The 72,089-nt window shown below is 38.5% G+C and overlaps 4 protein-coding genes across 5 annotated transcripts; 1 reads left to right on the forward strand and 3 right to left on the reverse strand.

Annotated features, from left to right (window-relative positions):
• Positions 1-4,699: 4,699 nt before the first annotated feature.
• Positions 4,700-20,813, reverse strand: gtpbp1l (GTP binding protein 1, like). 2 transcript variants are annotated; one of them, XM_020643472.3, is made up of 15 exons: positions 20,659-20,813; positions 20,191-20,369; positions 19,626-19,737; positions 16,837-17,017; positions 14,346-14,529; positions 13,743-13,907; positions 13,490-13,613; positions 12,773-12,887; positions 11,775-11,919; positions 10,347-10,529; positions 9,914-10,049; positions 9,460-9,638; positions 9,186-9,332; positions 8,237-8,287; positions 4,700-6,579 (listed from the first exon to the last, which is right to left on the reverse strand). In XM_020643472.3, the coding sequence occupies exons 2-15, from the start codon at positions 20,365-20,367 to the stop codon at positions 6,466-6,468; spliced, it is 2,013 nt and encodes a 670-aa protein (XP_020499128.1). In that variant the 5' UTR covers positions 20,368-20,369; positions 20,659-20,813; the 3' UTR covers positions 4,700-6,465. The 2 variants fall into 2 exon arrangements, with proteins under 2 accessions (XP_020499128.1, XP_020499135.1); XM_020643479.3 differs by lacking the exon at positions 8,237-8,287.
• Positions 20,814-23,487: 2,674 nt separating this feature from the next.
• Positions 23,488-28,133, forward strand: lgals2b (lectin, galactoside-binding, soluble, 2b). The gene is made up of 4 exons (XM_020626295.2): positions 23,488-23,569; positions 25,187-25,260; positions 25,455-25,626; positions 27,753-28,133. The coding sequence occupies exons 1-4, from the start codon at positions 23,567-23,569 to the stop codon at positions 27,897-27,899; spliced, it is 396 nt and encodes a 131-aa protein (XP_020481951.1). The 5' UTR covers positions 23,488-23,566; the 3' UTR covers positions 27,900-28,133.
• A 1,520-nt stretch (positions 28,134-29,653) lies between these two features.
• uts2r4 (urotensin-2 receptor 4) lies at positions 29,654-33,140 on the reverse strand. Its single transcript, XM_020644061.3, has one exon. The coding sequence runs from the start codon at positions 31,868-31,870 to the stop codon at positions 30,797-30,799; it is 1,074 nt and encodes a 357-aa protein (XP_020499717.2). The 5' UTR covers positions 31,871-33,140; the 3' UTR covers positions 29,654-30,796.
• Positions 33,141-34,582: 1,442 nt separating this feature from the next.
• zgc:92360 (uncharacterized protein LOC436988 homolog) lies at positions 34,583-50,878 on the reverse strand. The gene is made up of 11 exons (XM_020643857.3): positions 50,387-50,878; positions 48,328-48,458; positions 46,780-46,871; positions 44,054-44,136; positions 43,859-43,971; positions 42,492-42,638; positions 41,257-41,340; positions 41,091-41,153; positions 37,703-37,774; positions 36,265-36,496; positions 34,583-35,633 (listed from the first exon to the last, which is right to left on the reverse strand). The coding sequence occupies exons 1-11, from the start codon at positions 50,472-50,474 to the stop codon at positions 35,605-35,607; spliced, it is 1,134 nt and encodes a 377-aa protein (XP_020499513.2). The 5' UTR covers positions 50,475-50,878; the 3' UTR covers positions 34,583-35,604.
• Between the last annotated feature and the right edge of the window lie 21,211 nt (positions 50,879-72,089).

The following is a 72,089-nucleotide window of genomic DNA, read 5'->3' on the forward strand; positions in this document are numbered from 1 at the left end:
ATGTTAACTGTCTCTGTACATTCCAAGAATTACAGCAACAGTATAATTTACCTGCTTTCTCCTTTTTATACTTGCAGCTCCGTTCTGCCTTAAAGGAGTAAGGAGTTCCATGGAATTCTGAACTACCTAAACATGAACTTGCAAACCAACTATACAATACAAACATGACCAAAGGAACTGTATCAATGATATACTGCTGGATAAAGAAAAGTCTGGATAGACCCCCTTCCAATTCAAAAAAGCTGGAAAAAAACAATATAGTTCCATCCCTCCTGAGATAGCTTGGAGGAATATTAAACAAGCCTCAAAAAATCAGAATCACCAATCCATTCATTTAAGATTTGAAGGGTCTGATATTGACAGGTTATGATATATTTCATATCAAGGTATGGTTTTGGTATGAGCCAGGGCAAAAGTAGAAAAATGCACAATGTCATCTGTGTGTTTTTGAGTCATCTGTGTGTTTGACAGCCTGAAAAGGACCCACACCTTGGTAACATGATAGAGCTTTAAAAGGTACTATGAGCAACAAAGACAGCTGCTACTTTAATATGTTAGGAAGAGACACCACTTATTCTGTCAATTAATTTTTGTATGTCTTAATATTCACATCACAACAGATCATTTGCATTTAGGCACGATTTGGAGAGGTATCTAATTGATAAGAAACTATCTTTTTTTTAGATCCAGGCTCTCAAATTTGCTTCAATTTGGACCAAACTTGGAACCCACTTTCGGGAAGTGAAACCTAGGAGACAAATGACAGGAAACCAGCAGCACATGGAGACTAGATTTGTTTCAAATAGAATATACAGTAAATTTGCACCTTTCAATCATAATATCCTACATTATGGACATAAATCTTATATACAAAACATATTTTTCAAAGGAACAAACTAAAAATGAAAGCACAATCTCGTGAAATGTGAAGGCTGTATTTTTGTACTCTTGTTATCAAATACAAAACATCGACCACTGAGGCTTGAACTGAACAGTACCCGATGGTTTAGAACTGATTGGATTCATTCTTGTACAAAAAGACTTCAGTTGATCAGACACACTGTCTAACTAAGAGTTTGCCCCTCTTTTCTAGATCATGCCTCTGTCAAAATAAGAAAAAAGTATCTTTTAGTCATGCGCTAGGAGCAATTTAATGGTCTTTATTTCCCATTAACTTATCACAAATACTGACATTAAACAGTGACTAAATCAGACGCTGAATGTCTCACCTACTTCTTACATTCCTTAGATTTTCTATAATCTCAATCTTCTATTTGTTTAAATCTTTTTTATTATTTTTTTTACTTTGGAAAGGTTCTGGACATTTACTAGAGCACATGCAGAGCCCAACATAGTTAAAAGTGTGCATTAGATAAAAATTGCTGAGACAAATGAAACACCAGATTCCAGTAGCCTGAACCTGCAGGCTTAACCTTCATTTAGTTGAGCTCTCAATTTGAAAGTAGTTAACCAGCCTGATTATGTTCAATGAGGGCCTTTACAAAATGCTTTGAAGGGGTGAGTAACTTTTTTGTCAGTAAGATCAGCTATAGGATGCAAATATTTGATGGTTTGGTGATATACACAACGTCTTTAAGACATCGACTCAATTTGTATCTTCTAAGTGGGCAATCTTGTCCCAGTGCCAGATCTTAGAAAAACAAAACAACGTTGCCCAGACATTTCAGTCACCACAAAGTGTTCTCTACTCTAATGTCAAGTGCCTGCAGCTAAAACATGAAATAACTTTTAATTAAAAAAAACGGATGGTGAAACTGATCCTCCATCAAATAAGTGATATTTATCCACACACAGAGACGGTTTTTCTTTGATGGATCGCCTCACAGTGATGGAATCAGCCGTTTGTATAGTAAATCTCATTCATGTTGCCAACTGCTGTTTCATGATATGATGATGATTTTATATAGTTTCTAATACTTTGACCACAGGGACTCGGGACACACAGGGATTGTAGCCAGCCGATGAGACTCACATGTGTTCTTGGTATTACAGTAATGGAAAAATGCACAAATCCAATGTGTAATTCAGACATTAAGATAGAGGAAAAAATAGAGAAGAGAAAGAAGAGACTCCCCAGGGGAAATTAAAACTTCTACTCCATCCTTCTTGGAAAACTTTCCCCTGCCTTATCCTCTTTAGATGAAGCTGCTGCTTAGTCATACTTGGTTTTCAGACTGAGCTGGATTACTCTTAAGTCTCATTGAAGATTTTCTTTAAATAACACCAACACCCCTACAATTATTTTAACTGGTGGTTGAACGGCTTAAGATTTCTTGGATTTTGTGCTTGGAAAAATGTAGTTTTCTTGCTGCAAATGGTGAAAACAGTTAAAACTATACCTATAAACAGAAACTCAACTTTGACAAGCTACTATGTATATTATATGTGGCAATAAATATGAGAATGGTTTTGCAAAGTTATATCAAAAACATAAATCCCAATCATTAAAAGTGTTTTGATGAATGTCTCCAGAGTTCATATTGTTCACATTGGAGCAAATCCTCCACTATCGTCCCTCTGCAGGCTGTGGTGTCCACCCACTAATATTGGCTTTTTCATGAATAATGGTGTGAACTTATTGACTGAGTTGTCACTCAGCCAGAAGCCTTCAGAGGCGGTCATGTTTAGGTCAGAGATAAACAAACAAAAACGTTGCCACAAAGATTAAGCACAAATTCATCCTATTGATCTAAAATATGGAGTCGGAGGGAGAGTGGACATGTTCATCTCTATACTGCTGCAGCTGACCGTCCACACACACACACACACACACAGACTCTGTGTGCATTTAGGCCTTAGGCAAAATACTTCCTTCGCCTGCTTGCTCTGTATTTGTTGCCAGAATGCTTAACAGATTCAATAGAGCTTGACAACAGACCATCATAAGGCTTTACTACAAAGCAAGTTAAACACGCCGAGGCTTTCTTTGCTGCTGCTGCTGCTGGTAGTCGGCTCCACAAAATCTAAAACCCAAGTCAGAGATAAGAGGTGTCATGAGGCTGCTGATCGACTCACAACTTTCTGCTTGAGGCTTGGTTTGGTTACCGTGACTTCGCTCAGGTTGTTACAATGACCTGCGATTCAGAGAAACAACAACAACGAAAAGTGGCAAGACTATTGCAGAACATATTAGGAAATATAAAGCAAAAAAGAAAGAAAGAAAGCACAAAAAAAAGAATGTTGCAGAAAATAACTATATTAACTCCTTGGTTGATATATTTATTTTACTATTGTGTTGATCTCAGAACCTCCTTTTTGTCCCTTCAGAATCACCAGAAAATAAATAATGAAGTCTCTCCATATCATGCTTGTGATGATACAATGAGTCTGCATATTGTGACATTCAGTCCTGCAGACTTGGTGATGATGCATGCTGTGTTAGTCAATACAATCAGAGAGAGAGAGAGATGGTGGAGCTGTTGTTGGGCACTGACTGAATCACCTTTGGTGAGTTTTAATAGCAGTCAGGATAAATACACGAGAGGGAATAGAGGAGTAAACGGAGAGACACGATGCAAGAGGTTGTTTTTAATATGCCTATAAACTGTTAAAGACCCCCCCATCTTAACTCATCACACCTTTCATTGATCCCAGGCTCTGCACCAACGACTATTCCTATTTTCATTTAAATACCATGTGGGCAGACACCACCTGTGAAAATGAGCCGACAGGTTCAGGGGGCAGACTCTGATTGAAATTCTACCAAAGCCATCAGCTGTTACACTCCATATTAATGCCCAGGGTGTTTGAAGACTATTATATCTGGAGGATGACTCTTTCTGAACTACTGAACACATTTTGATTGTAAGCCCTTTGCATCGATTGTGGGCTGCCATGCCAAGTGTTTCAAAACCACAAAAAGGGTTATTTGGAGAAAAACTACAAAGTGAGTTGTGAAGTCAGATTTAGAACTGCCTTTACAGTATTGCTCACACGCTCACCTTTTAACCTATGAGAATACAGTTTATGCTATGTATTCTTTAGCACTACAATTAAGAAGGTAAAATGATCTCTTTAGAATGGCAGAGCTTCTTTTTGAATAGGCCTATATTTGTATTTTTCTTTGAACGATATGTAACCCTCTAAGATAACCTATATTTGCTTCAGGGCACAAAATGGACCGAAATGGACTGTGATGGATAGCCAGGGCCGCAGAAAGAATCTTCCCTGACTCAGGACTAAGACATATCCAGAATATGATCAGGGAACAACCTGCACCGTGATAATCAGATATCACCAGCTGCACCAGTTGCATAGATCAGGAACAATACCTGAACCATGACTCTTTCACAAAGAAGTTCTTTTTAAAGTAGTGTTTTAGGCGGCCGGCATGGTATGAGAAATATATGGGATCATTATGTCCATTTTTTTTTTTTAACAATATCTTTATTTAAAAGGATTTACAACACAAAGTGGCATCACTTAATTTAACTGGCATCTTTTTTTTTTATCCTCAGTTCGTATGCAAAACTGTTCAAACAAACATTCATACAAATATGTCCCTTCGAAACAAAAACTGTGGAGATCTTTATAAAGAGACAGAAATAGGAAAGGGAAGCTGTTCAGTACATCTGTTATATTCTCACAATTTGTAATTCTGCATCCCAAACTAGTAAGAAAGTACTGATCAGAAACAAATGGTAATACTGTATATGAAGGGAAGATAAGGACATCAAAGTGAAAAAGCAATGACATTGTTTTATTCGCTTTATAATATGAACAACTTTATAACACCAGTTGAAAAAGTGTAGAAAACAGGTCGTTGTTGTCTCTTATGGCGACTTGATCAAGTGTTTAGTTCAATGAGTTCAAAGCTTCAGCTTGAAAGAGTCAATCTGAGAAAAATTACATTCTTATCTTGTTTGCTGCATTTTTTTTTTTTTTTTGAGGAGCATTTTTTTAAGCATGCCAGCATGTTTCTCATTATATTTCCGGCTGATTGACCACTGGTGTATCCAAACTGAATCATGTACAGTTAGCTGAAAACGGCTGACACTGCTTAAACGTGCCTCAGGTGATGTGAATATAAACGACGACTTGTGTCGCCCCTGTTTATACAATATGTTTTGATGTCAATCAAATATGTTCTTCTTGGCTTTAGACACAACTTGAGTTTGCATAAAAGTAGAACACAAGTCTGGAAAAACATTTCAATCAGCTTTTGGACTTTTTGGTGTTTACAAAAAATGGCAGTATTCTGTGCTTATACCTGCAGCAAACTATGAGGTGACCTTATATGGTCTTGTGACTGGTGACACAACCACTTTGACACAAAACAAAAGGAATCTTGGATCCTTTGTTGTGTGGCTGCATGTGTGTATGAACTTTTATTATTAGTAGTATTACAAAATGTTTCTCAAACAGAGAACACAATGTTGATAATCATTCAGAACAGATTTAACTTTCCCATTCAGTGAACTCTGTTTTGCACTAAATTGCTGTTAAAGAGGGCATTGGAGTGACCATAGGTCCATGAGACAAAAATGATGTTTCTGTTTTCAAAGTTCACCAAACCTTGGCACTGTTACAAAGGGTTGTCAAGATACCCGTATTTTGGACATCAAGTTAATGCTAGTTTATAAAAAGACTGATATCAGAACTGCTAATAAATCCTGTCGATACCATGGTGTTGATGAATTGTCAGTTTTTGCCAACCTGGATAAGAAATCAGTTTGATGATGTCTGATGTCAGAGCAAAGAGGACACACAGGATGAAGCTCGGCTTCAAATGCTTGATTTGTGATTCAGAACATGAGAAAAGTTGTTTAGTCAGAGGACAACTTAACCGACAACCAAACAGAATGGTAAGCTGAACCAACAAAACGTCTTATTTCTGCCTTTAACAGAAACAACAGATGATCGGCATCAATTCCCTTTCAGTTCAACGAATTCCCAAATAAATGTGGAGTAGCTTTTTTTTTTTTTTAAAGAAATTACTGTTCAACTTTCAACTGCTGAACACAGTCTACTTCCTGAAATGACTAATGTAACAGTGAGCTAGTGGACATTGAGGGGGATGAGAAAGTGAGAGGATGTAGAATGACAAAGAACAGGAGTAACAGAAAATAAATCAGTTTGTGGAGGGAGGGAAAGTGACTTCTGCCTCTACTCGTTAAAACAGGTCATGCAGTCAAATAAGTTCGGATGAACTACAAACAGGATGGACACCCAAAATGTTTGTTTAAAATAAAAAAACCATGGTGTCTACAAATTCAGAAAACTCTAATAAAACTCAAACCCAAAGTTATCATATTCAGAAGACCACAAGTTGGAACACCAATGAACCTTTCAATTGAGAAAAAGGGGAAAAGATTTCGCAATAGTTGAGGAATCCTTTATGTTAAAGAAATGAGCATCAGTCTTTGTGTACAACCACCAGATGGCTGTCACTTTCCCTCCCTGTAAGACGAGGAGAGCTGAGGAGAAATAAAAGGCTTGTGTTTTTCAGGCTGTGCCTGCTGTTCCTGCAGGAACCGCCGTTGAGATTGTCGCAGCATTCAGGCCTTTCCCTCGATGTCTCTGACCGCCTCTCCTGCGGCCACCGCCTCCAGATTTGAGCTGTGGAGAGGAAATCAACAGTGAGGCCTCTTGTACATTAAAATAGGCTTAAACCTAAAGAATGGTTGAGAAAGGTAATAATGGTTCAGGTTTAAGGATTAAGCATTTCTCTGAAACAAAGACGTTCCTCACTTTAAAGGGTTAAGAGGGTAAACACTTAGTTATGGATAGTCCTTAAAGGCAGAAAATGCGATTTTTCACACTTATATGTAGCAGAAATCAAATATATCCTCTGAAAATAACTCTGAGTCATGACTGTCTACAATGAGTGTGACACCCGAGTCCCACTGTCTGTGATGTTTTCAGAGTCCTATCTTCAGTTTGTTGCCATTTCATCCCCCGGCGTATAAAAGTTGTTTAATTGAGGGACTAGAGAAAAGAAGAATACAATACTGTACTCACTGCTTAACTGAATGTCATGTAAGCTTTTCTAGATCACGGTCATTTCAGGTAAATTTACATGCAGTGTGAAGATACGACCATAATAAAGATCGCTAGCATTAGCATGCTAACACAACAATGCAGAGCTTTTCTGTTTCATGAGGCACTTTGATTTTGCGTGCAGAGGTTCGGGGGGTTGTTATGTATAATTTAAGTGGAGTCATTTCTCACGCTGTCTCTTTAAATACACCAATTCAAATCATGAATCCAGAGTAGCCCAAGTTGACCAGTCGAACGTCTGCATACTTGAGCCGGGTCACTGCACACAGAGCGATGCAGGACCGGCCAAGAACTACATACCGAGTGTCTAAATGTTCCTTCTGTGCTCATCCTTGTCGAGGTGTTTACTTAAAGCAGAAGTCTTTCCACAGGTCTGTTTCACTCAGACAAATGGAACATGTAAATAAAAAGCTTTAAAGACTGTATAAACTGAAGAAATCTGTGAATCTTGTTTTTAGGAATTGAACTGTCATAAAATGTGGTTCACTAACCTACTAAAATCACTCATTAAAGATTGATTGATTTATTCAAAATATATTGAGACATGACTTCAAACAATAAAAAACACAGTCAACAGTGAACGTTTTTATGTCTTGCAAAGGTAAAACATCAGAGAGAGAGAGAGTAGTGAAAGCTGATATAAGTCTGATGTTTGGGTATAAAAACAGCCAGGGGAGGGAGGGGGCACCTCTATTACACTTCAGAAAACTCTTCAGACGCACAAGTTCTTCTCTTATGAAACACTCAGTGTCCTTTTTTATCATTAATTGCAGCCTTTTTTAAAGTCATAATACATAAAACATGTTAATTATTCAGTTCAACGACCAGGGTGAACCTTAAATTGAGTACCAATAAACAAGTTTGGGAAAAGAGAGCCCTTCATTTCTCTCTTTTAAGAAAAGTACTTTGACTGTTCCTAATTGAAGATCTACAAGCGTGCAGTAAGTTCAGAATCTTCTTCATTAATTAAACATTTAATATCATACAAGTGAAGCTTCTCAGAGGCCAACAGTAAAACCCTGCAATGTCATTGCAGTGGCTTCCTTGTGTCACTCTGCAGAACTATGAATGCAGGTATAAAGGAGTGTGTGCATTCTCCAGGAAACATTGTTTTTAAAGTTTAGAAAAGGGGAGACATCAACAAAAAAAAAAATCATCCAGCTTAAGAAGACAGGGACCTCATTATGACTCCCGCAGGCTGCACGGACTTCTTTACCTTGTTCTCTTTGTTGCCGTCTTTACACAGAGCCTCCTCCTCTGCCACTGTCTGACGCAGCGTGCCAAGACAGGGAGAGAGGGAGGGGGGGGAAGCAAGAGAGAGGAGAGCAGAACAAGTACAGCGTTAAAGTTGAAGGAAAGAGCATGAAGGGCAGGAGTGAGAGTAGAGAGGAGGAGGGAGGGATGTGAAGTGAGGACGTGAGTAAATGAAAAAGAATGATGCCAGAGGACAGGTGTAACCAGACGTTGGGATGAAAGCAGGATTTCAAGTATAGATAGGAACTTTATTAATCCCTTGGGAAGGTTCCCTCAGGAAATATAAGGCAGGGTAAGAAGGCATATGACGGGAGATTTGTAAGAAGAAAAAAATTATTAATAAGGGAGGAAGAAAAAAAAACATCATTGAGGGATGGAAAAGAGAGGACAGAAAAACAGATGGTTTTCTGGCAAGACACTAAAAAGCAGGAACAAAAGGCAGCCATGACAATGACATACAGTTTACACAAAAAACAAGCAAATTTGAGCAGCATTACAAGTTCCAATATATAACACTGCTTTCATTGTTTAAATTTATATTTATAGTGTTTGTGGAAAGGAAACAAATCAAGCTTTTCCAGTTCATCTTCTTCATGGAAACTCAAACGTTACCTCTTTTAATTTTTTTTCCAGTAATAATCAAGTCGTCAGGAACAGTAACTAACCAGCGTATCATTGAGATAATTAAAAAATGACTGCACTGGTTACAGCTATGCAAAATAATGGAATGAGTGCAAAGTTCTGGATTGAAAATGATCCCTTTAACTGGTTCAATGAAGCTTAAAAAACACAGAAGCACAAGGCAAACCTGTACATTTTACTTTCCTAAACAGTAAATGTCTCAATTGTTCACCTTTGAAAACGTATTGCATGTCACAAACTGAAAGTTCACAGAGCATCGATTTACTCACTGGAAGCTGTGCTGCATTCGGACTGGGCGGCCGTGCTGATGATCCAGCCTCCTCACTGGCTGTTGTGCCGTCTTTAAAAGTCTTCTTGCTGGCCAGCATCTTGGCCTGCTGGGCCTTAGCTGCCTGGGTGTTCACTGATTGGAGGAGCTGAAATCACAAATAAAAAAAAAACAAAAAACAACCAGAATCAGTTAACCTGCATTGTTGTGTTTTGGGTCCTTTACCATGCTGCAATCTGAGCTGAAACATATCCAGTGTCCATAAGTTACATCACCTTGGTGATGGTGCCCACAGCTTTGGTGCGTCCTTCCCTGAACACCAGTTTCTGGTCACAGTGAAGGTACTCGGGGGTCTTGATGAAGCGGAAGTGGACTGAGGCTTTGTCTCCTGTCCGTAAACAGTCTTTGTTCATGGTCAGGATGGTGGCTGTCTGCCTGATGCTGCCACAGTGGACTGGTGTGGAAAAAAAAAAGAGTGACACAGTTACTCTTTGTAAGCAAAGTCCACACCAAAACCTTTACATCCTTAAACACATTTCTGTTCAAAGACACTAAAACACAACCACTATGCTTTAAAACTGAAGAAGGGCCAGCAGTGTTTCCAAAGATCTCCATGTTTGGAAGCTAGGCATGAAGGTGGCAAACACAAAGCATTTACAACATAATGAAATACTAAGTGTTGGTTTAGCATGAGCTACGTAAGCTGGAGTCTCCACTGTCCCCACTTACCCATGGCCTGGTATCTTGGGGATATCGTGGTGGGGTGGTGTAGCACCAAAATCTCTGCCTCAAACTCCCAGGTGGCCTGGGGCATCAACTTCGGAGAAACCATCACCATGCCTTTCCTTATCGATGATCGTTTGATCTGACAAGTGGAGAGAAGAGAAGAAGAAAAACGAGGTGAGGAACAGAAGTGAGGTGTTGAGATTTGGAAGAACAGTGAAGCCAAACCAGAAACAGAGACAGAACTCTACCTGCACCCACACTTTGGGATTTGCATAAATTATGAAACTTATTAAGAGAGTTATAGAAGAAAAATCATATGCACATCACATCCCTGAATAATTAAACTTTTCAGAAGTTTATACAAACTTTGTTAGTAGTCTTGTAACTGTTAAAGTACCTACAATATGAAAACAGTCATTTATTGTGTAGTCCAAACCTTTTTGAGGGCAAAAGATGCCGTCTGTCCACCGCGGACCTCTTTAACAGGCATCCTCTTGCGGTGGATGGATTTGACGGCGATGGGGATGAAGGTGCCCAGCGGGTCGGGGCCTAAGAGCAGCGTGTCGTTGAGTCGTATCATTCCTCGTAACGTAGTTCCTGAAACTACTGTGCCAACGCCCTGCCAAGAGAAGGTTAACAGTTGTAGCCTTATCTGAATCTGTTAGCGTGAATCCTCTGTTTGTGAAGTTTTGTACAAACTATATCAATTTGATAATGTTCTACTGAAGAGTATGAGCAGCTGTAGCTATGAAACCTCAAAACCTGTCAAGACATTTCACACAAATGTCCTTTTATGTTCAGAAACAAATACTTTCTTAAATTGTATTTCTACCACAGTGACTTTCACTCAAGCAGCTTCATCAGCGCCTCCATTGTTACTTCATTTTATTGTGATGTCATTTCTGGACAATCCTTAATAGCTGTCTTAATAATCTGTACAACCTTATCAACGTTATGCTAAGAGAATTAAGGTGATTGAGCCCATAATAAACGACGGGAATACTGAAATTGTGCTATAAAAAACAGATTTAAACACTTGACATGTTATTTTTCAAAATATTCGTATTGATCGAGACATTACTGCATGTAAAAAATATCTATTTATCCATGAGGTGGTTCAATTTGATTAATGAATTCATTTCTCATGCTAATGTTGTAAAAATCAATTAAGAGGTGTTTGATAGTCTCACTGGAATAGAAATACAGTTCTTGTATTTTTTTTACATTAAGTTGAAACGATTTATTTATATCTTCAAATGCTTCATGAACTAAAATCTGGACTACTAAAGGTTATTTAAGTGTTCTAACTTATCGATACCTGCCATTAATGTTGTTGTCACTTTTAATGCAGTGACATCAACAAACCTAAATTGCGAAGACAGACGGCTTGAGCTGAAATGTCCTGTCAATATCATTTTACATTCAAAGTCAAACTCAGCTCTCCAATGAACACTGAATGCATGCTCTAAATAAGAAGCCTTTAATGTGTTTTTGGAAAAGTACAGAAAATGCTTGTTTTTATATTCTGCTCTTTAGTTCAAGAAATGACAGTCTGGCTGTGGACACCAGGGAACTGTCTTTAATGTGGCTTTACATAAAGGCTGTTGACAGAACAGATTCAGTTCAGTGTTTATCTAAAAGACATTTTCACATGCCACAGTGCTCCAAGAGACACGCTGGCATTAGTGTCTGTGTAACCTGCAGCTGCAGAGAGAGACTCTGCTGTCGTCTTCCCTCAGGACCACTGTCAGCCATTCTGTTTGGTGCAAAGGCTCCTGTTGGTAAACACTTATTTGTGTTGAAAAGGAAAAGAGAGGAACCAGAAGAGAGAAGAGTAACTGAGCTGGTGAGTTTTATTTCATACCGGTACTGAGTATGTGTCGTCTATCTGAAACTCAGCAGGCTCGTCGTTGCTGAAGTTTGTCCTCGAGGAGAGGAGGTTGAGGAACATCTTCAGCAGGTCCATGTTCTCCCCCGTCACGTTGGAGATCTGAAAGATTGGACACATCCTGCAGAGCGAGAGGGAGTCAGAGGAGAAGAGGAAAGCAACGCTTTTTAAAATGACCTTGGCAAAGTTTAAAAAAAAAAAAAAATAAATAAATTGTGTGAAATATCAGCTTGGGATCAAAGCATAAATGTCAACAAGCATCTGCTCTGCTTGTTCAAGGACACATGAGAAATGTCTTTAGCTGTTTTAGTTGCAGCAGCACTGAAATCGGACTTCTGGAATCTAATATTTCCTACAAGGAATGGTAAACCAGCACACACTTACACTACAATATTTGAAAATGTTCTTAAAACATTTAGTGCAAATAAAAAAAGGATACGATCCAGCAGTAAACCAAGACACTAAAGGCCATATTTCAACATTTTGCTGTTAAGATTTTTCATTGGAAGAGCTTGTTTCATTTTCCGTTATCATCAGAAACCCTTTGTTGTTCAGCTCATTTAGTGAAAACTGCATTTCTTTAATATTGTTAATGTGAAATCTCCGAATGGATATTTCAACATAAGCTGCACAACATGTTCTGCCTGATCTCAAACAGGGTCAAAAAGTCTGGACGCAGCTAACCTTACATTTACACATCTTTAAAATCATTCCATTTTAATTCAAATGTTTTTGCAACATATTCATGTTTGAGAATCACAGCAGTGGAACAGTAAAGTATAAGCCCCTCGATTTGTATATATTTGTCTTGCTATGAAACTAATGACCCCAACCACAGAACCTGTTTTTATAAAGAAATACTAATTTTCTTTTTCCCCCTCATCTTCCTGCTTTTCTGTTGTTGTTTCTTCTTTGTCATTTTAATTCGTAGTCCTCTCCCTCTTTGCTCAGGTAATTTCAGTCTGTGTGTTTACCTTTCTGAGCTGAAGTTGGAGGCCGTGACGATGACATCATCCTTGTTCTGGACCAACACAGGGATTTTCCTGCAGCCCGGTGACTTCAATAACCTCTGTAACAATTTGAGCGTCTCTGTAGACATAAAACACACACACAAAGTTCAATAACATGACTCTTTCTAAAAAAAAATTGAAAGAACACACAAACTTAGAGCCTGTCACAGAGTCTGGGAAAACATACTGCTGATGAAAAAACTGTAGAAATATTTAACTTTAACTTTCTTCCCAAAGAACACGATGTGAGGAGTATAATATGGAAACTGTAGAAAATACCAGGTCTTTGTTAGAAATGTCTTTTATTTCTTACCTCGCAAATAAGATTTATTAATATTTGAGAAAGAAGATATCTTGTTTTCTAAACTGTTCGCACTTGCTTCGTTATTTTGCTCTCTTAAGTATTTGCTGTTGATGCATTTCAGCACTTCCTTTGTTCCACATTAAATGAAAACGTTCCAGCAGTTTGTGGCTATAAATCTTGACCGACCATTAGGAGAGTTTTGTACTTATTAAAGAACAGAAAAGTACAGCACAACATAATGTCTGAATGAAGGGATTTAAAGAGTAGCTTATCTCACTCTGTCAGATGCAAAAGCAGTAATGCTCATTATGAGATATGCAGCTCTCCTCTAATAGGCCCATGAGCTCTATCAGCACAATAGTAACACATCTGTTTACCTTGTAGGATGTTGGCTGGACACATGTCTATCTTTGTAACCACAACAAACACCGGCACATTGAGAGCCAGTGCCAGACCCAGATGCTCTTTGGTCATGCCAACGATGCCAGCGTTACTGCCAACCTAAGACGGAAAAAGAAGGTTTCATCATTTCTTCTTGCATAACCTGGACTTGAAGAAGGACCAAACAACAAAAGAAAGTGCAACATAACATTTCCAAGCCCCTCCTCTCCCTCTCTCTCTCTCTCTCACCATGAGCATGCAGAAATCCGGCAGGTGTCCCGTCATGCCGAAGACGGTGGTCTTGAGGTACTTCTCGTGGCCAGCCAGGTCAATGAAGGTTATGACTTTAGAGGATTTCTCACAGATCTTCGTCCAGTCTAGACCGCCGCCGTGACTGTCTGGCTTGTTCACAACCTACAGGAACAGAAGTGGAGAGATGGAAAATATCTTACATAGTTTGTGAGATAAATCAAAAATAGAAAAAAATTCTAATACAAAAAAAAACAACAGATTTTCCCAACAATATTTTTAAAGAAAAACCTGACCCCTCTCTCACCTATAACCCACAGAACATGTTCAGACATGTACTAGTCCCACTTACGCGGTGGGTAGAGAGCATTGGTGGATCGTCCGCTAGTTTAATAACCTTTACTGGTGATCCCATAAGCATAGACAATGAATAATTCAAAACGATCAGCAAATATACATGGGTGGCCCGTCTAGGTAAAGTCTATGTGGGAAACAATGTCAATGATCATTTAAGTCTTGTGTGTTAAACTTTCAGGTCAGAAAATCCAGAACTCCGAATAAATCCAGAAGAATCATATCCGTGTTGCTTTTCGTAGAGCTTACCTGTCCCTCCTGGTCAAAACCGAGGATATCATTGCCCACACTGCTGGTCCTGCCGCTCTCCATCTCATGTTTGTGTCTGAAGAGCTTCTGGCGAGCAAAGCCTCTGCCATTGTCAAGCTCTCCATGGGTCAAAACCCCCAGCAGAGTACTCTTGCCTGCGTCCACGTTCCCTACCACCGCCACTCTGGAAAAAAAGATAGATGAGAAAGTACTTAATCTTTTCAGTTAGATCATTTAAAACTCTTTAAAACAAGACAAACGTCCATGAAAGTTTTGGAACTGTCAAAGATTCTAATGTATACTTACTAATAATATTGCATTAGTGGAAATGAACATGTTTACTGACAAAAAATGTATGTGCCTTTTTAAAGAGAGACTTGATGGGTTTTAACACGCTCATGTTGTATGTAGGGTTTCCACCTTCCAAGCAGAAAAATAAAGGACACCCCGCAGCGGGGTGTAACTCAGTCAGGGCCTGAGCACCACTGGCCCAACAGTGGGGTGGGGAACCAGTTGTGGTGAATCATGATTTAAAACATTGTTTTAATGAAGTATTAAGAGTCATACTTAAAGTTTTAAGTGCTTTATTAACACTTTTGTTCCCTAAATAATTTACAAATGCAAAATTTCAGTGTGAAGGCAGATACAGTAATGTATGCACAATGAAATGCAGCTAACAGGACTTCAGCAGATTACTACTTACTGCTTACTACTAGCTAGGCCTATGTAATTTACAACTTTTGACACTGCTGTAACATAGAGGGGAGCAGTAAGATGACAGATTTTTTATTAAACAAACAGTACAAATTGAATAGTATTTTTATTCATTTATTGTCCTTCTGTCTGTTGTTTTTGTTGTTTTCTCATGAAATCATGAATGATACTATTAATACAGTTTTGAACTATTTTCTTATTGTATCAATTAAGTGTCTACTGTCAATATATTGATGTTGTATTGATGATATCTCGCCCAGGCCATACTGTGAATTCAGATTTCGCTCAAATAAATGTCATCTTCTTGTTTTATGTACTGAAAAATATTCACACCATCCAAACTATACTGGAATAACCTATCTATAAACATTGGAGAAAATATATTAAGTAGGCCTACAATAGTTTCCTTTACATTATATTCATTTTCACTGACACTGTCAAGCCAGGCATTACTTTCTACTCACGTCTGTATTTCTGCATCCGTTTACGTTTCAATGGTGCGGGTATCAGAGGCAGCTGCAGACATGTTTCCTTCTGACTCCTATGACTTTCTCTCACCCAATCACTTAAGAGCTTTCATTGCTCATGCCAAAAAAGAACCAAACAAACCAAGAGTTCAAGGCATCTTGGAAATACGGAACTAACGGCGTCCCGTGTTGATTCAAAACGGGACGCAATATCAAAGTGTAAAATACGGGACGATTCCGTATTTTAAGGGACGGGTGGCATATGTGACCAGGCTGTAAAACAACACGTTATGAGAGGAAAAACCAAGTAAGCTTTAGCTGACTGTTACAGCTGCAGCCTCACCCACTCTCCTGTGTCTGTGACTGACCTGTCTTTTGGAGTGTCTGTATGTGTGTGTGTGTGTGTGTGTGTGTGTGTGTGTTGGTTGATAAATACTTATGGACGGCTGATACCATTCACCCGAGCTGCCTGCTGGCGAAGCCAGATTGGTGAGCAGCAACTAACCAGTCAGAGAAGAGCACCTGCCGACACACTCAAAGAAGCTTGGCCAGCTGTACAGTCAGCGCGCAGCTTTATTTGTTTTCAGCACGTCGATGTGGCTCTCGTTGTCCTTTATGACTATTTGTAAATGTTCTTGTACGTGGAGAGCTTTAATTTAATGAACATAGTTTATTGAATTATTATGTTCCACTAAAGATTAATTCATTAAGGATTCTGTTATTTTATTCCAGTAGCATATTATGCCTGCACAACACGTAACATAAAACAATTGCTCTGATATATACACTAGCACTTTGATGCACACAAGAGTCAAACTGTATATTACCATACAAGAAGGTTTTGTTGACAGTGTTGGATAAAATGATACTTATAGAAGAGTAAGACAAAATGTGGATTTGTTTTTTAATTGTGAAAAAACAAAAGGTTTTTAGACTGATGGGGATCAGCCTGTGAAGGCTGTTTCATCATGAGCCGGGGATCCGGCCGAAGATTTCTGCCTTTTAATAAGGCAGTTTTTTCTTACCACTGTAACTTTTGCTGCTTTTCTAAAGTGCTCATGATGGATAGACCGGGTCTTTGTAATATAGCAATAAGTAAGGTCTTTTACCTGCTTTTTGTAAAGTGTCTCGAGATAACACTTGTTATGAGTTGACGCTATTCAAATAAAGATTGATTGATTGATTGATTGATTGATTGATCAGTGGTCCAGTACAACCACAGTCACCACACAGGCCAAGCTCATTGGCACCTTAACGGGAGCTAATTGAGTATTTATTTCCCTTGCCTGAACCTTTTGTATAAACGTTACCTGACTTCCAGGAAATCCTGCTCCCCCACACGCCTGCGGATGAGGTAGTCGCGAAGCTTTCCCCCAGTGTCTGTTCTCTCCCTCAGAAGTATAAGGTCAGCCTCGATTTGTTCACAGAGCGACCTCACTGTGGCGACTGATGCCTCCATGTCCTTTTCATCCAGACCATAGTCACCTCCATCTACAGAGAGAGACAAAAGAGGGGGATAAAGGGGGAGGCAAAACAAGGCCAAGGAAGGAAGGAGTGATTTGTATTTGAATGCTAATTGTGTGTAATTCAGTTTTTCTTGTTTTATTCACTGCAGGCTATGAAGCAAATTATTGCCCCATCGGGGATAATAAAGTTTAAGTTGAAGTAAATATTAACGTACGAAGCCTGAGCTCCGGAGGCTGCCCCGCCATATTGGAAATCCTGTCCCAGCCTAACTTTCAGCCAACCTAATGACAAGCTGAGAGCTGAAGCTGAGGCGGGATTTAAGCCTCTTGACGAACAGTGACATCGCGCCCACCTGTCAATAATGTCAAACATGCGCATAACTATGGATAACACGTATCATTTTCTAAATCAAGACAGAGCCATTAAAAAAGAAAAATCCCCCCCGAACAATTTGTGCCCACAACTAATCAGACCTATTTATTTTTGTACCAGGCTGTAAACAGGGTTATTTATGCTTTAAAAAAGGCTTTTTGCCAGCCATGTGTATGTGACTTTCGGTGTTCCTGGAGCCAGCCTCAAGCGGACACTCGAGGAACTGCAAGATTTTTCACTTCCCTGTAGCTTCATTTTTCTAAGACCGGAGGTTGGCGGGAAGGAGCACTATAACATTACACATCTGATAATGTATGCTCTGATCGAGAGTGCTTTACAGAACAATGTGGATGTCCAAACACCACCCACAAATACACAAAAGTTGTCTTTTAACTGAAGGACATTTAGACTAGTTCAAAACTTGCCGTCAATTCCTGCTTTGATAAAGAAATTCACTGTCTAGCTATGACTCTGAAGTAACAGAAACAAAAAAAGGTCAGTAGGCCATATGCTAGCTGCTCCTCTAGCCAGCCAGCCAGCCAGCCAGCCAGACAGACAGCCTGTCACTGTGCTGAGTAAGACTAAACGACTCCCCTTTCACACATGCACTTTGACCCGCCAACAGGCCACAAGGGTCACACATGTTGCTGTATCAGGCAGAAATAACTCTCGGGGTTGACAAAAGCCCTCGTGTTGGTGTGTGTGGTGGAGGGTTTTAGAATGAAAGTAAACACAAAACGAATGGGGTCAGCTGCCTGGGGGGGGGGACACACAGTTGACAAATGCTGCTACACACTTGTGTCCTGAGCCTAAATCTACTTAAGAAACTGTGTTACCCACCTATACAGAGGTCAACCAATGTCCTCTTTTGTTTAAAATGTCTAAAATCCCAATTATGTTTGAGCTTCAAGCTATAATATCACTTCCTGGGGTGTTTAACTCCACCAGTCTAATCCTTTGTTGTACTTGCTCTTGGTAAAATGTTAGAAGTCTTTGGTGCCATTTATGGGATATTGTGATCACACACACCAGATGACTAGAATGAATATTGCACTACCTATACCAGTGGTAAGTTTCGCTGCAACAGATTAATTTACAGGCAATTGCCCACTTAATGCTACAGGGTATTTACTGATTTCATCATTTTCAAGGCTGAGCTTGACATTGACTACATTAGGCCTCAACAATTCACCTCATCATTTCAAACGGTAGTTTTTTCAAGGTGCAGTAAGAACTCTTCTCATTTTTTAAGTGGATAATTTTAGCTAAACTTCATTTACTGTATATTGGTGCATTTATTTCTTTTCTTTCTCTTTTCACTGATGATTGGTCAATTGTTTTACATTTTTGATTGTTATTATGGTTTTGACTGTACTTAAGTCACATCTTTTGGGCACTTTGGGCTGATATACATGCAGCACAAGTCTAGAGGTCAGTCGACTATCAGTAGAGGTCTAGTTAGAGCTGATAACATGGGAAGGGTTGTTCCAGGACAACATACATTACTGCTGACTCTTCTGACTACAACAACAGAAACCATTTTCAACATGCATTACCCTCCTTCTTGCTGTACAGAAAAAAAGTGTAAATATATACAATACACCAGATACTATAATAACCCATTAAATATCACATATATTATGTTTTAAATGCTTTAGTTCTTGCAATATCTTAGCTACAAATTAATTATTGTCAGTGCGCCAAGTTTTAGCTCAATTAAAGACTTTATCCATAAGCTCCTTGAACGGTAATCATGGACACCACCAGTTTCTGATAAAAAATGTAACTTCTTCACATGAAAGCCAATACTTTGGGGCATTTAGTGTACCTAGAGGATATCCATGAGTTGATACATCAGTTTACCAAGGCCAAAACTTCTTCTTTGATCTCTTTTCATTGTTTACAGTCTGCCGAGAAACTTGAGAGCACAACTTCAAGCAGTTTGCTATCTGCACACACTCATGCATGTATATGTTTATAGAGATTTATAAAAAGCTAAATCAGTGTCAAAAGATAAGACTGTGGATTAGGATACTTAGGACTGTGTTGTAGTCCATTGCATCGTCGCTCTTTCGCTCTCCATACAGCTGCTGTCCTGTATAAAATCTAAGGCCGCTCAGATGTGATTTAGTTCTACTCTGACTAAAGTCAGAGACCGGAGACTTCTGACACACAAAAAAACTTGTATTATGCCAATTTATTCTGTATATATATACAGTTATCTGTTTATACAAATGAATCACTAGTTATTTATTCTTACCTGAGCCCATTCCGACCACATAGATTGTCTCTCCACAGCCCTCATCTATCAGCTCCCTCAGGTGCCTTAATAATGAGTCATACTGTTCACCTGTTGGACTCACAAGGACAATCTGCAAAGTGAGAGACAGGGCAGGAGACAACAGTGAACAAACCAAACAGGGAGTCAATCAAGTCTATTGTGAGTAATTTCAAGTTCTAACTTCAATAAGTAATCACAAACATAAGCTTCTATTATAAGGCAATGCGCTCTGTAAACCAGTAGAAAGTTGTGAATGATGAGTCTTAAATGTCCTTGACTGCTCCTGCAAAGTGTGCACATACAGTAAATACACTCCCGTCTTTTGAGATCCTGCCAGCTGGTTGAAGCTACACATGCACACATACGTGTCACTCTCTGTGGTCTTCTGCACAGCCAGCAGAAAAGCGCTGTGTGCACTTAACATGCATGCGTTTTGTTATGTCACTGCACGGCATGCATTTATCAAATCAAAACAAAAACACAGCTTGGAAAGGATTCTTTAAAACAAAGTGTCAACGACGCTTAATTTGCATCGAGGCCCCACCTTGCTGCATAGGTTTAAATAATCCGCGGACTCGCCGTTAGTACCCTCGCCGTCTTCAAAGCCCTCTTCCCCGGACGGGTCGTCGGCACATCCCTGGTCCGGTGCAAACATACAAGCGGGCACTATGGACTCTGCAGCCGGGCATAACGCTGCTTCTGTCGCCGATAACGACGCCATTTCTAGAAACAGACACAATGCAAACGCAGAGAGTAAAAAACAAAAACAAAAAAAAACGTGTGTGGCTCTCTAACCAACCTTTAGAAGAAGCAGAAAGTTATGTTGTTATCACAGCTAGCGAGCTAACCCTGACCAAAGACTTGCTCTACCTAACTCTTTTAAAAGAAATAACATAGATGAAATCAACATAGCCTTTAATATGACAACGTATTTTCAAACGTTTGGAGAACAAATTGGTAAACAAAGATTCACAAGATAGATAATTGAACCTCTTCTAAAGAGGAGACATACCAGAAGTTGCTAGCTAGCTCACAAGCTAACTTAGTTGTTCATTCGGGTTAGCTGCGGTGTTTTGGTCTCTGCGTGCTCGCCACGCCCACAGTGAAATGGAAGCAGCTGATTGGCTTCGGTACGTTACGTCACGCCCACTATGTAGCGCTCGGATGAAATCCTGACCCACTTTTAGCCCCCCATTTTTTCCACAAACAGAAACACAACAGAGAGTATGATGACATAATGACACTACAAACTTCAAAATGAACCAAAACCTTTTGAAAAAAAAAGTGAAAAAGTCTGTTAGAGAACTGGAATTCGTACAGCAGATAAAATTACATTCAGTTTGTTTTTCATTGTGTAACTTGTGTAGGCTATTTGTTGTTGATTTATGTGTTTTAAATGCCTATTTAGGTATGGTCATTGAAAATTACTTCTGACTTAAAATACTCTCTTGGGTGGCATTGCATAACATCCTTAATATTTATCCTTCTTCATAAATAACTGTGTATCTTAATATAGGCTTGTTATTGATGAAGCCCATTTAAGCCTACAGCAGCATTTATCAGTTTTCATGAAACTAGAACTACGTTTTCACACAAACATTTTGCATCTGTATTTCATTAGCATTTCTGCGTATTTGTCTGTATTTATTATTATTTTCCCTCCAACAAGCTGTATGCTTCAACATTGCATTTGCTCCTAGTGTTGATAAAAAAATTTTAATACACATTCAACTCACTCATTGTTATTATGCAACAATAGAAAATAGGTCAGAGTGAATGGAAATGACTAAATAATAGCATCTTCTCTATTTTGAGTCAGTTATAATTGTGGGTCTGTGTATGCTAATATACTAATTCCCAGTGCATAGCTTAAGGGGGGAACTGCAGGAACTTTTCGGAATGTAATTTTGACATGTTGAAATGTTAATTCAAGATATCTGTAAAACCAGTTTTACATGTTACAAATACATTTCTATGTGCAGAAATTACATTATGACATGTTGAAATTGATTTGCAGATATCAGTAATTACTTTTTCACTAGTACGAAAAATGATTACAGATATCGACAATTGAATTTCCACATGTTGAAAATGGATTGTTACTAGTGGAAATGTAATTTCCCATTACAGATAACAAAAATTATCAAACCATTTTCACAAGTGTGTAATTGCAGATATCTACAATGACATTTTCACATCTGGAAATTAATTTTTTGATATCAACAATTCAATTTTGACTAGTTAAAAAGAACATTGTAGATATCTCTAATATAATTGTTACATGTAATAATGTAATTACAGATATGAAGAATTGCATTTCAGATGTCTGAAATTCAATTCTTGATATCTGTAATTACATTCTTATGTGAAACAATTCCAGGTCAAGATATCAATAAAGTAATTTTGACTAGTAAGAATTTCATTTTAGAGATCTAGAATTAATTTATGATATCTGTAATTTAAGAACAATTGTAGATATCATAAATGAACTTTGTCACTAGTAAAAATTTAATTGTTGATATCAAGAATTACAATTTTTACTCGTGAGAATTGAGTTGTAGAGATCATGAATTAGAATTGGGACATGTCAAAATGTCATTATGGATATGTCGACTTTGAATTACAACATGTAAAAATTGTATTACAGATATCTGTAATTCGATTTGAATAGAAGTCAATGGCACAATCTGACTGGTTGTAATTAAGTTACAGATATCTACAATGAACATTTCCACTAGTAAAAAATGTTATGTAGATATCTTTAATTAGAATTGTAACTCGTGAAAATTACATTGTGGATATGTCAGCTTGGAATGCTACATGTCAAAGAGCAATTATTCATATCTACAATTGCCATTACCGCTAATATTTTGATGTTAAAAGGGTTTGCCATACCATATGTCAGTGTACGATGATTGGTTAAACACAAGAGCCAATCCAGTACCACCAACCACCATAAACGTTTGCAAATAATAGCAAATAAATGTCTGAAAAAGCTCTGAAAATCATTTAAATAAAAAAAATTAAAAACTCAGACAAATGGACTGTCAACAAAGTCCATGCATTATTGAGCGTTATATGAAGGAGGAAATACGTGATTTTTAAATGTTGAAGCAAAAATATTTAAATTTCGGGTAGTATTTCCTGCTCGCTTTAAGGCTCATATCAACTATCACCATGGTGGTTTGAATGAAGACTGAAAAAATATGTTGTGTAGTTCTCAGGGAACTCCCTAGTGGACAGCTGCTCATCAAAAAGTCCCCAGACTAGGACATAAGGCACACAGCAGTTGAAATCACACATCTATTTCATTATATTGAGCGAGTATGAAAACCTCAGCAATTAATATATGTGGAGCAATGCCAAATGTGTAATAAGTAAATATACAGCAAATAATTGTAGTTTGCTTAGTAGTGCAGTGGCACTTTCTTTCTGAGGTGCAGCAAATGTTTTACCAACTTTACCCAACAAGCTGTGTGGATATCATACAAACAAGATTACTTTGCGAACAATATCAGGTAGTTTTTATCTTTATTACTGATTTAGTGAACATCCTGTACTACTCTACTACTACTACTACTACTACTACCTGTACTACATACTCTTTCCACAAGTGAAAGTGTACATACCTGTTATCATTCTAGTATTGTATTTTTTTCTCCCTTTATGTAACTGATGTACATATGTTTGATTTTTAACTTCTTGTTATTTTTGATAATTATATTCCTGTTTCCTGTTTTCTTGAGCTGGTGTAACGAAAAAATTTCCCCCAAGCAAATTTGTCATTCGTGATTAGTCATTTTTACAACCCCTTAACTGGTTTGTTACTTCCTGCTTCCAGCGTCAGTAGTGATATATAAACCATTCACCTGCCTGCAGTGCTTCGTCACTCGAGGATCACCCCACTGAAGACAGCCAAGATGGTAAGTGGTGTGAAAAGCTTTGTTCAATAATTCTTTGTTGCTATCAATGTGATGAAGGAGATTATGTCCCACACACATTAAGATGTCTGTTTGACATGCAAGTAAAGTATGTTTAGTCAACTTTGTCCTGAAGATCTGTTTTTGCTACTTTTAAGTTTCTGATTTTCATAGGTTGAACATCTTAATAATGACATTAAACCAAGCGCATAAGAAGAACGTTTGTCATTTACTCCAACATGTTGAAATTGTGATCTAATGAGCTCTACTGTTTGTATGCCACCTTACATTTCTAAATGCACACACTCCATAGCTTACTGTCGAAGAGTTTGGCTTTCTGACTTCACTTAAAATGTTCAAAGATATTCACACAAGTTAAATTTAGAGGTTACATAATTATGAAGTAACAAGTAATTTTTAACACTATTCGTAGAGTACTAAACCGTGATTAATATGATTTTATAAGAATGCCACGAGCAAAATTTCAGTCCTCACAGAGGAGAGAAAATAATTGATTAGCATTCAAATATTTGTAATTTCTCAAGGTATAGTTTTCAGTTCTATTAATTTAGTTTGATCATATAACTTTCAGTCCAAGGGCATGGCAATATTTCTCAATTGAACACCAAAGCTGAACTAAAATTTAAAATATCTCTGTGTTTTTAACAGGGAAAGGCTTTTTACCTGATCTTTAATTAGTTACAGTTCACAAAATAAAAAAAATACAAAGTACCTAGCCTCTCTGATCTCATGGATGTTTTGTGAGCTGTAATGCTAGGATGATACACATTACCACTAAATCATTTGGATAAAATGGTATAACTTAACTTAATTTTTTTCGGGACCTTTATCTGTACAGCCTATTGCAAAACCTGTTCTGTTTTGAGATAATGTATGACTTTATGGACTATATTGTTGGTTATATGAGTTAAGGTAACTATGGGTGTGGTACAGGTACCTAGGGTCAAGGATGTTGAAGTTCACGCATGGAATCATGGGATGCCCAGCATATAGATAAGAAGGACAATCAGTGAATGGAATGTATTCCATTATTGATTAAATGAAAGGGTTCACTGACTACGAGAAACATCCTGAGGGTTTGACGAGTTACAAAATCAATCGTAGGTGTTATTGCTGTTTTTTTACTTATTGTTTCTGCAACTGTGATGTGCACTCCCACACATTTTGTGGAAATGTGTTATAGGTATCTTTTTAGTGTGTGCAGATAAAATTGGTGCTTTTTATGGTTTTATTGTCTCTATATAACGTCCACATACATCGAAAAATATGGCGCCTTCATATTTCTGTACTTTTATGCACAAGGGGCCACAGTTCCACCCTGGTTAATCATTACAGCTAAGATAATTCTACCACAGAGCGATCTCACTCCTGAACACACAGAAACGACATCCACCCCCCACTGACTCTCTGCATCACAGAAATCGATAAAAATCGATAAAAACCTGTCGTCAAAGCCAAAATTGGTGGTTCCTGAGTGTAATAAAGGTTTTTGAATGTTGCTTTGAATCCATGGAAATGTGTTTTTTGTTTTGGCCTCAAGCATCTATTTATCTATCTATTTCAATCAGTTTTCTTCCTCTTTGTCATTTCCCTTTGCAGAAAGTCACTGACATGACATTCAAGGAGGGGCAGGAGTTCAAGATCCGTGTAAAGCCTTCCGATGACTGCAACTCGTAAGTTCTCCTCTATCGAAACTAAAAAATGTTTGACAAATCCATTGTCTCTGTATTTGTGTAGTTTTACTTTAAGTAAACTTAAAAGTAAGTTAACATTTTTAATTTAATAAAGAGTAAGTTATCACAGTGTACTGTGAGAAAAATTAACATTTCATGCACTTACTCCCTTTTTTAACTTGCATCCATCTCAGCTTTTCCATCAACATCGGTCATGATGCTGAGAACATCGGCATGCACTTCAATCCCCGTTTTGATGCGAGCGGTGACACCAACACTATTGTCTTTAACTCCAAGTCCGGGGGAGACTGGGGTGAAGAATGCCGAGAGGGAAACTTCCCTTTTGTGCGTGGGGAGGAATGCAAGGTGTGATTTTTTTTTTTAAGTTTGTCTGTGCTTTCTCAAACATTGATTTAGTTTGTACCAAACAACAGAACCACAAAGTCGTGTATGTTTGAATATAATCAAAGTACATTTAGAACATTGCACCCCATCCAATGCATTCAAGGAGAGACTCAACAGCAACGGTTTCTCTCTATCTCTCTGATCCTCTGCAGAACATACAGACATGCAACATGCAAGTGAGGGGTACAGAACAAAGGAGATCAATCATCCACTAGTTTATTGATCTGAAATGGCAATATACACATTTAAAAAAATATATTTTGTAAACAGACATATACCTAAGGTATAGTCTATGTGTAGCAGTAGCACAAGTAGCAAAAAAAAGTGAATTGACTCATTAGTCAGTTTCATGTTTCTGTCTTCATTTGCTAATATGAGCTATTCTCCACAAAAAGGTTTAATTGGAAAAGAGAACTCTAGTTTTTCAAATTGAGGCAGGTTAAATTGTATTGCTTAAAATTCAAAAGTTCCATTTGTAAAAGATTAAATGGTTAATTTATTTCGCTCAGGAGTTCACATTATATCACTTCTGGCCAATTCTCTTTAAACTCAAATTATGTATCTGCTTCATATAAATTATTGATGTCATCCCAGTGACATAGTCCAATGGGTTCTTTAGCAGAGTTTTGAAACCCAACAATGGCAGTCACCATATTGGAAAAGCAGTCCAGAACTAACTTTGAGTCAAAAAAAGAAGCATGCAAAAATATAGAGCTGAGGCGAGGTTCTTGGCTTCAACATCCCTTTAGACAGATCAGCCATTCTCCTAATTATGATTTTGCTTTTGAATATCTATATTGATCTTTAAATTATTTAAATCTGTTGGTCTTCATGTACCTATATGCTCAGAAATGACAATATCCCTCTTTGAATCCTTGAATATATTTGGCTCTCTAAGTACCACCATTATGGTAGACGTTAAAATACACTGTAGGCCTATTTCAACACACATTTCATGCAAGAGGCAAATTAATTTATAAAAAGAATATTATTTATTATTGACTGCTGGCAGCCACACTGTAGGTATACTAAGGGCTAGCGCTAGAACTTGCACACACAAAAGTGCAGAACAATAAAAATGACAAGTTTAAACCAACAACCTGTTTGTAAATATTTAATCTCCAGTGTTTCCCACACAAAGACGATACCTGGGCCCAAGTATATTTCCGACCTCTTCTCATTTAATTTTTCATTTATTCATAAAATTGCTGCGTGCACGCGAGAGAGAGCGCGTGAGAGTCCAGGCGCGCGCTCCTCAGGCTCGGTGCAAACAGAGCTGCTGTATTATAAGGCTCTGCGTTCAACATAGCAGAACTGTCTTTTTTTTTTAAATCCCTCTAGACTCCTACGGAGTGTTAAGACAACAAAAGAGAGCAGAATCACATCAGCTTCAGAGCTACAGAGAGAGAGAGAGAGAGAGAGAGGGGGAGGGAGCGCTTGTTGCTGATTGTGTGCTGAACTCCAATAAATAACAGAATATCTGTTAATGTAGGCCTACAGCTGCTTGATGTTGTTTCAGTACTGAAATATAACAGAATATCGAGTGGAACTTTTCAAAACGCGAGGCGTACTCCTGTTGTTGTTTCTGTCTGTGCGTGAGCATAAATTGAGCAGATTAAAGTTGTTTGTTGCAAAAACTAGATTCATTTAGAGGGGAAAACACATTTGATATTAATACAATTCAATAGATACAAGACAGATAAGAGTATGACAAAAAAAAATTGTCGTTCTATGCTGAACGGGTTTGTTTTTTATATTGTGGAGATTTCTTTGCATACCACCAAGGGAGCCCACGTACCACTGGTGGTACGCGTACCATAGTTTGAGAACCACTGATCTATAGTAAAAGTGGCGTAAGATTGATAATGGCTTTCCCTACAAGGCGGTAATTAGTGGCCTTGGTTTCTTTGCTGTCAGACGGTAAGGTCAACAGACAGTTGATCACGAAGGAGTTTATAGGCCCATAAGACTCCATAACCAGACAATATTATATCTCAATCATCCATAACTGTATGGTGTAAACTGGAAATTTGCTTGACTGACAGCAGAAGATAACTCAGTGTTTCTCTGTCTTCTGTTTCCTTCAGTTTCACATCAACCTCAGCATGGAAAGTTTTTACATCAAGCTGCCTGACGGCTCCATGCTCGACTTCCCTAACCGTCTGGGTGACATCAAGTACAAGTACTTCAGTATCGGCGGTGATGCAAGAATCGTGGGCATCAAGATTAAGTAGAGGTTCACCTCTCTGTTACCCTTGATGCTTGACCTGTCCACATTTTCTGTTGCTGATCTAGTCCTTTATATCAAAATTAGCCCTAAAGATAACCACAGAAATGTAACATGGATTACTGATATTGTATCAACAGCGAATGGCCTGAAGAGGGAGCCAAAGCACATTTTATCTCAGTGTATCTACTTTAAATCACATCAGTCTCTGGGTTTGTTAATAAATTCTGTGAAAATACAAGTGTTGACCCTGTCTCATTTTCTCTTTACTTCTCATGCTCTCAAACAAATACACCACATTACAGATAACATCTGAAGATTTTTAATCACCACCGGATTTATGCAACACACATGAAACACTGAAACACATACATAATAAGAAATCTAAAACAAAGGCATTAGGTACACTTTAATCTCCAGTTATAAAGGTGTGTGTGTGTGTGTGTGTGTGTGTGTGTGTGTGTGTGTGTGTGTGTGTGTGTGTGTGTGTGTGTGTGTGTGTGTGTGTGTGTGTGTGTGTGTGTGTGTGTGTGTGTGTGTGTGTGTGTGTGTGTGTGTGTGTGTGAGAATCAGAGTGAGTTCATGCGAGAAGGAAGCAGGTATTATATATAATTTCAATATTCAATTTTTTGAATTCATTACAGGGGCAAATATCATTTATCATCTTTAAAGGTTGTCTTTGGATTTTGATGAAATTGGGGGATTGAGGTATCCAGTTCGAATTCTTCTGACATTTTCATTAGAGTACTCTTCTATTAGATTTTTCCTTTTTAATGAAACAGGAAAGTGAGAACGCGTCTTATAATTGTGTTTCTACATTTCTTTTTTCCATGAAATTGAAATCAACTATATATTGAAGACATGCATGTCTACTGTTTGTATTTTAAACGTACTCTGACGCTGCTATTCAACGTGATTTGAGAATGACTCAGGGAAGATCTCTGCAATCTTATATCTCGCTTTATGCTTAGAGTCGAGCATTTCAAACCTTTTTAATCCGCCTTTTGCAAACAGCGCTCGTGTCCTTTCCACTGTTAATCAATAAATCTATTTGCAATGCAACACAGCCTGGTTTGCATAATCTTCTTGGGACGTCAGGTAGTTGTGAAAATGCTGACAACAATGGGCCACAGGATTCATTTACTTCCTTGAAGAGAAGCTTTTTCAACCTTTGGTCAAAAAGGGGCTATTGATATATATAAGGCAAAAATTGTCATTATAGCGTCAGACTCTGTTGCTTCGTTGGCCATGTCTGCGTCATACTATTTACATTGTGTCCAGCCCCCTGAGAGACCCCCATGGTCCTACATGACAGTCTCCCCCTGTGAGGTTCATGTATGAACACGCAATTCAGGAAGATTTCAATGGCAGCTGGCCTGAAATGTTTAATTTATTTTTAATAGTGCATAATGAAAGCAACTTAAGTGTGTGTATGTATGCTTGTGCTGTTTTTCATTAGGTTGTGCCTCTCATACTTCCAAAACAACTTTATAAAGCTACGTACACACTGGGACAGCAAAATTACTTTGTGATGGAGTTTAATGTAAAAGTACAAATGCATAGTGATGGTGGAGTTTATGTAGCGGAATCCTTGGGTGGGCTTTTTTCTTCCTTCTGGATTGCATGTGGGTTAATTGTTCCAGTTTAAATTTAGTTTTGTATAGCATTGCAGTTTTGTATGAAACTTTATGTAGATGCAATCCCACAGATTTGAACATTTCTTCAGATGCAAAGATACAAGCTTTTCCTTTCATCACTTACCATGTTCATAGTAACACTGCTTCAATTGGAATGTATACTGAGATACTAAGTCCAAGTCTTTTTGGAGTCTGCACCTGTTAATGTCTGAAAACAGGTTCAGGGGAAGGACAGAGGGAGGGAATTTGATTGGGCCTTTCGATCAGTTTATGGTTTGAATTTATTTCAATGCCAGCAAAACATGAAGTTATTAAAACAGTGCATGTTTCAAAGACTCTTAAAGGAGGCATCGACACACATTCAGGGGACTTGAAACAGTTAAAATCAGATAAGTGCAACTCTAGTTTAATCATACAATTTTGGATGAATGAATTGATAAAGACTCCATTTTATTTTAGCATTTTTCTGCAAATATCATAAATTCTTAAAATTGTTTAGTTAGATCAGTCACAATTCCAACTATGAACAAAAAAGGGGAGAATTCAAGAAAACTTGGAAACACAAAGGTGTTCCCTTCTAATGTCAGACAAATTAAATAAAATGAGCTACAACATGCGACAGAAGTGAGATGCACCACATTCTGCTGACACAATTTGCATGAAGGCTCAAAGAAGCCTTGCCCTGAGGATGAGGAATCTGGCACAATGCAAACACATTCCCTGCAGGGATTCAAATGTGTGTTGACTTTGGATGGCAATGGGAGCATAAAGAAAGAACTGAGCAAGTTCTGTCAGACATTTGAAAGATGTTTCTTCAGCAATTACAAAGAGATTTCTTGCAATTGTAAATTGTACTAGTTATTGAAAAAATACCATTTGCAAGATACTTTACATAATTAAAAAAACCTCTACATGTTTTAATCATCAATAATTTGAAAACAAACAGTTCCAAAAAAAAAAAATCCTATCAAATTATTATCTGTCAGGATAACATAATAACTCATAACTCATAACATAAGGGAAAACATCTGCCGGCTGTGCTAAATTTCACTCCTTAATAGCTCTGTTGACAACAGAACTGTAAATTTGTAGCATCAAATATATTTGCTGATTTAACATAGTTTGTTGAAAGTGCTACTACATATAAAAAGTATCACACAAATATCTATTTTAGTCTTGTACAAAATTACTTGAACAAAAATGTCCACGCTAAAGCTCAAACAAATGTTCCCGCTTGTGACATGCTAAGTAATCCTTTAACCAGCCACTAAAGTTCATGCAGTGGTGTAGTCACAGCTGACCCTGGGTCAGCTCTACTTGAACCCACAGACTGACTTTTCTGAGCCAAGTAATCTTTATAGTTCCTGGTTAGTAGAGTGTAAAGAAATGGATTGATACAGCTGTTCCCATAGGTGAGACATGTGACAAAGAAATTCACATAATTATGGGCTGCTGGAGACAGAGATCTGAGAGACTCTAGAGAGAATAGTTTAGCTAGCTGCCATCCCCAGAAAGGCAAGAAACAAGCCCAGTAAGCCACAACAATGCAAAATATCATTGATACAACTTTTTGTTTGAGTCCTCTCCTCCTGGCCGACCGGCTGCTTCCTCCTAAGCTAGACTGTGCCGCCCAGTAGCGCCTAGCGAGTCCCACATACAGCCCGACAATGACCAATCCAGGAACCAACACACTTGTCAAAAATAGAACAGTGATATATGCCTTGAAGGCCTCAGGAGTCCATGTAGGGAAGCAGATCCTCTTAATCAAACCAGACGCAGTTGGTTTACCCTCCCTGAGGTGTATCATCACCATCATGGGAAGCGTTAGCACGAAAGCTACCCCCCAGATAACCCCTGCAACTAGCTTCCGATTGCGAGAGGACGACCTGTGGGCACTGAAGGGTGTAGCCACCGCACGGTAGCGTTCCAGACTCATAGCAACCAAAATGAAGACGCTTGCGTGCATTGTGAGAAGGTCGAGACTCAGCAGGATACGACAACCTGCCTCCCCGAACAGCCAGTCATGGGCGAAGTAGGTGCAGACCACGAAGGGGATGGTGGAAAGGTAGAGCAGGTCTGCCAGTGCCAAATTGATGATGTAGACATACATGGAACCTGTGCGTCGTAAAGCGGCTGATCGAGTAATAATGAGTGTGTAAGTGTTGCCCGCTACACCCATGGCGCACATGACCATCAGTGTGGCACCCAAAAGGGAGGTAACCCAAAGGCCTCCACTGCTCCCACCACCAGCAGAACTGTCCTGGGTCCCAGCATCTCCAGCACCTGGGCTTAGGACATGTCCCAGCTGTGGATCGATGGTGGCATTAGGGGTGCAGTTCATTGCAGGTTCACCAATGTCAGATATCAGGTTATAGTCTTAATGAGCCAATTTCCACAGAAATACAAAATATGGCATTTGGCTCTTACATGAAATGAGAAGTCTGCAGAATCTAAAATATGAGCTGGTTAAAAAGATAGAGTTTTTTTTAAACCTGTCCAACAGGAAAGCAAACATAGCTTGTCATATTTTCTTTTGTTTAAATTTGAAAACACTATATACAGTAGAAAAAATATGATTAGCAGGCAATAGGTAATGAAAATAGGATGAAAATAATTATCCACATATAAGATCTAAGTAGGATACAGACATGACTAACAGCTTCAAGGATTGCATATCTGACTGTGACTTGCAGCACTTTTCCCAAAAAACGAGGTCCTCCACACAGCCATGATTCCAGATTCCTCCAAAATTGTCAGCGTTAAAGCCTCCAGCAGAGATTGAGCCATCCTGTGACTAGAGAGATATTCTCAGTTACAGAGAGCAAGTATTTCCCTTTTGGTGCTTCAGGGGTTGAAGTCATACAAGGGTCATTGAGAGCAGTAGAGTGACACAGTGAATCAGGACACTTCTTTTCAACTTCAAAGTCTGTGATAGCAAACTCCTGCTGTGCAGAGGTGTGATTGAAAAGAGCTCTGCTATGGATATTTCCAGGTAGATACTCCTAGTTGGGCTAAAATCCCATAATTTTAGAACGTGAAAGAGATAATCCACTCGCTGGACGTCCACCCATTTCCTCTGTGGTTAAATTCAGCATTTAGGGTTGACTCGACAGCTGTAATATATCCAATCATAATATGTAATCTGTCCTCTTGGTTTAAGTACGATGGATTCTTTCTTCCGAGCCCTTATTCTCACTCCTCAACATCTCCATAAAGAATTTGTTCATTCATGGCAGACGAAGCTTCAGTTTCTCCTCGAATCTTTGGACCACATTTGATAGAAAAGGTCTGTTGTCTTTGTGTTCCTTGGAATTCCACTGGTTAAAGTCCTCTACCCACCTCCTCCCTCTGTCCTCCCTCTTTGACACCAGGGTGAAAAACTAGCATGGGCCTATATATTCGTAAGGTATTCCCGTTTGGCCTCAAGCTTCTGTCTTAGAGCTTGAAGAGTTTGCAGACACTTAAAAATCAGAGGAGAGGCAAATGTCAATAACCAGGCTCACGTATTTCCATGAACAACAGTCAAACATAGAGGATGTGATTTACTGTATGTGTGACACAATAAAGTATGTTTAAAATAACATCAGCAAATGTTATTGATAAATCACCTTTACGCCCAGTAGCCGTTTCTGTGCCTCATCAATCAATTTTCTTTCTGAAATCCTTATCTTCAGCTGACCTGTGTACATACCTTTACTGTTTATTAAGCAGTGATTTTACTGAACTCTGCCTAGTGTGGGTCTGCATTTTGGGTCCGTGTTTCGATCTAGTTCTGATACAGACAGAAGTGACAGTCGCCATCGTAAACTTGCACTTTGCCAAATCTACAGTGTGCTTGGCCTCCACTCAAAGAGTGCATGGGTGCACTGAAGATGAGAGTGCCAAGTGTCACTGGCCAAGGCAAATCAATAAACATAACAGCACTGCAGACCTGACTAAAGACAGTTCCTCAGCTTTTGAAACGTCACATTTGGTGACTGCATTAACCGTTCTGAAATCTGTGCAAAACCTGGACATCTTGCACAGAGATGCCCAGCTAGAGAACAACAGCACAACAATGTCATTTTCATCTATGTACTTAATTTCAGGGTCAAGATGTTTTAGTTTTGCAGGTGACATCACAGGCTAAGGGACCCCATCAGCCTCATGACGGACACTGAGCTGACAGTCAGCACACAGGACGCTCAACATCATTAACATTACCAACCCTAAGAGCTGGCTCACGCTGGTTTTAAGCAAATTCACATGGCACAGTTGTTTTTATTTTTTATTTCCTGGTGTTGCAATGAAATAACAGACACCTTATCAAGTGCTAAAACCAGCCTGATCTCCCGGAGTCAACTTATGATGCACTGGGCACTGAGCGTAAAGTTTTTCATTTTATTTTGAGACATTTGCAGCTTTTCTATGCTCATAGCAAAATCAATCACAGTTTTCAGTGGTTCCGTCTCCATCCGTTATCTTTTAAAACAGAGAACCACCAGTTTGATGGAATCTCTCCAACCTGACTTTGAGCATGCTAAGCTGATGAGAGATTGTTCTTTATCTTTAACAGTTTTAATACCTGCACAAATATGTGACGAGACGTTTTAAAAACTGCCTAAATATATTATTAAATGTTTATTGTTGTGAAAGGGGCGAACAGACTGAGGACCCCTTACCAGCATAAGTGTTGGTGTCTAGCTTTCGCTGTGGTTGTTTTATTTGGTTTTGTTCATCTGTCTCTTGAAATATTTTAACTCTTTTTTTCTGCTTACCTCACATATTCATTCACACTTTTTTTCTTACAAGTATTCTCTACCTCAAAAGCTTTACTTTCTTCTTCCATGTCAGTACGTCTCTTCTTTGGCTACTGAAATTGAACGAGAGGCCCTCTGCTGGTTAACAAGAAGTACTGCAATTTATCTTTTAGTCAAATCTGTTTAAAGTGTCCATATTTGTACTGAATTTATTTGTGTTTCAAATTATTGTTATGTCCCTAATATTAATAGTAAATAGTGAATGTTCTAAAACCATGTATACAAATATATGCACAAAAAAATCTGTCCAAAAATTTCTTGAAAACTTCCAAAGAAATTATTTTTTATTAGTGATCATCAATAGTTGTATGTGTTGTCAGCCAGACATATTTCTTTTTTTTGTAAAAACAAACATACAATCAAAGAAAAATACTAGTGGATCAACATTTAGTGTAATTATTTCTATAACCAAAACTGGAAAAGGAAAAAAAAAAACTACCATTTATCTATGCGATATCTAAGAAGAATAGTTAAAAGGACATTTGTTTTTTATCATTATCATCAAGAACTTAATATATGTTGTGTTTGCCACATGGGGGCACTGTTAAACCATGAAAAGGCCGACAGTGTTTCCATGTTTTCTATCCAAAGGCATTCGTAAATCTCCTTTATTGTTGATGATGAAAACACTTATTTTTTCCTAAAAACTTAATTACAAAATTAACATTTGCCTCAGCACAAAAAAACCCAAAATGATAAAAGTTTTGTTCTTTTTATGATATAAACTGTACAGGTAGTGTGTCTAAATATACTGCTGCAAAATATGGAAAAAAAGGTTTGTTCATATTTTGTAATGCTGATACAGAACAATGAGCAACAAGAGGCATGAAGTTAGCTGAAATACTTACACTGAATCTAAATGTTTTAAGGAATTAGAGTAATTATAAGGTCAAAATGAAACAACCAATTAATTTGATTACTTTTAGTATAAAAAGTGTAGAAAAAATAAAAAGGAGCTCTGACTCCAAAGATACAATTGTTTTCTGTCACTTGATAATCTGTTATATTTCAGCCCATTTAATTATCTGTTTATTATTATTAATAGTTTAATGATTCGATTTAGCAATGTGTTATATTGTTATATTTCAGATTGACAAATCTGCTCTCACGTTTAAAAGAAAAAATAACCTTACCGTCCAACATAAAGGGTTGAACAAGATTTTACAACAAGATTTCAAAATCCATTTAGCAGTCAGTAAAAGAACAGATGTAGTTCCTGTGTCAGATCTGTGATAGGCTGAGAAGAAAGGAGATGGTCTCAGGGGCCGCTGGTCCATCAATGCCTGTGCTTGAACAGGGCTTCCACTAGGAAACAAATCGAGGTCAAGTAATTAAAATACAATTAAAACAAAACTCTATTACCAATGCAGACACATTATTTGATAGAAGGTAGTGTTGGTGTTTTATTGATTTGCATTAATTTGTCAGTTTAACATTAAAATAATGAAATAAATATAGTCAATGGTTGCAGTTGATAGATAGTACTTTAAGTTAAAGTAAAATTAAGAAAATAAAAACAGTGTCACATGGTCCCACATATGGTCTCTGCATTGTTCTATCATTTTGCCTTCTATCTTGTACCAGAGCGCAAGGCCTTTGGATGGACTGCAATAACATTTTGTACAGACGTTCAAATTGGATCTTAAATATCAGTTGGAGAGGGACGATGCGCTTCACCAATGAGGATTCTCAGCAGAGTGCTTAGGCCCAAACTGCAAAAAATGTTTACACGCATAAGCGACTGATTTTGTGATGCAAGCCAAATAAACTATTGAAATGTAAGTGCTTTGTCCTCCTTAACTTAGAACTTGAGATATACTGCCTTTATACTGTATATTTTTTGAGAATCTCTTCTAAAAAGTATCATCAGCTGCCAATTGGATAGGCTAATAGCCAACAAATATTTATAGATAATTCAAAAATGTTTATCTCTTACTTGTGAAGTCCTGGGGGGACATTGGTGCACTCAAGACATCATTGAAGTGCTTCAGCCAATCCTGCTGGTCACTCTCCGTTTCACATGTAAAGAGGAAGCTGCGGTCAGGGGTTTCTATTGTGATACCATGTTGCCAGGCGCCATTGCAATGGGTGCCAGCAGGAAGACAAGGGAAGACGCTGTAACCGTGGTCCTTATTCCCCAAAAACACCTCACCTTTGGCAAAGGCATCCTAGAAACAGAGAAAGGGAAAACAAATATAGGCTAAGTGTAAAGAACTGAGCCTGCCAACATGTTTTTTTCAGGATAGTATCAAAGTGCTGAATCTTCAAAAAAAGGTAAGGTAATTATGATTTTGTTTCAACTTAATGGAAATGTGTGATTTTTGCAAAAAATATTTGTTCTAGTTATAGAGCAGACTCTATCATCAATATGAGCATGTTATTATGCTGGGAAGATTAAGTCCTTCTGAGCATCAAATAGAAAGTCTCATACTTAACTTTTATATAGCATCTAGCTAGCTTGTTAGCCCCCTTCTTTGTTTAGTCACTCTCCATTGACAGAGGTTGAGAAAGCACATAGACCTTTAAGCAGGATAGCTACATGCTAAGACCATTGTATCCGTACATTTCTAAAACATAGGATGGAGTTCTTTGACTAAGTTTCGCTGTTACTAGAAGGTGATGTAACTTTATTCATTCAAATGAATCTGGCTCTAGTGCAAGTACAGAGGGAATAAACTGCACTTACAATAACAGTGGGCGATTGTGTTCACAACATCTTACATGCATTCATTTGCTCCGGAGTGATCAAATTACAATTTCTTTGAGCTTCCATTTTCGCTAGACTTCCTCTTCTTCTTTTGTCTGTCTAAGGGGGGAAAATGGACTTCTCAGTCACTTAGCATCCATCATTATTGCACCTCTTCATTGAACTATTACATCAGCAATATAGCTGAGATCTTGTGGCTCAGCTATCTGATGTGTGTTAAGCCAAGTCTTGGGAAATCTGGATTGCCCCATCTCAAGGCGAGTCTCTGTGATCACTACTTTATAAAAAATTCCACTCCCGTTACTTGATGAGTCAGAAGCTCAGTTTCCAAATTTTCACATTGTTGAGCACTGTTATCAGATGATATGGTGCAAGTTTGCCCATATGGTGCATACACAACATACCTAATGGAAAGTCATGGCAACAACTACCATACAATAATGTTTTACTTATGAAAACTTATCACATCATCTTTTCCTAACTAAGTCATAGCCATAATCACCTGAATCATTTCTGAATACAAAATCCATCCAAGCATTGTTGTCAGTAGATTTAAATCAAGAAAACTGAAACATAGTGACTCATGCGGGATCTAAGGCTAAAATAGTACCTGATACATACACTGAAGCCTTTGTGATGTGTGTAGGTGCGTGTAAAGACTACATACCAGTTGATCTTTGAAGTACATGAGCCGTCTGTGGTCGAGGGTGAACCAACGTTTCTTGAAGCCTTCTGTTTGCTGCAAATTCAAACAGGTTTACAGCAACAGTCAGACGAGTGAATGAGACAGAGAAATATTCACAAACAAAGCAGCACTGTGCTTGTATCAAAGACGGTGTTGGTGTGGTTTTTGAAATAAAAGTGATCCAAACTTTGCTTTAACAATTACAGTACCTCACTGTTTCCTCATATGTTTTCTTTCTGAATTATTTTAAGTTCCTTCAGTGCCTATTTTCAGATTTAAACAAATGTTTGTTTTTTTTCATTACTCTGCTCCCCCGTTCGCCAGAAATGCAAGAGTCTGTGAGACAGAGAGCGGCAGACAAATGCTAATAAACAACTGAAAACAATATTCTGTGATCAATTTCAAGAGACAATATTATGCATCTCAAAGTTCTCATTCAGTTGTACATCATGGCATCATTATGCCATAAGAAGCAGTGTCCCTGAGTAGGCGGGGCCTTCCCCACTACCCCATGTACTGACACAGCTTATGGCTGGACAGGGAGGGCCGGATAAAGAATAAAAAATGTAATGCAACAGGTTTGAGCCCCTGAGTGACACGTAAACTTAAGTAAATTCTGTTCTGTCAGTGTGAACACAGCACTAAGAACAACAAACACCAGAGGGACTTTTGACTTCTCTGTTTTTTTAGAGGGCGTTACTTAAAAATAAATTCACATAGGGTATATTTGATTTTCTTTTGCTGAATTGACATTCAGTTCTCGCATTTTAAACCATATGGGTGCCAAGGCTGGAATTGACTCACTTTTGTTGCCTTAAGTTTCCTCTTGAGGACTTGGATATTTTTTTGTATTGGCTTCATTTTTCTGCCACTAATGTTGCATACTGAATCTGTCTTTTACAAACTGTCAAAAAGTATATATTTAGCTGGGACCAGCAAAGTATAAAAAATTGGTGTAAACTTTGTGGGGACGTGTGTGTGCTTGTGGAGTTTCAATTTGTATTTAGTCTGATGTAGCCCTATTCAACTGCTCTTCAAAGACATATCCGCAAAAAAACAGCATTAAACAACACCAACTGTTTTAGCCTTTGGCAGCAGCATCTAAATGTTCATTTCACCCTAATAATGAAATGATAATGAATTTATTTCTGATATTGAAGTCAAACTTCTTGTCACAGTTGAGAGTATATATTTTGCAGCAGATCCAAATCCAGGGAGAAAGAAGTGTTAGAAGTAAATGAAGCATAACACTTTTGGAGAGTTTACAGAATAATACAGTACGCTAACTCTCTTTTCATAGAGTAGAGTTTTCAATAATGAGGTCCCATAAGGCTGAGAAATGTCCTAATAAAAGTGTTTGAAATGCTCATTGTGGCATTGGCCATAACAACTGACTGTTACTCTTTCAATTCTCCAGTGACTCCTTTGACAAATATGTCTCACATATGTGTGAGGGAAATAAATTATGACATCCATGCCAATGCACAAAGTTAACGAGTCCTTTCATTTCTTAGCCTGACACACCTAGATTAAGTCTGTGTCTCTCTTTGTGTGTTAGCTTAAACCCAACACATGTCCATGTTGCAGTGTGCATTTTGAGGGTTTGACACCAAAGGATTAAGAGGGATCCTCAACTGGAAGCTTTTTATTTCCTCACAGACAGGCTGACAGACGATGAGGCAGGCAGGTACGACCTCTCAGCTGTCAGTCAGCTTGTCAGGCAGCGGTGTAGAGCAGCCACACTGACAGCTGGGTTAGTTAACCTCTTAGCCCAGCTCCTGTTCTATTAAAGCAGGGAGAAAGGGAGCTGGAGGAGATTTAAGCATTGAACAGATCCTTCTTGTTACAATATGTCTCAGCTATCGTTATGTATGAGGGGAAGCGATTCTCCGAGTTTGATCCTTGATTTGTTGTTAGTGAAGAGTTCATCAGTTATTTAAACTATACATTTTGATTTGACCAGGGCTGCACATTATTGGAAAAACGGACATTTCACATTGATTTTCCTTTCTGCGGTTTACATTGTGATATTCTTTAAAAAAGGAAATTATTTCAGAAAACCAGCATCAACAAAGATTGATCACAAACAACTTTAATCTGCTCATGTTACCTCCCTTCCATTATCTTATCTCTCTGCTTATAGCAGCTTTTCAGTCTTTTAGCTTGTTACTGTTATTTGTTATTTAAATGTCATCAGCTAATTTAATTAAAATTTAAGTTAGGGTTTAGAACAGAATAGAATAGAATAGACTTTATTGTCATTGCACAAGAGTACAACAACATTTGCTGTGCCATGCCTGAAATACAAACAAAATATATATATAGAATAAAAAAAAAAATCTGTATACACACGTATATATATACCTACACAAGTACAGTAAAAAACACACACACACACACACACACACACACGCACACACGCACAGTTTATAAGTAAATGTGTAAACAAAGCAGGTCGTAGCAATATTGCACTATTTGTCCCATTATTTGTCCCATGGTAGGGTTAGGGTCAGTGTTTGATTTTGTTCAGTTCAGTGATGGCTCTTGGATAAAAACTGCATGATCAGCCCTGTGATAGTAACTTCTAATTGAACAAAAGCTCCTTGACTTGAGCCGCCTGTGACTCAAACAACATTTCACTGTAGGTGCTGCAGGCGTTGCTGCTCAATGTAAACAACCAACCTATTGTCATCCCACTTAAGTCGCCACTGCATTAACCAGCACCAGGATGAGTTGCTCCTGATAACATAAATACTCTCGACTAAACTCTGCCTTACAACATAAGCGTCGGTCTAGAGCATCATGCTGGGGCATGTGACGCACATTTAACAGGCAGGTGACAAACAGACTCTACATGCACAACAGTCAGTTCACTATTGCAGGAGTAGAATAATGTCTTTAGGAAATAAATAAAAATTGTAATTTCAGCTGGAATCATGACATTAAATTAGTATTAATATGTGGACTTTCAAGTGTAATTACTGCTAATCTCCATAATTGCTACAACCTCTATAACACCCTCAGGTATTAACTTAATTGACAAATTCATGAGGCTGAAATTAGCAACTTTCAGAGGAGGTCCAGTAAATGTTAACGAATGCCTCAGAAACCCAGAAATTCAATTCATCTTTAAATTGATATAATAGTTATTAAAACTGGCTACCCAGTAGAGAAAAACATTTGTAATACACCAAGATCTACATTTTTGGATTCAGAAAAATATACTGGCATCTCAAGAGGCAACTGCTGCACTGGGGTAAACACAATGAAAGGAAGAAGGGAAAATAAAGCGAGGATGTGAAACAAATGAGCACATTATGTCCGATAAAGGTTCTAAGAGTGTATGTTTTGTTGTGCTTGTGTTACTTGCCCTGGGTCCGGTCTTTTCCATGTATCCTTCCTTCAGAAAATTCCGGGTAAGTTTGGGTACCAGCTGAAAATAAATATATAAATAATAACATAATCAGAATATAAAGGGTTCAACAATGTCAAACGATAGACGTCCTTTGACTTCCCTATTCTTCGAGTGTGCTCACCTCAGCATCCGTCGCCCCAGGAAAAGCCACTTTTAGATAGTGAAGCTGAACTGCACGGATTGAATTCAGCCAGTCTACAATCTCCTAATGGATGCAGAGAGAAACACATAAAGAAGTAATGAGTTTTTTTTTTTGTTGGCACCTTGTAAGTCTTGGAAAAGGTAGATAATAAAAATACAAGAGGGTTGAGTCAAGTTTTTGAAGGTAATAAAGATCTGACACAAATTGAAAGGCCCTACAATAACTAGTAAGGTATATAAGTTGCTCTCGTCAGGGTCAGAAATAAACTTCCAAGCTGCGTTATGATTGATCCTGAGGAGAAATCGTTTTGACTAGAGCTTAATACAAGTAGGACATAATACAACACAGTAATATTAGGAAAATGAAAGAACTCACAATGCTTCCTTGAAATCAATATTCTATCATTTTCTCAAAGAAGCTTAATTTGTAAATAAAATGTGACCTTTGCTTCGTCTCATTGAAAACGCAGTTTAACACCAGTAGACTTTAAATACATTTCAATGAAAAATCAAAAAAAAAGATACGCACATCCCTCTTTGGGTGCTGGATCCAAAAAAAACACAAATGGGTAAGGAAAGAAAAACAAAACAAGATGTGAACAGCAAGAAGCTCCCGTTTGAAGTCTGAGGGAGAGCATGTTGGCTCCAAATGTCACTTAATAAATCCTTTAAACAGGAGCTTCTTGGTGTGCGGATCTTATTTGGCTTTCTCTGATTAAGTTTAAATTGAAATTAAAAAGACATGTGACCTTATGTGTACACTGCTTGGTTCTCTTATATGCAGTCCCCTTTTTGTTTAGATTGTATTCTAATATAGTGTTTGTTTAAAAAAAAAAACTACTTGGACTAGCAGTGTGCTTCCATATAGATAAAAAAGTTTCTAGTCTCAGATGTAAGTTATAGTCCTTCACAAATATCTTCTTAATCCGAAAAGGAACACCAAAGTCTTCCAAATATTTGAATGTGTATTCTTGTGAAATACATGAAATGACTGACGTGGTGATTCAATATCATCTCCAACTGAGTCCATCAGCCAGCAGAAATTGATTTAAGATGCTTAAAAAGGGTTGAAAGACCCACCACAGCAACTCCAATCAGTCAACACAGGTCAATAAATGCTGCACTTCAAGTAAGTTAACATTTTCTTTCTTTTTAGGTTCTGTTGTAGGCACAGATCATCACACACACACAATAACACAGTACAGTGATGCAGACCTTGCCGTTGTCATGGTAGACGAAGATGTTGCGGGTGCTGTAGTCTTTGAGGTAGGTGATCTGCATGCCATTGGGGTTGCCGATCTTTTCAGGCTGGAAAGTTGCATTGATGGAGGCCACTTTGATAACAGCTTTGGGCTCCTTAGCCTGCAGGGGAGAGGGAGGGAAGGAGCAGAGAAGGTGGACTGGTAAAGTGAAAGTTTTGTTTCCAGCTCAGCTCGGTCAATTCACCACAATGGTTCAGTACAACGCCCATGTCAGTGCTGACTGTACTTTCTTTAAAAAGTTAAATAATGAATTTTGCCTTGTAATTATAATTTCCTTTTTTTTTTTAAAGAAAGAAAAGTCTTGTGTTTTGTCACTGTTTTTTCATCACAGAAAAAAAACACAGTGATGGAGTCAAGGTGTGTATTGATTGAGGGTTGTGGCCATATTGTTCCAACTATGTAAAGCTTTTATCTAACTATCAGTCAGCATCACTGACAACAACCATGTCTAAAACTGACACTATAATCCTAGTAAACCTGCTTGTAGAAGCTGAGCTTTTATCTGTCCTGACATGAATCCAAATGAGCATCTACAGGAACAGGATCTATGTCATTGTGTGAACTTGCCCTTAACTCTCCCAGAACACACAGTTACGTTTTTTATATTTGACAATTTATAGATTAAACACTTTTTCGGTATATACGCACAAAAAACCCAGCAATTAAACTGTGACAGTTCAGCTAAGAGAAATGAGTTGGACTTGAGTGAGGCGGTAACATGTCTCACACCTTAAAACTGTTGCTCTCTGGCTTACAAACTGAAGCAACATCAACATTTTCACTATCATCACCTCTGTGACTCTACAGGGATGTTTTTGTGTCACTGTTTATTGCCAGGAGAATATGAGTAAAATACGTATACTCCTGGGAGACAGAAAAAAACATTGACTTAAAAACAAGACATGTCTATGAAAAGATGTATGCACAAAGTGCTCCCAGCCCTAATTGGTTGGGTTGCTGTACAGCTTAGTGAATCAAACACACTGGCAGAGAGGACAGACTGCTGGCTAAGCTTGTCTGAGCACGCTCAGACTCAGCAGAGGAGAAAGGCATCTACATTTAGCAGATAACTATTTTTGTTTGTGTGTGTGTGTGTGTGTGTGTGTGTGTGTGTGTGTGTGTGTGTGTTTGGAAATGAGGGAACATTTGGTGGTGTCTAGTTAACGTGTTTGTGTTGAGGTATCACGTGTGTGAGTGTTGCCTTCAAACAACACTTTCTACAACATTACAGTAGGTTACTGGTGTTATGTAGTGTGTGTGAAGCTAATGTGTGTTTTCAGCTGCGTTTGGCCACGTAAAGTCTCATGAAGCTGCTCTTACGTCATATTTGGTGAAATACTTCAGAGTCCCCTCCCTCACTGAGAGGACAAATCGCCTGCTGAGGAACTGCCCGTTGTCCCGCCCCCTCTTCATCAACAAGCCGTCTCTTATTCCTGCAGGAAATCAGCAAAGATTACTCATTAGCACAAATGCTTTTGTGTGTATGTACAAGTGTCTTTGGGCACATATACTCACCGTCCTCATATGTAAAGGCCTTCCCAGGCTCAGTGAACTCCTTCCTTTCATACTTTGCTCTGATCCACTGCTCCCTCAGCACCCTGTGTGCATGCACAACATATGCTTATAGCTTGAAAAAAAAAAAAGTGGCGGGTAGAGGCAGACGTGCTTCCAGTCGGGGAGCATGCACAGTAAAGGATGATACATGAAAGAAGAAGACAGAGCACCATCTGTTTGGCTACAGAAGTTACATGTCATATTTTATAGTACAAATTCAATGCCTATTTCAGCAGTATAATAACACTTTTTATACGTGTTTTATTCTTCAAAACATAAATGTCAAACGTAATTATAATGATCATTAAGTAGACCTTTATTGTCATTGCAGTGCACGAGCACAACAGAATTGGATGGCTGAAAAGATATTACGATAAATAAATAATGAAACATACTCTACCATGAATAAAAAAACCCATAATATTTTACACACCATGTATAGCACATAAGGTGGTGGATTACAGCATAGAGTGCAGTGTAATGCCACACATCATTGAATCTTAATATGTTGAGATACTTTAATTTGTATGTGAACATTTACAATTATTTTCCCAGTTTCTATTTATTTATTTATTTTATCAAGTAATCTAATCATGCCAGCTAGCACAATGGATATATAACTAAGACTCTGAATAGCCACCAACCATGTCCAGCACTGTCTTCATAATGTGTCAATAGTGAGCCTGTTTGGTAAACTAACAGCACACGAAACTAACACATTGGTCATTGAATAGTAACTCTTGAAAACTTGTATTTGGAAATGTAAGTTTAGAAATGTGTTTTTAACTGTACCCCCTGAAAATGTCCTTATTTCTTTATTCTTTTTTAACAGTGCCAAACATTCAGCCATTGAAAAAGTTGACATGTTTTCAATGCCAATGAAGCTGAATTCATTTTTTTCTTGTTTTTATTTTATGGTTATCCTCAGGATTCGTGACAAGTATTAGTATAAATGAAAACATATTTGGAGCTATATCCAATTTAAAAACTCTGCTCTTAATTAACATCAAACCACAACCCAAAGCACTTTTCATGAAATTTTGCATCTTTTTTACAACCGTCGAGTTTATCCACTTTTATTTAAACCTTATTTAACTGCTTTATCCTAGAGGGAACCAGGACTGAGAGACATGGTTTATTTCTCAATCTCTCCCCAACCTTCTTTGCACCGGCTTTCATTACCAATGAGCACAGAAGGTGCTAAAAGTGTGTAGAAATGTCAGTGCATATGTGTTTGGGAGAGAGAGAGAGAAGTGTGTGGAGGTTTGAGTTGTCCTCAGGGGATTTTGAACAGATACAGTGGTGAGCTACTCCTGCATCTCAACATGCACATTCTATTTTTTCAGTAAAGAAAATACAATGTTTACTAGGCTGCTCTTATTTCATGCAACATGAGAAGTTTTGCTTGCACAAAAGCAAAAGAAAAAAAAAAAAGAATCCCAGCTTCATGTTCATAAAATTCCAAACATTCCTGTCTGGGAGCTGCCTTGTGCAGCTACAATTACACACATTGTGTTACACAGTTGTGGTGTGATGGACAGGTAAACTACAGACAGAAAATGAATCACTACAGCAGAAAGAGAGACCACAAAAAATCCTGCAGAAATGCTTTCAACAATGGCATCGGTTGGCTTTGGCTTACTTGATTATTTTTTTAATACTGAGGAGCCATTTGTGGAGTGTAAAGACTTTACACCTGAGGCAACAATCCTGGGAGGCTATTACTTTAATGACTTACATTTGGCTGTAGTTATTAGCATAATTTACTTAAACACGGTTAGACTATAGTCCATTGTCAGCTGATGGTTGAAGGCAGCTCTATTAGCAGTATAAAGTGACTAGCTTTTAAAACAAAAAAAAACCAATCAAATTTTCAAACACTGTTATTAGTTAACACATGCAATGCCAAAGAATGAATCTGTCAATTAAGTCACTTTAAAACCTGTGGTGTTACAAAACTAGGTTGTGCTCAGGGAAAGAGCAAGACAATGCTTTCTGTCACGAAGAGTTAAATCACAGCGTAGATGAGTCTAAAACATTTAAGATACTAACACTACGGGTGAATAAAATCATGATTTAAATGTCTCTACTTAAAGGAGCAATATGTAACTCTGACTCATTTAAAATGGGTACTACAGTCCAAATTCAGAAAGCTGTCTCCCCCCGCCCCCTCCTCTCTAGAGACGATGTACATGCAGGTACATGTCTGCCATGTCGTGGACATTCAAGCTTCAGTGTTTAGCCAGCTCTGCATCTGTCTTGAAACCTTTCTGCATTCTAACCTCTGTCCATTTACAAACGTTTCTGTTCAGGGAGCTTATTAGAAAAATGTTGTGGCTTTTTAGGTCAGGAAGAGTCAGTTATATCTGAACCAGTTTGCTTGCCCGCTCTATCATTGCAACTCCTGCTAGTTTGTCGTTTGCCTGGTGGCCAAAAACGGCCATGTAGGGGTGCCTTAAAACCGTCTACCTTCTCTTGTTTAACACAAAACAACAACACCGGAGCGGAATCAAAACTTAGGAGGCGGACATACTGGCTTCATTGTTGTCAGTGAAAGCAGCACTTAAACATAGCATGTTTCCTTAATGTATGATGATATAGTAAGGTCATTTTATGATTTAATTCACTAGATATCTTACACGTTGCTCCTTTAAGTAAATGCTTAGTGGGTTGCAATCGTCACTCACTGGCAGTCTTTGTGTGTTGGTTTGTAGTAGTAAACTGGAACAGCTGCCTCATATTTACTCTTCATCAGCTCATTACCGTTGTCAGCCATGAACTAAAACACACAAACACAGGTAATTAAAAAACATTATTCACATTACCTGACATTTTAACCACTCCAATCTTGATCAGTTTGAGAGGAGAATCATCTCAACACAATTAAAATCTTGTTCAATAAATAATAAATCAGAGAGCAAGCAAGATAAATCAAACAAATGTCTTCAGATGAAGCTGTGCAAAGTACCAACATCACCTGTTATCTGGTTACTCCCCTGCACATTTTGGTGAACACAGAGAAATGTACTGGCCAAGAATGTGATGTCCTAACATTTAAAAATCAATTTGAACATGAGTTATTTCTCTATAAAGGCTTCATCCTAAAAAGAAGTTTTTTTTTCTTTTCAATGGTGCTTCTTCTTTTAAGGGTTTTAATCCAGCTGTGTACTTATCTGCACCTGGCTGTAAAGATAACATTATAAGCCGTCATTAGACCAACGATCGGTTGTTGTAGAAAATAAATGATAAAGTAGTTCTTTCTCAGTGATGGAACAGGAACTCAGACAATCAGTTGTAGCAGTTTCAAAGGAAGAACAAGCTATTGTAATTGAATTAGGTATTTGAAGATTTGTTGGTCTCTTTTTGAAAGCATTGCTAAATCGACACCGTTTTTCAGCACAATGTTCTATAGAAACTGGAACAAAGGCAATAAGTCACAAAGAAATATACATTTTTTTGTGATTGTTTAAGTCTTTAACTTTTATACTGAAACTGGGTGACTAATTCTGAGGAAAAGCTACTGTTGTAGCTAAAAGAATGACAGGGAAGAACTACAAACATGAAATAGATAGATCTTTCTATCGCTCTATGCTAAGTTTAAGTAGACTTTTCAGCAAACACATCCTGGACTGGAGAAGATTGAGTCTTATATCAATGCATTAAAAACAAGGATGCTGCCATAAAGATTGTTAACTGAGCTTATGATTATGAGTAGAAATGACCTTGATGAAGTTGTTTGTAGGTACATTGTCACATTTTGCCTGAATCTTGAATGCCAATAAAACATTTAAATTGAATTCAACCGTGTAAGATTGACTGGAAACTGGGAAACCCTTACACGAGTTCTGTCCAATGTATAAGATCTCCTTCTGCCAGCAACTAATTAAGTTCCTAAATCATTACTTTAGTTCTCAAAACTGCAATGGTAACATGTTTAAAGGTTTTATGTGCCAGACTGTTTCTTTTGCTGGCGCTACTGACTTCCAGGAGAGTCTTCTGTCTGCCTGACAGCTGCTCCTTGTCACCTTCATTAAAATGAAGACATGTTATGGATACACTTGAATCTTCTCTGGATTAAACAAATTACCTCTACTTAAAATTGAGGTGCTTGATGCCAGATTATGTAACCTCCAGACACAACCAAGATGGTTGTTTCCCCCACCAGTAGAGAGCAGTATTTTATCACCAGAACACAGAAACATATAACCTGCTGCGGGGGGGCTCGATGGTCTCACCTGCACCTCGTGGTCCTCCCAGTGGGCCAGGCTCAGGGACTTGACCTTGCTTACATTAGGGATGTTGCGGTGGATCCCCGAACAGGCCAGGCAGATGAAGACTCCCAGAGAACAAGAGCCCCATGATGGACCTGCAGTGAAGATGATGGAGAGAGTGAATAGGTGGAGGAGATAAAGCAAGGACATCTATTGATGTCTAAGTTTGTCAATAGAGCAAGCTATAGAGTCCCAAGAGTATCATTTGTATGGCTGATATGGATAACATCAGATTTATTAGGCTTCAGAGGACATGAGCAGTGGGTCCACTGAACACAATAAACACTCCCTTAACCAATGTTTTTGGGAAACACAGAGGTGATAACAGTGAGGTGATCTAATAGCTGCAGGCTAAACTTGATGTATGAGCAATACTGTACACAGTTTACTAAAAATATTCTTTATATTACAGTTATAACTCAAACAAATCCACAAATAGATTTATAAATACATGACTTTCTAACCTGCAAAACGCTGTGTAGAAATACAAATATGCTTCTTTCTTTTAGTCATGTACACACACTATCCAGACCAGTTCTTCTGCAATAACAGTCTTTTTTTCCACATTGACTCCAAAAATCAACAACATTTTATATATCCAAAAAAGCTGCTTTGAAGGCAACTCAAAAGTTGTGGTTAAGTGAAAACATTTCAATGAGCAGTCAAACATCTACCAGGGAAAATGTATCCCTCTTTTTCTTCTTTTGTCCTTGAACATACAAGACATGTTCGTTGCTTTGACCACACCTGTCTTATCTTTCTGACTCACACTCCACAACCTGCCAGTAAACAGAGCCTTTTATGTGTATGTGTGTGTGTGTGTGTGTGTGTGTGTGTGTGTGTGTGTGTGTGTGTGTGTGTGTGTGTGTGAGAGAGAGAGAGTGAGTGAGATACTATCCTTGTTCTTATCACTAGAGATCATTATGTCTGAGCAGACACAGCAGAGCTTTATTTTATTTTCCAGACCGACAAGTTTGATTAGAACGGGATTGGCTGTTTAATTGTCCCTAAGGATTTTCTATCTCATTCTTTTACATTGCAAGGGAGATTGTTACTGGTTACTTTTTAGAGCTAACTTTCAAACATTGTCTTGCTTTTGTCTCTCATCATGAGGAAAAATGTGCCTAAATGTGACCGGAGAGGTTCAATCTAGAGTACTTGGCAGAAAAAGCTATCTTACTTACTAAACACTTAACCCAGCAGCTCCAGTGCAGTTTTTTTTTTTTTTTGTTTGTGCTAAGTATGACTGTTCACTCAGTCAGTATTCCTTGGATAAATAAAGGATGTAGAGATTAAAGAGATTACGCCTAGCTGAGTTGTCTTTGTTGCGTTGCAAGGTTCAACAACAGAAACATAGGGCCTCCGGGCATGGATTTCTCTATTTGACTGAGAAGTTTTTTTTTTTTTTTTTTTCAAGATATAGACAAATCAGAATTTCTTATTTTCTGTTTTATCTGCCAAAAGCAGATCCTCCTAAATAATAAGAAAAACCGCAGGCAAAAAAACAGATAATGTGATGATTAGAAAACCTTTATCTGGTAGACCTAGGCTATGATGTGCTATGGCAATGACTTATTTGTATTAAAAAAGGGCCACTTGCCATTAGGAAGAGTTAATTAGTTTAGGTATCATTTTTAAATGAGCACATAACAAGCTCAAAGAGCACCTCTGTTGGGCTGGAGGTGAGGGTGTGTGCAAACCCACTCAGCAGGTCAGGACTTGTTGAGCTCTGAACGTTTCTTCTGAATGTTCAAAGACATAGCCTACACAGAGAGGCCTTCTAGGGCTTCTCTTGTACAAGTGCTGCAGAAAAGCCCAATCCTGCGAGCTGCTACTCACCTTGCTACAATTGTAATGTATGCGAGAGCGTAGTCTGGCATATTTAATTTAATGTGTAAAGGTAGCCGGAAGAATGGCAGCACCTGTAGACGAATAGTAGACTTCTTCCTGTGAGCTTCGTAAAATCAACTACAGTCATAGACCTATTGCCATGAACAGAACAAATGAATGTAGTTTAACTTACCTGCAGCGCCACAGTCTGCACAAACGTCATTTCCCGGGTTTCGTAGGATATCCCTCAGCGCTCGCGTTGCTCTCTCGTTTGTCGACATTTCACTGAACAAAACGATTATTCGTCCACATTCAGGAAAAGAGAGAGAGAGAGGGAGAGGCCAAGCGAAGAAGGTGTAAGGGGGGCGCCGTAAAGTAACTAGGTAAGTAAGGTGTGTCTCGTCTTCCCCCTCTTAAGTCCCACCTAACGGGCAAGTCCGCACAGGTAATGCGCCCTCAGCACAGGAGAGGTGTGCCTCAAGTTTCAGAAAATAGGCCTCTTCATGAAGCTCTCAGGCTTAAGTCCATCACATGTCCTTTTTTTTTCTCCTGCGGCCAATTTAAGGAGCAAGTCTGACCCCCTTCAGGTGGCAAAGCAGTGAGGCGAAGTCCTGTAGGAGTCAGGAGCCGAATCACCTCAGTCTCGGACCCGGTGACCCGGTCTGCCTGTGCGGGGCGGAGGGTGTGAGCATGTAACCCTACACGAGGAAGTGAAATGCAGAGGTTGTTCAAACTTGCTTATTCCGCTATTTGTGGCTGGTTTACTATCACTCCAGCGCCAACTGAGCTGCACCTAAAGTTATGTAGGCTTTTGTTCACTTACCTGGAATGCATGTCAACATACTTTTGGCTTTTGTTTGTTTTGTTTACAACATATCAACGCAATTTAAGTTTTACGTATTTATAGCCTGTGAGGGAGCAAAAAGTGCAACGCATTTATGACATGTAGTGTAGCCTAGTTGAAGTAGAATAGTTGGTTTGAATAAAATAAAAGAGCAAATGTAGATTATCCACTGCAACTCCTGAAGTCCTCTACTTGTGGTGGTTCTATGTGTGGGCAGTAGGTGGCATCATTTCACCACCTTTCTTCTTGTTCTGTGTATAGCATGGAGTTTTATGTGATGCAGGTGTGACTGTTAGTGATGTTCCTTTGTAGCTTGAATATTTCTGGTCTTTAACCAGATATTGCATCTCTTTTTTTCCCCCCTGACCACAGAAAGAGTACGACACACAGGCTCCACTTATCACTCATATTGGTAATAATCAGTAGCTTATTGTCTTCCCAGTTCAAATCAATTTGAAGAAAAAAATTATTTGAAGTGGTGTCCCTCAGGTCTGAGCAGTCACCACCCCAATTTGGAATCTTAAGTGAGACAGATAGCAGTTTAGGGCCGATTTGATTGATTTGACAAGAATTATATTGCAGAGCTGGATTTCCCCTGTGACAGCAAAAGGCTAATGCCCCGTTACCCATCTCATTTGACAACAGCAATCCAGCAGACAGTAGCTTTTCTGTTTGATTGTGTTTGTGTGTTTGAATGTAAAATAGTATTTGATTTCTTCTTATCCTGATCTAATCTGATGAGGATAACATTCACCAAAATGACTGACTCTTTATAGCACAAATACAGTCAATTACAAATACAATCAATTATGATACAATTTAACTGTGTTAATAAATGGATGGCTGTATTTTCCATGGATGTATAACAGTAATACAATCATTTGTGGCTAAAGACCCCATCTCTCGCTCTGATGATTTATATGCACACAGTTGGTGGCATTTTGAAGCTGGCCGTCTATGACAGGGACTAAATGGCAGCAAGTCCAGGTCATTAGTATGTGTCTTGCTGGGTGCTTCTGACATATCATGCCCTGTCTGTGGCCCTGTTTTTGAGTGCTTTTGACTCTCAGTCTGTGCTGAGATATATAGACATAAATTAGTCTACCGGAGTTGTCGGATAACGTTTCAATCAATAGTCTGAACAGGGAAACGGTTGTAGACTTTCACACCAGTTCATTGTAAGGGTTAAATGTTTGTCAATCCTCCGAAGAAGGGTGACATCTTTACCGTGATCAGAAGATACAAATAGCTGGAAAATAAACTAGTTAAAGGGCAGAATATCAATCAACAGACATGAAGAGCATCGACAGAAGCACATCAAACAGGCTTTGAAAACCTCTGAACTGGCCGTTATAAAAACATAGGCAGTTACGTTACCACATAGGCAAGCAGAACACCTTGCAACATGGTGAAATCAATCCAATACACCTCAACAAATTACACACAGCGTTTTACATTTGACATTAATGATCCCAAACAACTGTGCTGAAACTCCATGCAATGTCTAACCTTCAAACTAACATTTATTCCCAATGTTTCGGTACTAGGCCTTCATCAGGCAAACAGTTTGTTAAAATGGACATCTTCAATAGGAAGTGGCTATCAAGCAACCAATGATCATTATGAGGTCCAGCTTTGCATTGCATATGTGTCTGCAGTGTTGACGTCCCAGTCTTCCCCCTAACCAAAACACAAATGAGAGAGCTAAGGGTTAATTGGCAAGCAAAATCATACATGATTTGGTTCTTTAGAGGAAATTGGATTTACTGTGAACCATTGCCATGCATTAACTTAACTATAACCTTGAAGCGGTTGTTCACTCATTGGGGTTCAGTGTGCATGAAACGACAGTGTGAGAAGCAAAGGTGAGGAGACGGATTGATAAAAAAAGATACGTAAAAAAGAGAAAAGCAGATAGACGAATAAGAATCTGAAAAAAAAGAAGAGAGTCTTCGAGGGAATGAGAGGGGTGAGAAAAGAGAGACTTTGAAAGAAGCACAGACCTGAGTATATATAGACCAATACGAAACAGAGAGACAAAAAAGGGAGAGAAGAGAGTGAGAAACAGGGAGGTTAGTGAGGAGAGTAAGAGAAAGAAAGCAGAAGAGAGCGTATTACTGGTAGTAGTCTCTGTCATGGAGTTAATGGGGTTTTGCCTCTTCCTATCTTGCCCAGTGCCTTTTGAACCGTGGCCTTTGCATACAGAAAGATCATTAACTCTCAGCTCTGCCTCCTCCTGGGGCCGCATGCTCTCTGCGTCTGCAGGACGACATGTCAGCACGAGGCTGCCGCCTGACGCCCTGCTTCCGTTTACAGCTGAATTAGTTATTTTATGAAACAATGAACTCATATTAGCTGCCCAAATCTCAACTTGGGGCCGTGACAAAGACTAATTGAGATGTTCTAAATTCCCTATTATAGCCTTGATTCAAACTCACTGTTGAATATGCCCACACTGGTGGGATATCTAAATCCAGAATATAAACAGAGCTTCTAAAGATTCTTTCAAATGCAACTCACCAACATTATACACAGAATTTTTAAGGTCGTATGTTCACAGATTTCCGACCTTATTTGATTTGGTTTCTGACCTCAGTTTTAATGCTAAAGCCCAATATTTACCTAATTACAGCCTCTATTATCCCTCAGTGACAAGCATCCGGCAGGCGTATTGCTCTGCAGGAAGACTGCCTACTAATTAAGTGTGCACATTCTCCAGAGCGTGTTAGAAAGAGAGGAAAATGCAAAGATATACATTTTTACCCTTTGGGAATTATTTTTACACAACACTTGGACCACTTTGGTTGGAATATGTATGTATAAGGACCTTTTTTTCTTAATTTTCACACAGTAGGTGGAGATAGAGGAGACTGATTCACTGTCTTGTTTGCCCTGCAAATGGTAGTACCTGATACTTTCAGTAATGGAGGTTTTCTTTCAGATAGTTTGCAGGTGTGCAGGTGGAGATAGGAGTTTATTGCCAGATATTTAACCTGGGAGACCAGAACAAAGCTAAAAGGAGAGAGCAGATTGGACTTAACGGTATTTCTCAGATGGAGACAGAACAAGACTCCCAATCAATACAAATGTTTCCAGCTAGTGTCTGGTTGTATAAATAGCAAACTGAGTAAATTTAATCTATTGGCCTGGTGACACTATCTTAAAAGTTTTTTTCACAGCCTGATACATAGCCCAATGTGTACAAATACCCCCAAATTAAACATCAAAAAAGTTATCAAGAAAAGTCCCAAAAGTGAAATTCAAAATGGGTGACACATTGACACATCCTGACCTGCTCCAATTAAATTAGGAGAGACTTAAATAAGAGTTTACAATTTTTTATCTAACAGTTTAGGAAAGGATAAATGTGCCAAGTTTTTTTGCGAATAGACTCCGTCATGATGACTTCATGAACTCAGAGGGGTAGCGAGGCCAACAGCAGGATAGGATGCCCCTCTATAGATTCTAGACCCTGGTGGTGGTGGTGATAGAAAATGCAATGAGGAGTGGGTTTCTGAGGCTTTTTATGAACTCTGCTGAGCTGGAATGGAGGTGACTGGGACGGAGGAGAGTCGCAGCGATCACACTGAAATCGCAATCTGACTGTGGAAGAGAGAGAACAGGTTTTAAAATTTGACCAGGACAGGATGATTGGTTGAGAGAGGTTGTGGAAGAATCGGGTTGGATTATTACTTAAAGAGTAAATACCCCCAAATCAGCTGATCACCATAGTAGGGAGATGGTGGAAGTGGTAGAGAGGGAGTGGCTAAGTTGAATGAAGAAATTGAATGAATGTGTGAGAGAATATAACCAGTCCTCCTGCTTGAACTTACGCTGAGCTCCATTAAGTTTACTTTCTGCCAGTTCCCCTTTTTGGATCAAATCATGATCATTTAAGATTCAGCCTATTCTCATACTCTGCTAGTATTCATACAACTGAAAAGTAATGGTAGTTTTTGGCCTTGTCCCAGCCTTGTCCCAGCAGCAGAAGCCAGGCTCTCCAGCCACTACCATCGGACCGTGCCGCCCCTCAAGGGGTTCGCGCATTAAAAATGACCACCCGTTATCCGATCACCCTGGTTGGATGTTCATGGAAGATGTAAACAGGCCTTTAAATAAACTGCTAAAGGGTACCTCAAGAGATAAGTCAAAGGTTACCTTGGAACAGATAATAATTGTTTTCCATATGCTAAATGGCACCTTTGAGTGTGACGCTGAACAGATGCTGCCTTGTGCATCTGTATGAGAAGCCAAATGTTTCCTTATGTGCTTCTTTGATATTTAAAATGCAGCTTCACTTCGCTAAAGACATCTTACAAATTGTTGTACGAGGATGTGTTTGTAAGTTTAAGATGATTCATATTTCATTAAAAGTTGAGGAAAGCTCTCACTTATGTACAGAATTTAGTGATAGATAATCCTTAGAGATAACATCTGTTATCTTTGTTGATGATTTATTGATAAAAACATATAACAAGCGCCCTTCTCAGGGGCAAAGACACAGCCATCCTGGAGAAAGTAAGCTCTTGACCAGTTTCAAACTTGAGGATTACTGACATCATAAGCATCTAATGCTGCACTAAGCTCTGGATCACGGACTGAAACCCCAAGTTGTCTCTTCTGAGCGTGTCAGTGCCAGGATCGGAGAAAGATGGATGGGATAACTGCTGGGTAATCGGTGGATAAATACTCAGTGAAGCTGTGGAGAGACGAGGCGGAAAAAAAAAAGGAGGGCCAGAGCCAGAGGGAGGTCACTGTCATACATCCCCTCTCTTCACCTCCCGCAGATTCGCATCATCACGCAGCCTACCAAGTCTGAACAAAACTCACAAGCCGATGTTGATGTGTGTGTTCATCCATGTAGAAGATGGAACAACTGATGTTTCGAAGTTTGAGTGAAGATAAATGAGAAAACAAGTCCCCTGGCTTCTCGTCTGAGCTTGAAATAAATTGAAATGACAATTTCCATGCTTACACAATTAAACACCTCAGAAGACAGGAAGACAATTAGACACAACAAACAAGTGAGACAGCAAGTTGTGTTGGTGCCGCCTCTCATTCTTGTTCAGCTTTTACCAGGAGAAACTTTGCCACTTTAGAGATTTTATTGATTAATACAAACTTTTGCACCTGTGCATACAAAAAGGATGTGAAATCCATTGTCCAAAATTAAAAAAAAACAACATGCCTCCCAAGTCACAGCTTGAGTCCTTTAACTCTACACCTATCTGTATATTTAACAACAGGTCTCATTGTTTGGTTCAAATTGAAAGGGGTGTCTTTTAGCTAAGAACCAGCAGAGAAATATCTCCGGACTATACAGTAAAAACATTTTTCACTCCTCAGTACACTTGTTGGATCATTGTCTTTAAAGGCCCTGACACACCAAGGAGATAGTTGGCCGGCGGTCCTAGTTTTTGTGGTGTGAGTGACTTTGTCACTACCTAAATCGACGTGGGCAGTCGGTGAGAGGAATCTCTCTGATTGGCTGTTTGGAGGTTTCATTTATCTCCAGCTCTCGACACATGTTCAGGAAAGCCCCTTGGGCATGCCGCTGTCCTTGCTATCACCCATGAGTGTGGTTTCTCCGTATTTGTCGCCTCTGCCTCCTCTTTTCTTTTTACACTAAAAGACCAAGGGCTGACATTATGGGTTTATAGAAATGTGAATGTATTTATGTTAAAATCAAAGTATGCAAACTTGTACCTTTTGAGAGAATTCAGCAAATCAAATGGAGATATCCAAGGAAGATGCAACAATCTAAACTCCTCTTCCCTCAATTGGTAAACCAGAGAGAGTAAAGTACATATATAGCCGTATCTCTTACAACATCAGAGGCAAATAAGAACATCACTGTGGAACAAGGTCATTATTTCCTTATATCACCTTGCTCGGCTTAAAGCCATCCTCTTGACCGCTTATTTATGCAGGCTTTCCTGCTATATGTTATTCCAACTTTTGTTTACACATTTGCAAACACAGTTTTCCATTTATCGTTTCATTTTGATGGAGTGCATGCAGGAGAGCATAACACACGGATTACATGTGTAAGCTGTGTTTCTGTTTGGAAAAAAAAAAGGGCATGGTCTCTATTTATGGAGACATCAGCAAACATGCACATGGTTTTGTACCTGCATGGTGACGGTAATGGTTGAGATAGATCACAGGCGACTCTTTCTCCGGCATTGTTTGCTCAAGTAAGAGGGCCACAAGAGCTTCTTAGAATATAATGATGCTTTAGTGAACTGGAAATGACTAATGAGCGAATAAATGACGGATCTATGGGTTGTACTTGCTGCATGCTTAAAGCTCCTGCAGTGTGTGGCAAAGTCAAGGTCAGTAGCTGAGAGGTGGAATAGATTAAGTTAGACTAGTAAAGACCTGTGATGCCTGATCCACCTATGTTAGATGCTGCTGAGGAATCCTCTTCACAGGAAACCATATGTCAGTGTCAGCTCTGCCCAATGTGATGGCTCTCTTCTGTGTCAGCACCTGGGAGGGCAGAAGTGTCAGGTAGGACGGCAGAGAGAGTCACGAGGCAGTGAGATGTCCTGTAATTACCATGTGAAGTTCACAAATCTGCTCTGAGAGGAGAGGCAGGGGGTATAACAGGAGAAGATGAGATTGATTTTTTTTTTTTTTGAAGTAATCTAATTGATTAACAAATTGGTTCCAAAAAAATTAAACAAATCACTAGATTTTGTTCTTTAAGTTAAATGTTTCGTTTCGAGTTGTAGTGCTTTACAAATGAACACAATCAGATTTCATACAGCTTGAGCTTGCTTGTGACACAAATAAAAAAGGGCACAGTTCCCAGAGACCTTAGGCCACAAGATAACTTTTATCAAATTCAATTATGTCAAAAATGTTCAGTCTGGATAAGAATGATTAAGATGTGATCCATGATACGTCACTCTAGAATTAAAAATATACGAGCAGTATTGCAAACTGTGTTTTCACATTGTTACTTATAAGGTATTTGCCCACCGTCAACAATACAATTGTCCAATATTCACTCCACAAATAACTTCACTTTCGATACAAGCTTCATTAAAAATGTCAAATGTGATGACCCATGAAAAATGATGTCCGATACCTGGAGTTTATGTGGTTACTGCCTGAAGGGTAAGTCTCTTAATGTCCCCAAATATCAGTTAATACTGTATGTGTTAAAGGCAAAAGAAACAAACAGAACTGGGAACAAAGTCTTGATTATTATCTTTTAGATAGACATTCCATTAAACACCATTTGTATCTGACATTTCCCCAACACCAATATGGTTCTTACCACAATACAATGCACTATACTTTACGTGGCTAGCTATAGTATAACACACAATGAGGCAACTCACAATGTATATTTTAGGCTACGTCTTCAAAGGTGGCAGAAGAAACCATTCTGAGCTTCTTAGTCACGGGTTTGTCACAGGCGAGTCAACAGACACTGTGTAGGTGAAACACAATGACTCAACTGATGCTTTACACCGAGTGACTCACAATCAACTCATTCAGAAGAACAAAGGGAAAAGAAGCAGCAGGTGGCAGAGTCTATCAAATCCAGTCTGTAAGCCATGTATGGGCTATGTATAGTAAAAAAAATAGTATAATAGTTTCTCACTGACTTTCAGTCAACAAACCAAAGCTACCCGATATGCTTTTGTGGAATGAGAATTGGAGCCACCCCCCAAGTTTGAGTTCATTTTGGTGAAAAAAGAAGTCACCAAGAGAAGTTTAAGAAGCCACACACACTTAAAAAGGTACTTTGTTGTCAGCCATTTTGCATTTTTGCCGTCTATTTTTCTCTACTAATCTTCAGGAAAAATCACACAAACCAACCGGCCTTGCAGTCTGGTTTACAATGTTGTGTTTATGTGTCAAACTGTTTTTGTGAGCTTATTAATGCAGCTCAATGTTAGGAATGGATTTTTTACATCTCTCAACAGTTTAATCAAACATACAAGAGATGAAGCAGACAGGATTTGCTCAACACAGCAGCAAGAACCTGAGGAATCCATGGCTACTGTGTTATTGATCTAAGCATAAGTGAGAGAGAGGATGGCAAATACAAAAGTGTCCAGCTTATGTTACGTTTTTATATCAGCGCTTTAGATTTACCAGATAACAGGTTGAAAAAATATATATTTCGGGGTTGCTTTGTTCAATTACAATTGAGCTGGATGTACAAGAGTGCAGGAGCAGAACTGGTGCATGTGCTTCATCTGCTGGTCTGCTTTGTGCATGTGCTGCTATATATAAAGCTGATGTTCATCTAATTCATTTGTGGTGTTTGTTTAGTCTTACAATGAAAAATAACCTTTCAAAAGATTTAATACTACATAACTTAATTAAGCAATGAACTGAACAGTACTGTATTTCAAGGTAATTCGACTTCCTGTAACTCTGTGTTGTCAGTTTCTTCTTTAGGATGCTACAGGAAGTAAGATGAAATCTTATTCTCACAATAAGCAAGCAGAGAACTTAGTCATTACAGCCCCATAAAAGCCTTTAATTGAGCATCAGCTATAATATCCGCTGCAGCATGGACTATAAGTGAACAAATGCTTACCAGAATCAATTTGAGATAAACAAGCAGTGGCATGGCAAAAAGCTATGGAGTTAGATCAGTCTCAATATTCACAAATGCACACAGAAGGATTCACAAATGTATTTCAATGCACACACAAATATATTTAATTCTATGTAAATGCAAAACAAATCCACAAAGAAAAAAATAAGATTGCGTTGCAGATGCAGTGTTTCCCCTAGCATTATATTAGGCCCCCCCTGCCCCCCTTGATTTTTTAAGATTTATTTTTGTGGCTTTTTTTTTTATTGTAGAGATATGATAGTTGATAGAGTCAGAAATCAGGAAAAGAAGTCATTTAAGGATACCTTTCCGATAGAAAAGGACATCTGTCATTAAAAGTAACACATGAACACCAAGATTCCTTCAAGTGTTTGTGTCGGCGTGTCAGCATGTCGGCTTGTAAGTCCTACACACAAATGCAGTGAGGTTCACAAATGACAAACAGTTTGTAAATGCAGACTGAACAGTTTGTATATAAACATAACAAGATACAAATGTGTTTTTTCAAATATATAGAATAGAATCAGCATTATTGGCCATGTATGCTTACACACACACGGAATTTGTCTTCAGTAACTGTGCTCTCAATGTACAAAGTTAAACATTAAACATAATACAAGCAACAAAAAAAACCACTAATATATAAAAGGCTAAATAAGACAATAGTGTAGTGGTAAGTAGTGCAAAAAAAAGCTGAGATGAACATGATAATAAATATATAGTTATGTAACAGATGGTTAATATATATGAGGTAGAGTTTTTACAGTGTTAACATATGCAGTGTGCATAGATGGTGAGAGGATAATAAGTTATTGTTAAATCCAAGTTTCTCCCGAAGTTAGGCATTGAGATTTTCCAGATGATGCATAAATGTAAATGATTCTTCCAGCCAAATACCAAGATATTTATATACCGTGAGCCTTTCAATACTGCTGCCATTGAGCGTGGATAACTGTAGACTGTTAAAATCAATATTTCTGGCTTTGGTGAAGATTATGGTTTTGCTTGCCTGCGTAAAGATAAACACATTATTATACAAACATGATAGTTGTGTGTTCATGTGCATATGATTTAAGATTGCTGAGTAGTTACAAGTTATACTGGATGAGTGATAAATTTCATTGCAGTTGTCACATTGTGTGCTTGCAACAGTTTGACATTTGGGCGTGGGAAAGGAAGATCAAACTGTGCTCAGCCTGGGTAGCATCTGTTTCCTTCATCTACTGGCAAAGTGTCTGTGTGTGTATGATACCTTTTTTATTTGCCTAAAAAAACCACCCACTGCAGAACAGTTTTTAGTTTCCTTATGGTGAGTTTATGCTTTAAACACATTTTTAACAGCCTGGAAATTTTCTTCTTCTTTTCCATGTCCATGTAATTCTTTTTTTGACCGGCAATGAAAGCAGCGATATTCTAAAGCCAATTTAAAATTACATTTGCTATGTGTTTAGAGTGGACAAAATGGAGCGTTATGCACACTGCACAGACATCTAAGATGTGTTTTTTCAAAGTTTTACCGAATACAGTTAAGAACATTTGATTCAGTAAATGAGGACAAAAACCTTCCTGATCTCCTCTCAGCCAATCACACCCCTCAAATTGTAACACCTTTGTTCCAGTGATACCAACCACACTTCTGTTGCATACGGAATATTTTAGTGTGAAGATTGTAAACACTTCACACGTCTCAGTCAATGTTCATTGTCTCTCTTTCAGTTTTTTGGACAATTTTGTGTTGCAAGTGTATAATTAGGTAAACAGAGGAGTGTATATCCAATCAGTCAGAAGACTATGCGAACAAAAAAAGAGTGTTTTTCACTCTTAACTAACTCCCTCCTTTTCTTCATATTCTTTCTCCATCATCATTAATACAAAATGAAAATGACATGGTGGGAGGTGTCTCTAACATGACTTTACATCAGCTTAATAATTACTTTGCCCCTTCCTGCTACATAAGTCATCCTGAACACCCCAACTACCCCCAGCAGCAGCACCAGCCAGGGCTTTTATTGCGGTAACAATAGCTTTCACTATTGAAAGAGAGGATTCAATACTAAAGCAAGCACATTCATCACGAGTGTGTCTATTTTTTACTGAAGCATGCATGTGTGAGTGACACAGACTGCATATGTTCTAATGCCCCTTTTTATAGAGCAGCATTGATTCGACTCTTCACTGTAGGGGGCTCTATAAATGTGTCTGTCAGAATGTGAGGAGAAGACAGGGAGCATGCATACTTCCCCTTTAGAACTAAAACATTAACACTATTCGTCTGAATTCATTAATTCAACGATTTTCTCCTATGCATGCATGTCATAGAGGTCATCAATCCCATCTCGTGAAAAACAGCAGCTTGTTCTTTGGGCTAAAAGGAAGAATGTGCAACATTTTATACATAAATACAGCCAAAAACAATTATATCCTCTGTAAATGTCTTGAGTCATGACTACAATGAGTGGGAAAGGTGAGTCTGCCAGCTGTATCCTTTTTGGGGTCGTGTTTACATCTTGTTTAAATGGACAGGACAGGACGGCCTTGCATATGAAGTTGTTTAAGTCAAGTACAAGAGAAAAGAAGAATAACATATCCTACTCACTGCTTATTTGGATGTCATGTTAAGTGTGTTTAGATCACGCCCATTTGATGTCGACTTATGTGCAATGTGAAGCTACCAGTTAACTAAAGTGTGCTGACATTAGCCTGCTAACACAACATTGCAGACCACAGGCAATTGCAGGTGGAGCAAAGGAGAATTTTGTCCGCCACTTGCGCTTAATTACGGTGCCTTTTAACTGATCAGTCCTTCGTGCAAACGCAAGTGGAGAGGGGTTGGGGGTGTGTCGCTGAAGGAGAGGGGCGACATCTCCTGGATCAAAAAGTTGCACATACTTCCTTTAAGCTTCCAAAAGATTATTTAGAAATCAATGTTGTGCCTGTTTTGCAAAATGATCTATCGTAAATTTGAAGCTTTAGGTTAAACACTATGATCACTGACATTCAAAATTAAGCATGGTTCTGTTGAACTACTTGAATCCCATTACATTTTCAAAATTAATACAAACAGAACAATTCTAATTGTATTTCTTTTGACATGCGACAATAAGCATGAAGTTGACCATGCAGAAAAGTCTTACCATATTTAAAAAATCACCATATTTTTCTTACACTAATATGTGTCCCTCGACTGTCTACAAACCCCCCCAATTATGAGAAGCATATATCCTCTTCGTCTCTGCCTGCTCCACTTTTCAGAAAATGTGTGCTCAAACAGGCCATTTGGAGATTTTCCCTTCATGACATTACAACCCCTCCCCCAGACGGGTGACACTCCCACATCTAGGAGTTTGTTCTGCCTTCTGAGTCCGCCTTCTCAACGTAAACAATAGGGCATGGTGCAAGACAGCCTCAGCCATCCAAGCCCTTCCAGAGAGGGGTGTGGTCAGACACAAATCACCTGCGTTTAAAGCTACATACACAGAAACAGCCTGTTCTGAGCAGGGCTGAAATAGAGGGGTTAATAGGCATGTCTAAGTAAACTGTTACAAACATGAGAAAATAACTTCATTCCCTTTGAAGTTTAGGAAAGCAGCTAACCCTGTGTTTAATAATAATAGACTTTATTTGGCATGGACATCACAGATACATTGGAGGAACCAGATGCATTGTTTAAGTGTTTTAGCAAGCATGCTAGTTTGTATCAGCTGTGAAAGCAAAGCGTGTAGCCGGATGATCTGTGCTCAAACACAGCACTTTCAGACACTTCGGATTAAAGTGTCCGCTTTACCATTTGTAAAATGTTAAAATGTTATCCGTTATTGAAAATTAAAACTGGCTAAAGCATGCCGCTGAGGCATCCACAAGAATTAGCAATTTCCACACTGAGAGGCGTAGCATTTTTAAGAGGTTTATCTGAGTTATGTAATGTGGATGGAAAATTATTGCCCATCATGGTGACAGGGGGAGATAGTGAGAGCCTCTGTGTGTATTTGCTCTCTGAGGCTTTGGTCTGAGGATATGTGAGTTCTGAAATGTGGAGCAGAGCAGAATGTGCAGTGTGGGCTGAGGTTTAAACCTGCATGATATGTTGCAACTGCATATATATTGCAAACGTGTAGGAGTAAGATGGGTGTGTGATTTGCTGTGTGTGTGTGTGTGTGTGTGTGTGTGTGTGGGGGGGGGTGTGCGTCTTTATATTTCAATATTCTCGAGGTGATGTTTTATTGTAAGGATTCAGGAAAAAGGGAAAATCCTATAAAGGGTGGACAGCTCGCCAGCTTCACTTTTAGAAGCTTTTTTTGGACGAGTCGAGAGTGACGGCCCCTTTACTGAACGTAGAATGTCAACTAATGAAAAATATTGTCTGTTGCTCCTTTATAAAAACAATATTATTTTTTATTACCAGACAAGTAAAAGGGTTGGTTCATAGAAGTAACAAATATATTTTCAGTTCCATGTTTTAGAATCTAGCCATGCCAGTATTTTTGGTTTTCAACAGGTGACCGAGACCAGCCGATTTTCCGCCTGTTCAGCCATGTTCAGTGATTGTCCTTTTGAATGTATCCACTTCTGTGCTGAGTTCATTTTCTTTGGCTCAAAGAAAATATCACAAATGCATTAACTGTACATGGATATGGATAGGGGACTTTCAGAACCACATGCTGTATCATGTCCTGTGGAATTTTCCAGTCCTGCCCACCATGTCTCTTGTGTCCTCTAGTTTTCCCCATGTGAGTTTAGCCTCTATGAGACCATCTGGTCCAATAACCTGCTCACCCAGCTGCATCTCATCAGCAATCAGCCACAGCATACAGTATACAGCAATGAGCTGCACACAGTGGCCAGTGGAGCCATTTAAAAACACATCATATGTGTTTCCAAGTGGCTGTCAGATTCCATTCAGTTCTGTAGCCTGTCTGATCACATGAAGGACAAAACTAGCTTTCTGAAGTAATGAATCATGTTGAGGTAGTATACTGAAAGTACTGATTACTGCATTTTCAAATTAATTTCTATGACAGACAGCCAGAAAGAAATAGAAATTCTCAATTTTGACTAAGCAAACCATTATCTCACGAGGCAGAGCGCTTCATTATAAGTGCTATGGGCAGTCACTAAAATGACTTTGTCATGTGACTTGCTGACAGTTGTTGCTGTTAGCAACTAGCTTACAAAGAAAATAGGACATTTGGCACTTAAATTAATTACTGTAGAAGGGAGAACATCTAACAGACTTGGTCTTACGTCCACTGAAGGTGCAGTTAAGAACAATTTTGATAATAAAATAGCCACGACAACTACAAAGTGGGTATTGAAGTTTTGGTATTCTTAACCCAGCTGACAGGAAAATAAATCAGTTCAGCGATCACCACTGACTATTACCAGTCTAGGACTCTGCTGACAATATGGAGGGAGGTGTTAAACCCACACCTTGCTTTAATAATGCAGGGCATTTAATGTGTTGGGTTGAAGCCTGGGGATTGAGATTACCCTGTTCACTTTGATTTCCCACTTACATCACTTTCATGTGTGAAATTAATGTTGATGTACATGGTGAATGTATAGCCTACAGTGTGTACGGCAGGGAACTCTCATTTCTTTCCATAGGTTCAGCTATGAATCTGTATGGCTGAGCCCAGCCTGCTTTGGAGATGATTTTCTTCAAAGGTTTTCTGACTGACATGATGTTATGGATTTATGGGCTCAGCAGACGAATGCTGAAGAAATGTGGATACCATTTCACTTGTGTCAACTGTAATTTAGATGTACCCCCTACTGGACACAGATACACAGGATGCAGATTTTGAATAGCAGGCCAAAATGTTGATTTGAAAAATAAAAATGTATATATTTAAAACTTTAAAACCTGAATTTGAAAGTTCCATTTATATTCGAACTTTAAAAAAAATACATTTGAATACATTATTAGTTAAATATAATTTAATTCAGTTCTGTAATTCTTTTTAATTGATTTTTTTTCATTTACATATGTATTTATTTCACTTGAAGATTTTATGTTTTCAGATTCAACCTTTTTTGGTTTTAAATCTTTTTTCACTTTTGATTCTGTTTTTTTCAGCTTCAGATCTGTTTTTTTATTTTCAGGTCAGAATTCCTGCATGCTAATGTTAGTTCAATCAGGAGAGAAAAGTGAATTAAAATAAATATTTATGACTAGAATAACAGGAAATGTGACTTGCCAGAAAACTTTGGAACTTGGACTCTATGGGGTGGTTGATGTGTTTGGAGAATGACATCAACGGAATAAATTCTTCCATGGAGTCCATACACTGGTGGTGGTGAAGCTGATGACTTGATGAGACTGGATGGGTGAACAATTGATCGATGATGTTTCTGTGAAGATGGGCAGTGATGGGGAGGTGGAGGGGCACACAAAACAACAGCATGAAGGAACTAAGGCAGAGAAAGAATCATATTTAAAAGGGAAGCAGAACGATCATAGGCTGAAAATGAGGGAGGAACGCCATGTGAGCATTTAGATGAGTCTCGCTGGCGAGAGATTATCCAATGACAGCCCCAGAAAAAAACAGCTTGAGAATAAGAGCGGAAACAAGAGTTAGTAAGGGGCAGGCAAAATAAGATTTATTCTTCTCCCTGCTCCTTTCCGAACATGGATTGGGGTAAAATTGTGAAAAATGACGTTCATAGAAAACATTGTGTGTTTTGACATGAGCGGAACAAATAAAAAAAAAAAAAATGAAATGAATGAGAGAAAGACCCAATCGTGAATGCAATTATGTAGTCTTCCTGACTGAATTTACACTAGAGCTTCCTCTAATAAGCACTCACTGAGGCTTGGATGATGAAGAATTCCTTGCCCTTCACTTCCCAAATGGGCATTATTTACCCGGACACATTGAAAATATATAATCTGTCCATACATTTGTTGACTTTCAGCCCACAGCAGTGTAAGGAGAAGGATTCAGAAGGTGTATATAAATTGTAGAGTCGCACTTCTCGCAGTTCCTACTTTTGCTGCCAACTGGTCACAACAAGACTTACCTCACTACATTCATACATATATTGTTCCCATGCTTGCCAACATTTATGTCATTATAGTCTTTGGAATGACAGAAGTGCAGAACTAGAAAGTTTTGAATGACTGTTATCCACCCATCATTCCAACCATCACTGCTTGTCAAGCAGGGCTATAAAATGACAAGGCTTTTGAAGAGAGAAAACGGACAAAATCTGATTGGCAGTCGGTGGTAACACTTTGACAAACTGACACTCTTTAGTTTCAATGTCATATAAAAAATCAGTTTCAAACCATGAGTGAAGAGCTTAGTCTTTTATACAGAGCAGAATGTGATCAGAATGCTACGTGTGGCATTCTACCATTTTAATAGAGACAAACATGCATTAAAAAGGAAGACAGAATCAGATTTATACCGTAAAATAGAAAACAACAAGACAAACTTTCAACATATAAATGCAAGAAAAGACTCTATAATCCATGTATTGTGTACATGCACACACACCCTGAGCTTCCTCAGCAATAACGTGTCAGTAACCTTGGAGCAAACCAAATAACTGAGGTGACCTGTAATCTTTGAGTCAATAAGCAAAAAGAAAACAGAAGATGGGGTAGAGGGGGCAGTGAAGTCATGGTTCACTGAGCTGATTGGTTCAGAAAAGGAGGCTGTCTGCTCTGATCCAACAATACCACGCTCACTGGTCTGGGCAGAAATTGCAGCTGATTGAGTCCAGAGCGCTTACATCTCTGCATTTTCTTTTTTCACGCTGTTGTCATGCAAATGCTTTCTGTAGAATTCACCAGCCTGGTAAGGGTTCTCTGACAATTCAATGCACATTCAATGATTTTAATCGTATGTTAATAGGTTCAAATGCTTGTGCGACAGAGTAAAATAGAACACGTTATGTAGTTTTATTGTGGAAGTGTCTGTATTAGTGTTCTTCTGTTTTTGTAAACCATGTGAGATAATATCTAAACTCACACTAGAATCACATAAAAATATGGATTTTATGAAGACTGACAACTGTGGGAGTTAAGTCAGATGCCCGATAAACAGGTAACGCAAGTATACAGACAAAATATATGAGTATCAATACAGGTCATATGACCATCATTTAAATATGAGTGCCTCAAAAGTCATAATTTAAAATTCACTTTCACACAATCAAAATTATTTTGAGCAAACGGTGAAGGCAACCCCTGCTGACCACGCGATAGAATGCAGGTTTCAGGCACTTGCTAATTGGCCTAACTTTTGAAAACAAGAAAATGAGGCGAGAGTGTGAGATGATTGTGAAAGTTCCTTGACCTCATATTTTTCTCTCTTTTGAAAAAGATGTCTAACTCATTAGCTATGCACTTGTTCTTCTGCACCTGCTGGCCTTTCTAATCACCACTCCCTCATGTTGTTTTAGGGCAAATTGAGTGACACACCAAGAATTGCAAGGCCAAAAATAAGGGTTAATCTCATGTTGAGCTGCTAAAATACATCGCAATCCTTCGACCTCTTCAGCACAGACAGCAGACCCACAGATGCTCTTCCTATGGTACTAGCCCCTCAGGCCTTCAACTTTTTTTTTGACTGCTGCCCATGCAGTGAGAAGGCAGCATCAAGTTCCTGACCTCTACATCTGCCACATCAGCCTGTTAATTAACAGCAAACATCTGCTGGCTGTGGTGGAGAAGAGTGACGAGTGTGAATCTGAAGAGGAAAGCGATGGAATTAACCCTGAGAGCTGAACCCCCCTACAGACACATGGATCTACAGTCCTTCAATTTAAAATGCAATTTTTCCGACGTTAACATGTGCAGTAACCGATAGGATCTATAGATAATAATGTATGGATCTTTTGACATGAGATAGAAAACAATCAAGTTTTCGATTATTAGAGTTATACATGGAATACTTTAAGTTTAGCTTGTTTGTTGAAGGATGTTAATAGTTGAAATAAGACTCAAAAAGCTTGTGTTTTATAACTACAGGCTGATTATGAGCATTCACACTCTCCGCCATGTGCATCTGTATGTGAGCAAAAGAGGGGTTTAGTTTTAGAACACCAATGATCACAATTCATTGGATATTTGTAAAATAACAGAAAAAGGGACATAAAAATTTCACACCAACCTCTGCCCACAAACACACCGTTATGGTTCAGTACAAACCAGCACAAGAGGAACATTGATTAATCAAAGTCAACCCAGTACCAACAATTTCACTGGGAGCTTTGGTGAATAACAGTAAAACCATTTATAATTTTAAAAATATATATAAATAAAAAACACGGATAAATGGAATCTTTGAAAGTATTTCCTGCCAGCTTGCTACATTGGGTATCCACCACACACAGCCCACACCATCACACAGCTCAAGCGCCGGTGTCCTCCGTATTTTTAGTTGCTCCAGGTACTGTCAGATGGTTTACATCGCTTAAAGGCTCTTATCATCCATCACCACGGTGGTGGGAATGATACATTCAGATTCAGTCACCATGGTTTGTAGTTATAAGGGAACCAAAAACACAGATTAAGTTGAAATGTATGGACTATAGAGGTATAGACCAATGTGCAGTGATAACATTTTTGAGAAGCCTTAAAGTAAATATAATGACAAAGCAGGTTTTACTTTGGGGTATGACTTCCTTTAATTCACAAGTTGTTAACATGACAACCTTTCAACCAGAGAGGAGTCAAGCAAAGTGTATCCACATTCTCACCCATGAATGGTCACATGACCCCAGCCAAATGTCAAAATGGAAGTCCACAAACCAGTGGGTGACATCATGGTGGCTGCAAGGATTACAAAAAGCTTTTTTTTTACTGGCACTCAGAGAGATTGAATTTAATACAAAGAAACAAATACAAGATACACAAAACCCTAACTGTAAAACCTGTAGATCCATCTTTTAGACAAAGTGTGGCACTAGCATGCCTTTTCTCCCCTTTACACTTAGTGTTACCCTTTGTGTGAAGGAATGATGTTGTGGTTTGTGAGCAGGGTCAAAGTCAATCTGGCAGTTCAATACCTAAAGACTTCTTTCTTTGATATATCAATTTAGAGATGAATTATCTTAAAGGAATTTAAGTGTCTTATTGCATAATTCCTGATTTTACCCATAGACAAAATAGAGATCGCTACCAAGTTCATTCTTACTACCTTGTCACTGAACAGGTGAAGTAGATCTTTTTTCCTTCAGGTATTTTCTTCAAAATCAGCCTTGAATTATGCCTTCCATGAGTGCAAGTACTCACTACTGGTTACTACTGATATGTGCTTGTTTTAAGTAAATAATCAAATTGAATTAAAGGTAATGGAATTGAGATGTTTAAGTTTGTATGCAACACTCAGATTTATGTTTCTTAGATATTGTCATACATTTGTGAAAAGTCTCCTCACTGGCACTGTTAGCTGTTAGTTTTAATGTGTTTATCACAGGAAACCTGTCAGCAGCAGAGGGGAGCTACATTTTGATGTGATGGCTTTGTCTTGACAGTTGCCCATCAATAATTTAGTCCAAATGATCAGGCATTCAAATTCGATCAGTTCACAGAGGTAATTCTTCCAACCACAGAGAACGAACTTACACTGAAACTCACAAGGATCTTCAACCTCAAACGAATGTTACAGCATAACCTGATATTTGAATTGAACATGTCAAGCTATATGTGGAAATAAAAAGAAGAATGTGACCTGCTAGTTAACTTCCTAACCTCTTTCGCAGGGTAGAGTAGATATGTGCTCAGTTAAAAACATATGTGCCTTCATCATTTAGAGATATTTCTGCTGCTGTCTAGTTAATTGCTTTGCATGTTAAGTAGATAAGATAGACATATAGAGGAGAAGGTACATAAGTCAAATGCTCAACCAGAATCCACCTTTTCAGTTCAATTCAATTTCAATTCAATTAGCTTTATTGGCATGAATGTGTAAATATATTACTTTAGCATAAACACTTTAACTTTTCTCTCTAATCCAGCATCTACAGTGAAGAGATATGAGTAAGATAAAATAAGATACAACTTTATTAAGGAACTCCTCCTGCCAGGTTGCTCCAAGATTTCGGTACAAAAAATAGTAATTCAAAAGAGCATCAAATATGAGAAATACAAGAAACATACAACACAGAGTGTATTAAAGGTCCCATATTCTGCTTTTTCTGGTTTTATATGCTCTTTAGTGTGTTTTCCAAGTGTTCTGTGCATGTTTAGGCACATCTATGTGCAAAAATTCAAAGTCCGCGGAAACGCGGCTTCTCCTACGTCCTCCTGTTAGCTGTAGCATTAGCCGCATGTAATGCTCGGTTCTAGCCCCCCCTCGATAAAAATTTGTCAGTGTGACGTCTTGTCAGTGTGAGATCACTGATCTAAGCCCATTGGCTCGTTGTGGCAAGCCCAGCAGCTCATGTTGCACGCCCGTCAACTTCTGTAGCACGCCCACGATATGCCGTAGCCTGCGGTAGCACAGTAGTGCTAAGGTGCTAATGTTTATGCTCCCCTCAGACGGAGCCAGTGGCTGCATTCCCAATATGGTAAAAGAGGCGGGACATTTCCGAGAACCGTGCTGAGCAACTGACCAATAACAACAGAGCGGATCGGCAGACCAATCAGAGCAGACTTGGCCCATGTGGGGTCTAACAGTGGAGGCTCAGCAGAGCGTAGCTGACGGACTCAGAGCAGAGAGGGAGCAAGGAGGAGCAGTACATGAAAACAGACACTTTTTTCGGACTTTATCTATTTTGAACATACAAAAGTAGGTACATAGATTAAATATACGAACCCCAAAAAGAGCATAATATGGGATCTTTAATATAAAAGAGTTCAATGAAAAGATAATGCACCTTAAAGGATAAATAGAGTTATATGTTAAATAACAGAGTAAGATAAGTATACGACAGCAATTGATTTATTGACATTTTACTGGCAGTTTAAAGGCAGCCTTATGCTCCGTTTTACAAGCTCCAGGTAGGGACCACACCAATAACACTATACATAATAATAGTAATAATAAAGAAATGTAAAAATAGACAATAGTACTGACAGCTCAGACACAGTCCAAGAAGAAAAGCACTCCGTCCTTGTGGTATATTATACTGGTGCAAATTTAGACCACAGATGTATACAAAATGTGAGTTATCAACAGGCAAGTTACGTTATTACTGCTGCTCTTGACCGTTCCATAACTCCCCTTAGTTCGATAACTGTTATTAGCCCTGCATGGTTAGCACTGCAAGTATGTAGTAAAATAAGTGGTTTTTTTTAGAAATGGATATTGAATTTAACGCAGTAGTTTCCCATTTTGAGCCCACGGCTACTATCATTAACCTTTTAATGGTCAGGCCATCCGGTCAGGGCTCAAAGCGACAAAATAGATAGTATAACAAGTCCAAGTCTGTTTACACACATTTGAACTGCACAAAGGTGAGCTGGTATATACACTCGCAGATGCATAGCTGACATGGTGCTTGTGAAAGCAT

The sequence above is a fragment of the Labrus bergylta genome, chromosome 1, assembly GCF_963930695.1.
Source record: "Labrus bergylta chromosome 1, fLabBer1.1, whole genome shotgun sequence".
Taxonomy (NCBI): domain Eukaryota; kingdom Metazoa; phylum Chordata; class Actinopteri; order Labriformes; family Labridae; genus Labrus; species Labrus bergylta.

What these genes read in the sequence shown, in the direction of transcription:
- uts2r4 (XM_020644061.3), bottom strand. Translation starts at nt 31,870, where the DNA reads ATGAACTGCACCCCTAATGCCACCATCGATCCACAGCTGGGACATGTC.
- gtpbp1l (XM_020643472.3), bottom strand. Translation starts at nt 20,367, where the DNA reads ATGGCGTCGTTATCGGCGACAGAAGCAGCGTTATGCCCGGCTGCAGAG. An exon ending in ATTTAAACCTATGCAGCAAG is followed by an intron (nt 19,738 to 20,190) that starts GTGGGGCCTCGA and finishes CTCACTTTGCAG; the next exon opens with ATTGTCCTTGTGAGTCCAAC. An exon ending in GTTTTGACCAGGAGGGACAG is followed by an intron (nt 13,908 to 14,345) that starts GTAAGCTCTACG and finishes CTGTTCCTGTAG; the next exon opens with GTTGTGAACAAGCCAGACAG.
- lgals2b (XM_020626295.2), top strand. An exon ending in CCTTCCGATGACTGCAACTC is followed by an intron (nt 25,261 to 25,454) that starts GTAAGTTCTCCT and finishes CATCCATCTCAG; the next exon opens with CTTTTCCATCAACATCGGTC. An exon ending in TGCGTGGGGAGGAATGCAAG is followed by an intron (nt 25,627 to 27,752) that starts GTGTGATTTTTT and finishes TGTTTCCTTCAG; the next exon opens with TTTCACATCAACCTCAGCAT.
- zgc:92360 (XM_020643857.3), bottom strand. Translation starts at nt 50,474, where the DNA reads ATGTCGACAAACGAGAGAGCAACGCGAGCGCTGAGGGATATCCTACGA. An exon ending in CCAACACACAAAGACTGCCA is followed by an intron (nt 44,137 to 46,779) that starts GTGAGTGACGAT and finishes GCATGCACACAG; the next exon opens with GGTGCTGAGGGAGCAGTGGA. An exon ending in TCTACCATGACAACGGCAAG is followed by an intron (nt 41,341 to 42,491) that starts GTCTGCATCACT and finishes TGCATCCATTAG; the next exon opens with GAGATTGTAGACTGGCTGAA.